Here is a 66,392-nt window from a genome sequence, read left to right on the forward strand (position 1 = left end):
ATCCTAGCCGTCCCTTGCTCTGGAGACTGGAAGCCCAGTGTCAGGAAGCAGACAGACTCAGTTTCTATCTGGTTCTCATGCCTCTGTCCTCCATCTCAGGCAAATGGTTTCCAGTCCTCAAATGGGAAACGCTCTCCTGTCCTCCACAACTCCTCTCACTGAATGCTTGTCCACTCAGTTTTCCTCAGGCTGGCCCTGCCCCTTCCCATGCACCTCAAAAAAGATGAGGGGGTCCTAGGGCGGTGGGGGGAGATAGGGAATGTTCCAGTCACCCTCTCATCTCAGACAGCCTCCAGCCAGGTCCCCTCCCACAGTCTGGGTCAAACTGGTGATTGATGGGCAAATGCAGCTCCCTGGGTGTCCCTGCCAGCCACACCTGCCCCTGCCCCTCCATGCAGGCTGCCCTGTAGAGAAAGAGTGCGAGGGGCTGTCCCCAGAGTTCCCAGTGCAGGATCCACATGCAGGCTGGGAAGCTGATCAGCAGCTCCAGGGGCTGGACCCTCATGTCAACTCTCACTCCCAGGCAGGAGGCTGCCTGGAGCAGCTCTCTGTACCACTGTGGGCTGCACAAGGCAGGCTCTGCTCTCTGGGCCCTGGGCTGCGTCTGTCTGCCTCATCCACTCAGCGAACCCCAGCCCACCCTGAGCCCAGGCCCGATGCATGACTAAAGGGGAGAAAGCAGGCCTTTGCTCACCTGGGGCAGGGCCTTCCCAAGGTACTTGGTCGTCAGTCGGAATTTAGAGTCCTTAGGAATCTGGAACAAGAGAAGAGGACCTTGGGGGATGGTATTAAAGATCAGCAGGCAGGGTCACTGGGGGACATGTGCTCTGTCTCCTCTTTCTCCCTCTGTTCTCTCCACTCCCACGCACACGCTGAGGAACGCCAGACAGAACAAACACAGAGGACAGGGACCCGATCACATCAGATAGTAGAGGTCAGTGGCCCCAAAGACGAACCCCAACCTCTGCAGCCTGGAACCGACGGCCCTCGTCCCTGACTATCTGCTTTGAGATTCTTCTCCCCGAGAAGCTCCAGTCTGTCCCCAAACCAATCCTATGGGACAGCCTGTTCACTTGCCAACTTCGAGCCATGGCCTCCTACCAACACACTTGAACTCTGTGAGTTTCCCCTCCCCTCACCCCCTCCCCTTTCTACCTTTGAATTTTACCAAGCACAAGTGATTGGGGGCTGGGTCACTTGCTCTGAATAAATAACCCTTGTCTGTTTCCCCAGTGGGCATGTGGGTGATCAGCATCTTGCTGGTTCCCATTGGTGGCACTTGGGATTGTGAAAATCAACTGTCTTTCTGAGGAGCCAGATAGGAGGAACCCCCAAGGCTGGTGAACAGGTCGGGACCGGGGCTGTTCCCAGATTCTGGAGAGGATCGTCATTTCTCCATTTCACAGATGGGCAAATTGAGGCCCAGAGTGGGCCCTTGAATAAATAGGGACAAAAAGGGTGGTGATGAAAAAGGTGATAGAATGGGGAGGAGGGTCTGGCACAGGGCAGATACTTGCCTACGTGAGCTCAGCGCCTCTCAATGGGAATTTGAATTCTCTCTGAATGTATAGCAATTATAGTGCTATATAATATAGTAACGTAACAGCAAGAATATTGCACTTAATCACGCCTTGGAGGAAGGTACTGCTACTACTGCTTCATGGATGGGGAAACAGGTTTCCAGAGTGGCTGATTTCAAGTCAAATTCAAATTTGCTCCCATCCCACCAGGGCATGGACAAAGCCTCTACTTGGCAGTCCAGGGCTCCTCCCACATCCGGTCCCAGCTCACCATGTCACCCGGTCTCACCATGTCATTCGTGAAGATCAGGCCCAGAGTTCCTGCCTGTTCGTACACCAGCGCCCCCGTGTTGAAGAAGTAGTCAGACACGCCTAGATACACCATGCGATCTTGGAGGCTGGGGAAGGCCATGGCAGGCGGGGCGAAGGGAGGCTGGCTGGGGTGGGCCACGCTGTAAAACTGCCCCTGGGGGCAGGCAGCAGTGAGACGGGCATCTTCAGGTAGCAATGCCTGCCCCCTCACACGTGCTAGGAAATGAGCAAGCTGAGGACACGAGTTATGCCTTTGCAAAGGAGAGGAATGGAATCTCCCTCAGGGACAGGCTCAGAGATGCTGCCCTGTATGCTTTCCAAACCAGCCCTGGGCGGCTTGCACGCTCGCTCTGCCACAGGAGAGGATGCTGAGGCTCAGAAAGGGCCGTGCTTTGCCCAAGGGCCCACAGTCAGCATGCAGCAGGGGCAGGAACTGAACCTGGGCAGGCAGAGTCTGGCACATGCGCTTCTGCCTATGCAGCTCCCCAGCCTTGCTAACAAGCATGGAAATGTTGCCCAGGGAACAGTAAGGTCCTGCTACGTCTTCCAAGTTAGCAGCGTCTGCAAAGCAGCAGAGTGGGATGGGTGTGCTGGCTGCTGACACTGCGGGTTATTGGTATGGGGCTGCTGTGTATTGCAGCACCGCATTGTAGGGCAGGTCATTTGGTTAGCTGCAAAAGCATTCAGCCGAGAAAGCAAATTACAGGCAGGTGTAGATGGTAGGATACCAGGTACAGAAAAAGGAAAGGTCCTTAAGCAGTGTAAGGTCAGGGAAAAGGAAGACACACATTGACATCAGCACAGCAAGATGGGAGAAGTGCAGGATCAGGCAGTTATTCACACGTACTTTCAGAAACAAAGGTGACAAGAAGCTCACATGTCTTAAATCCAAATGATGCTAGCCTAGTATCCTCTGTATCCTTGGCTCCCTGTTGTTCTTAGACCATGGTACCTTATGGCAGAAGACAGAGCAACCCTTGGAACGTAGTAAGAGGGATCCCAGCCCAGGCTGGGAGTTACAGTGCACATGGTCAGGGAAGAAGAGCCAGGGGACTGGTGGAGGGCACCAAGCCAGGCAATCAAACCCTCCAGTTCTAGCTAGGTTTTCACGTGGGTGTGTATGTGTGTATGTGAATGTGCAGATTGAAGACGCCATGGGGGCGTTACATCCCCCCGTAGCCATCAGCTACCATCCCTCGGCAGGAGGCAAACAGAACCTCCTCATGGGCTGTGGGTAAATAGGCCCTAACTTAACCTTTGATCTGTTGCATTGTGAAGATGCTAGTGATGCTGAGAGCAGTGAGGAAGGAGGCGGCAATAGAGTGAGGGGATAGCTCAGCAAAGACTTGAAGGGGCCAGACAAAGCTGCATGGACATTTGTGAGACGACATTGTAGCATAGGGGACAGCAGGTGCCTAGGCCCAGGGGCAAGGCAGCTATATGAGTTGGGAGAACAGAAGACGGGGAGGCCAGTGAGCCCAGAGTAGCAGTGGGAGGAAAAGAACAGGCGTAGGGAGAAGTAAAGCAGACATCGGGGACGGGGTTTGCCTCCCCTGATCTGGGGGAGCCCTTCCTGAGCAGGTCTGCGGCAGAGCCATTCAGGTTGGTGATTCTCCTGCAAAGCCCCACCTTCAGCTGCGTGTCCAGGTGGTCCACTGTGGCTGCTGGGGGTGCTACCAAACTGTAGTCAATCCCGGCCACTGAATCAATCTTCTTTCTCACTGGAGAAAAAGAAGACGGAACAGAAACTGGTTCCCATGGCAACCTCTCCAGGCCATCCCCTAAAGCTTGTTCAAGAATCTCTGTATTCATTTTATACTCACCTCCTCAGAGGAGCCCTTCTCAACTCCACCACTGGAGGGAAGGAATCCACACTCACATGCACCTGCTCCCCTCTAAGAACCCCGAGTCAGTGGCTAACACACGAAGCCAAGGGCTCAAATACTGCCCACTTGCATAGAACTCCGTGTGACCCAGGAGGAGCCCTTGCCCTTCTTGGAGCACCTGTCACTTGCAGAACTGTGGTGACAAGAGTCACCTCACAGATGCTGGGAGGGATCAGCTTCCAGAGCAGGAGTGGGGAAACTTCTTCCTGCCCAAGGCCACCTTAGGCTTGAGGACAACATTCACAGCCCATGTGAGATTATCCACTTAAAAACAAGCTTGCTGTAAATTCATTGAATCATGAACCCCGCCCATGGCTGCTGTGGCAGGGTCAGGTTAGATGAATTCTCAGGCCTTGCACAGCCCATGGTCAGGCATCCACAGCCCCTGACGTAGGCTCCAAAGCCAGGAGGGACTGTGCTTAGTAATGCTGTTGCCCCAGGTCATCTTGGGACCAGCTCAGCTCTGAATGGTCTCTGTTAGGAAAACTCCAACTCCAAGGTCGGGATCGTGTTTCTGCCCTTTTCCCAGCCTTGTGACTTTGGCCAAAACTCAGCAGCTTTTTGAGCCTCCCATATTCCTGTGTGTAAAATGGACGGTTGGAGGCTTAGGGGAGACAGTTTTCCATGTGCCTGAGACATGGTGAGCACGTGAGAGGGAGTCCTCCCCATCTGTGGATTGCCAAATGCTTGGAGGGGCAGGGGGACAGAAAGTTGCTCCCATGTTAGACATGCAGCAAGGGGTTCAGAGGGGAGGGTAGCAACTCTTTGGGCAACCTCATGTGTCTGGCTTCCAGGGGCAGAGACTATTTGGGTGTTTGGTGGCTACAGGGCTGGGGGAATAAGCAGAGATGGGCTGCTTCCCCATCTTACTCCTGCACCTGCCACAGCGGCCTGACCCAAAGCCAACTGCCATTTGAGAGCCACCTGCTCTGTCCATTCTGGCCCAGGCTAGGTCTGTCAGGGAAGCTTGCTGCCTCCTTCAGGCCTTCTCTGTTCAGTTTCCTTTTATTCTTGGTGCCCACCCGCTCTCACCTGGCAGAGTCTCGACATAAGGCTGCAGCTTGGAGGACACAGAGCTGGTCAACACTTCGCAAATCTGGGGCGAACCAAAGAAGTGGTCAGTGAGGCCTTCCCATGGTGGGAATAAGGATCCAGGTCGTTTCCTTGAAAACCATATGGCTCATCAATTTTCCCTTTTCTGTTTGGCCACCAGGAAGCTTAGGGCATGAGACAAACAGCTTGGAAATAATAATTACGCGTGCCTGCACAATGCGAACATCTTTATTCTATTTCCTTTCCCTGCTGCATTTGTGTTTTCTGCTCTGTAATGTGGGTTTGCTGTTGGTTGTGTTGCCTTTGCTTTTGCTATCTCAGCTCCTTAGGGAAACAAAGTGGCTGAAAAAAGTGACCAAGCGTGAGGTGGTCGGTGGCTAGATTTTCTGGGAGTGGGGACTCGCTCTCTCCCAAGGCAGGGTGGGACTTTGCTGTGAACAGCCAAAAAGACAGATCCTGCCCTGCCCCCTCCCCCACCATTTCTCCCAGGGGAATAAACAGTAACCCCAGCTCATCTAGGTTGCCTCATACCCAGGCTAACCTGGTCGCTGAGAGGGTCACTCCACCTCTCTAGGCCTCTGCTTTGTCCCCTGTACAATGGGAAGTGGCCAGTCACATCCCACAGGCTCCCCTGCCTTGCAGCTGTGCCCCAGCCCCAGCCAGAGGGCCCTGAGGGCTTGCTTGGAACCCATGGGTCACAGTGAAAGTGACTTTACATGTGGCTTCACCTTTGACTTTGGAGCCACACTCCATCTGGGGCTCCCTTTGTGAACCCAGTGCTTAACCACAAGCAGCCTGAGCCCAATCAAGGATGGACCTATCCCTTAAGTCAACAGTCCAATGGGCCAAGCCAGAAAGCAGATGTCGGGGGAGAGTGGGGCCATTCAGGTGACACTGACTCGGAGCTTCCCCTAGATGCCAGGACATAGGGTGGGACCGTGGCTGTGCCCACTGTGCTCATCTCACTTCCTGAGCCACAAAATCCTTGAGTGTGGGCAATGGTGCCTGGCCCCAGCTGCTTGTTTCAAAGCCCCAAGTAGCAGGCATGGGGGCGGGGGTGTGTTCACCCCATAGCCTTGCACCAGCCCCAAACTTGTTGCTTCCTTAAGGGCGTGTGTCCTAGGTGGGAGGACTGTGAGAGGTTTGGGGGAAAAGTGGGGCGGGCAGAGGGGCTCCCCAACTCTCCCAACCCTGCCCCAAGAAGCTCTCAGGGCCAAAGTGTGCCATAAGAGTGGGGCGACCCCTTCTCGGAGCCTTGGGGAATGCTTGTCACCACACTCACACTGACTTGTAGAGCTGGCTTTGGGGTTTCAGTGGGCATGGGGGGCACGCTGGAGGTACGAGGTGACAGCCTACCGCTGGGGATGCCCCTGGCCCCTCTTACCTTGCCATTCATGGATTTGCGGAGTGAAGATTCGATTTTCTTATGGAAGAGTTTGACCAGCCACCTGTAGAGCGGCAACAGGGACAGGTGTGAGGGTCCCAGGTGTCAGGAGGCTGTGTCAGCTGGGAGCCCTCCTCCCCTGCAGGTCCATCTGGGCACCTCCTTCCTGAGCTCCCAGTGTGCACCCTCTGATCAGCATCTTTCTGCGTCTGCAACGACTTGTTGATGCGGTTATTTCCCTACACCCTGCCGCAGGCTCCCCTCTGCCCCCTCCCTCACCTTTCTCTGTCTCTACCAGCCACCCTGGCCTGCTCTACCTTGTGTCCTGTGCTGCCTCCCACCACAGTGCCTTGACACATGCTGTTCCTGCTGCCCCGACATCTACATGAACTCCCACTTCTTAACTCTTTTCATTTCCATCCCAATGTCATTTCAGCCAGTCCCCAGGCTGGTTCAGATCCTCCTGTTCCATGCATTTATAGCTCTTTGTACCTTTTTCTTAGTTCTTATCCCCTTTCATAATTGTGTGTGAGCCATTCAATGTGCGTGGCGATTTCATTAGTGTGTGTTACTCGGCTGGTCTAGCTGACCACAGGCTGGGGTCAGAGAGTCCTGTGCTGAAGCACTTGTTGCCTATGGAAAGTTAGGCTTTTAGCCAACCTCAGCGCCTTGGTTTGCCCCTTAAGAGAATAGGGTAATAACAGCCTATTCTCACCAAGGCACTGTGCGAATTAGTGATGCAAGGCAGGTGCTCAGGACATTGCTGGGCACATGGGATGCCACTAGGTGGCGCTCACTCTTGCCCCTGTTGTGTCCTAGGGCTTTTTTTTTTTTTTTTTTTTGCCTTAGTTGTGTGCAAAGCTGACATCAGCGGGCATTTGTTGAATGAATGCCTGCAGGTTTCTGATGAGGATTATGTAGCATGGTACATGGGTCGGGTGCTGAGCCGCAGCCTGAAGCATAGTAAATGTTCAGTGCATCCCACATGTCTGCTCCATTCTGTGTATCCCTGGCTCCCCCTACCACCCCCGAGGACCCCTTAGCAAGGCTGGGCACAGGGTGGGCTTGGGTTCTGCTCAAGATCCCTTTCCCAGTCACCGTCCCAGGAGGTCATACCCCAGGATGCCTGAGACCCGCAAACGCGCTCTGTCGATGTTGCTGTTGCAACTGGAGCAGGTGACAGTGGCATGGCCCGAGGCAGGGACGCTACCCAGCTTGAGGTCCGCCGAGATGGAGATGCCCTCCACGCTGATATCGAACTTGCCGCTGACTTTGCTGAAGGAAGACACAGAGACGGCTTGGAGCAAGCCCTTCTTTCCTTATTACGTTCACACTCCAGTGCCGGGCGGCAGCTTAACAGGGTTCCTGCTGCAGGTGAGCCAAGAGCTCTGGAAAGCACAGGCAGTTTGCCCGAGGTCGCCCAGCAACTGAGTGGTGAAGTCAGGATTTGCACCTGATGTCCGACCCAGGTTGGCCTGGCAGAATCCAGCTTATCCTAACCATGGCCTCAGCTGCTATCCTTGCTGGGTGGTTTTGAATGTCACTGCTGGTCACAGGAGGAGGAGATACATATTCTTGTTCTCAACTTTGGACTTGGCCACCTGACTTCAACATGCTCAGCTCTGGAGGATCTGCCTTCCATTTGGGCACCTCTACCATCACCAGGAATGTGCCTTGGGCAGCTACCCAGGCTGAGGTGAGCCTCTGCTGGACTGAGCCCAGTCTAGCTCAGCCAAACCCTAGCGAATTCTTGCCTTTGTAGGTGATTAGAATTGTAATATGTGGTGGCTGCCAGCCAGGCTGGGCTGACTGCTGACACAGGACAGATGACCAACCTAGCCAGTGGGTGACAGGTTCTGTGCTCAGCTTCATGTCCTGACTCCACCTTACCGTGTCCAGTGCTGTGATGTGCACAGGTGCTCAGCCATTCACCAACAGAACTTCCTCTGCCATCAATTTCTCTGGGAGGCAGCAGGAGTAGCCCAAGTACTTGAGACCATGCTGCTCAGGTGGGAGACCCAGATGGAATCCTGAGTCTTTGACCTGAGCTAGCCCCAGCTGTTCTCAGTATTTGGGGAGTGAACCAATGGATGGAAGACCTCTCTCTCTCTGTCTCTCTCCTTCACTGTCTCATGCTTTACCTTTTCAATAAGTAGAAATAAATAAGTGAATCTTCAAAAACTCTTGTCCTAGAGACTCCTGGACAATGCATGGTGATGAACAAGGTGAATAAATCCGGAAAGCCTGGATCAGACGCCTCCTGAACACCATCCAGAGCCCACCCTCCATGCCACAAGCATGGCCACATACACGAAGCTCTTCCTGGCCTTCCACCTGCCGCTGACCCTGATGTTGGCGTTGTTGATGGAGAGCTGCAGACCCACGTTAGGCTTTATTCTTATCTGGGGGTTGGGAAGATGGAAGCTGCGGACCACCATGCTGCAAAGAAGAAACGCTGAGCTGTTAACTGGCCCCCATCCTGCCCCATCACTTCGGCACCCCTGCCCCAGGGGGTGGAGGTGGAAAAGACCTGGGCTGGGGCCTGCTTTCAGCTACACCATCTATCGTGTCACCAGGACCTCAGTCTCTACAGCTGTACAATGGACCCAGTTCTCTCTGTTGCGCAGGATGTGTGAGCCTCAGCCCAGAAGCTCAGCAAAAGGGTGGACGGTGTCTGTCTTTGTTCACCACCAGCATCCCAGCGTGCACACCATACCAGACATGTGGCAGGTACTGGAGCAGTCTGGTGAATGAGGGGGTGCATTCAGTTCTTCCCAGACATGTATATGGTTTCTGCCCAACCTCTCACCTGTCCAAGGAGACAAGAACAGCCTTGTCACCCCACACCTGTCCCATGCTGATTCACCTGGGGGTGGAGTTGGAAACTTCAACTTAGCCAATGAGGGCTCTCTATTCCTCCAGCTCCAGTGATTGGCTCAAGGGTGCGTATTTAGCATATGACGGACCAATGGGAATGTGTCTGAGGACCTCCCCTGCAACTCGGCGTTGAAATGGATGAGAGAGAGGTCGTCTTGCTTCCCGAGGGGACCTTTCCCCGAGGTTAGTGGGTGGTGTTTGCATGTGGCCAGGGAGAAGTGGGGTCCCACACGCCGGCACCTGCTCCAGGTGTACCTGAAGCCAGAACCTCGCCGGCATCGTGCAGTCCCCTGAGCCAGCTCATTCTGGGGGTCAGGTTTTCCGTCCTCCAGGCCCCCAGCCCTAATAGATCCAAGAATTGGGCCCAGAGTTTTGGGATTTGTGATTGTCCCTGGGCATCATGGTGAGGGCCCAAGGCAGGTTCTACGGCTTCCTACGCCCCCAGTGTGGGGGACTGGGTCCCTCCCCGCCAGGCATCACCTGTGAAAGTTGTAGTGTGCTTTCAGGAAACGCTTGATCTTAAAGCTTCCCGAGGTGTCGGGGATGCGGATCTTCTCGAGCTCGCCCTGCAGCACGGCCACTCCCTTCTGGCAGGCTGTGGGCAGAGAAGGCACAGGGAAGGGGCAGGGTCAGAGGCTACCCCTGCTAGCCGGGCTGGTGGCTGCGATAGTCCTCAGCTGAGATGGTAGACCTGGAGGGTCACAAGCAGGACCAGGGGAGGCCTTGTGTGGAGGGCCGCAAGGTAAATGGCCCCAGCCCCTGAGGGCCCTCCATCCTTGTCAAAGCTGCTCTGCTCTCCTGGCCCAGAGGTAGCCGCAGGTAGCTGTACTTGGGGAATGCCATCCTTAGAGCTGCTGGGATTTCAAGTTCCCATTATTTTCCCGGGTTATAAGATACAGCTTCCCATCAGGTTTCCAGCAACCATTTTAAAAATGTAAGCACTGTTCTTCAGAGTGGGTCTGTGGCTGCAGGTTGCTGACCTGCACTCTGAAATACCATGCCCCCCCCTCAGCACCTAGTACTGAGTCCTACAACCGTGTCCAGCTCCCAGTCGCTCTGCCTTTGAGATGCTATCCACAGGGCCTTTGCCCACTTAGAGGGGCAAGGAGAGCTGGGCTGGCCGGGGGCAAAGAAGATCAAGTGGGGAGTTAGAAGATGCCAGGGAGCCCCCAAAGGGTGTGAGTAAGAAGAGGATGCAAACATACTCCCTGTGGGTGGCACAAGGTGACACCAAGGCAGCTGTGACTGACCAGGGAAGCTGTGGGCTCAGCCTTCAGGGCCATCCCAGCTCTGAGCTCAGAAACAGCCACATTGCTTCCTCCTGGCTCACACAGGCCCTTCTGCATGTAGCCCTGGATTCAGAGATGACCTACCTTGGCTGGGAGGTGGTGCTCTGGAGTGGAGCCCCAACTCATTGAGAAGGGTGCTGCTCCCCATTGCATGCACCTGAGGAGTTCTACCTTCCACTCAGAGGGTTTTGCTGGGTTTGCCATTGCTCTACAGTTCATCTTTCTGCCACTGAGAGGCAGCATTGAGCAGCCTTATGCCACAGCATTCAAGCGACCAGAGCTCCACTTGAGTGATCCCCTCTGCATGTTGGCTCGCTACAAAGGAGAGCCCTTCCCATTTTCCCCCTCCCTCCCTGCCCAACCTCTAGACACAGCAGCAAGCCTGAAAACCAACTTCAGGAAGAAAAGACCTGGAAGCCAGAGACAGGCTGGCTGATGAGCAGGGACCACTTAGGAGTCTGAGCACTGGGGAGCACTCCAGTCTGGGTATTACTGCTTCCCAGCCCTGTGATCTTGGCAGTCTCAGTGGCTGCACAGGTAGACCAGGGACAAGGACACCTGCACAGTGAGCGTTCTGTGCACTGGATTTAGAGCGCTGCACACAGCAAGTGCTCATTCAACTAATGCCCCTTGGGGGTGGGAGAGGAGGAAAAGGAGGCATCCAATTACCATAATCCAGGCCCTTCTGGGAGATCCTGATCATGAAGCCGGGGTTGGTGGCCTCTGACACGGCCGTGGCCATGACGACCAGTGCCACCACCAGGGCTGCCCAGCTCCTGGGGCTCTCCAGAGTCCTGGCCATAGGTCTTCCCTCGTCCTGCAGTGCTGTGAAATTCTCAAGATCTCGGAGGGGAACCAGGCAGCTATAAAGGAACCGGCTGGGGAAGTGCAAGCCAGTGGGATGTGTAAAGGAGGAAGGAACCCGGATGGGGGCGGGCAGAGGGGAGAGCAGTGGCCAGATGATCTTGGTTGTGTAACCAGGTGTAAACAGCATAAGCAAATAGCATTGACCACTTCAATGTAAAGCCGGGAACTAATGCTTCCCAGGGCTGGGCAGCTGGCTTTCCGCTTGGCTGTATTCTAAGGTACACATTGCTTTGTTCCTTATCTAAACTGCTTTCCGTCAGGCTAGGTGTGATCTTATTGCAAGTGGACCTCAAGCACCACTGGGATGCAACAGCGAAGAAATGTACAGCTGGGGACCGAGGGTCAGCCTTGGCACCTGCCACCAGACACCTGCAGCTCTCCACGAGGCTTCACCATGCCTGTGCCTGCCTGCCCTGCTGCCCCAATAAGCCCTCCCATAGCTTTGCAGGGTCTTGGGACCTGGAAGTATACCACCCTCTTCTCTAGTTGATAGAGTAAATATTGTGTTTCCTTCACCCTCTGAACCTTGTTGTTTTAATTTGGCTCCAGACAGGGACTGAGTTTTTCTTAATAACTACAGCCCCCAAAGCTGCCGGATCCTGGGAGCCTGTGCGTGCATGTGTGTGTGCTCATGTGTGTGAATTTCTTCCCTAGACTTAAATATTTCATTGCCTCTGCCTCCCACAGTCTGCTTAACCATGCTTCGCCTTTTCTGTATTTTTCATGCCTCCCTTTGACGGTTACAGAATCCGTGGCTTCTCCCAGGTACAAACAGCAAGCAGCTCGCAGAGCTGAGACTCCGGTGCAGTTGACTAGATGCATCCCGCTCCAGCTCTTAGTCTTTCGGTGTCTGGGGTGGGGTGGAAGGGGAGATGGGGAGGGGCAGAGACACTGCTCATCCCTGTCCTGGCTTTCCAGGTTTCTGTCTGTGGGGGTGGTCTCTGCCCTTCTTTTTACTGCAGCCTCAGGCCCTGGGTGGGCAGAAACCCTGCAGGGCAGCCTGTTCGGTTGCCATGGAGATAAGAGGAGGGGGCTGGGCTGTGGAGGGGGCAGCTGGCTTCTCTCCTGCTGGGTCCCCATCAGCCCCCTGGTGACTTGTCTCCTGGACTCTGATTTTATGAAAGTCTAATGAAGCCTACTGGGCCAGAGAACATGAAATCTTCTAAGGAGAGTTTTTTTTCCCCAGCTTCTAAAGGGGTCTCCCTTGCTGTTCCTTCTCCTCTGCCTGCACAACTGGCCTCTGTCTGAATTACTGGAGGAGGCAGGCTGGAGCGGCTGCATCTAGAGCATCAGCCATGTGCCGGCTGCTGCACGTGGCAACTACACACCTGAGAACACCCCGTAGGGGAAGGCTGGTTCTGTCTCATGTTGGAAATGAGGAAACTTAATCATAGAGCCACTACATACCTGTTGTGATCACTTTGTCTTTCCTGGAGAGAACACTCCCCAACCCCCAACCTCTTCTGGGGCAGTTGCCAGGATGACCTGGCACCTTGTGCCTCCCTTACTTTGAGTACCCAGAGTGCCCGGGGTACCGGGGTGCTGGGGATGAGAGGGCTCTCCTCCTCCCCTTCCTTAAGCTTACTGGTCCTTCATTAGGTCTGGGTGCTCAGGTTTAACCAAAGCCATCCCTGTGGCCAGCGGAGGCCCCGCAACCTCTGCTTTTCCCTGGGTCCTCTCCCTTCTCCCCCTGCCAGGACCTCACTTCTGGGTACCCGGTGTCCAGTGGCTGTGGGTGGCCACTCTCGGACTTGGGAATGTGGATGCTGAGGGTAAGGGGGTGGCGAAGAGCAGCCCCTTGTGGAGGGCTGAACCCCTTTTGTGCTCTGGCTGGGCCTTGCCACTTAGTGGTTGCTCAGTGAAGCCTTCTTTTCTTCTGCCTCCTGGGAATGACAGTTCACCGCACTGGACTGAAGCCATGGGCCAGGTGGGAAGCCTGCCTCTCACGTGCCTGCCTCTTTCAGCCAGCGCGGGAGATTCCTATGAAAGGGGAAGGAAGTGGGGTTCAACGACATTCTCCCTGCTGGCTCAGGTTGTTGCCCCATCACCCAACCCCCACCATCCTTGACCCTAGGAGCCCCAGAAAGCTCTCTGGGAAAAGTCTGTCACCATCCAATGGCCAGCCGAGAGCCTGCAGGAGGGTCTGACTATGTCACACCCTGCTCCCTGGTTGCAGCAGAGCCCAGAGCTACTGGCGTGCACAGACATGCACAGCTGGAACATTCCATCTGAGAGCTGACTGCAGGACAGGGGAAGGAGGTGGCGGGGGAGACTTCCCCATTAAACAGTCAAGCAGGCCCCAGAGGCAGCGAGGAGGGTCAGGCTCAGCGGAGGCATCTCTGTCGGGGCTGAACCCCCAACTGAGGTTTCCTGCAGTATTTGTAGGCACAGTATTGATGGGTTCAGATCGCAGCCTATGTGACAGGAACTGTGCGGTTGGAAACCACACCTGGAGTCAGGGGGGTCAAGCTGATGTATGGAAGCAGAGACCAGGGTGCTTTTGTCTTATAGACAGAATGCCGGCATGTGGTTCTCCACCAAGTAACAGCGTTACAGCCACCTGCCAAGGGATCTCAGATCTCACTTTGTATTTTCCTTTCGGTGAGAACCAAAGTGGGGAACTGGAAGGAGGTTGAGGCCTTGGGATGGCTGGCAAGATCCGCTCCTCTCAGCTGGTACCTGCTTGGGCATGGGCCACGCATGGAGGAGAAGCAAAGCTAGCAGAGGGAACGGCTTGGGCCGAGGTGGGGAGGGCAGAAACTTCCAGGTGGCTGTGATGGGGGAAGGAAAGAGGGAGGAGAAAGGGCTGGGCTATGGGGTTACGTCTTGTTCTTGGGGAAGTGATTCCTCCGAGCATTCCAAGTATTGGTGTCCTTCTGGGACAGGCAGCTTTGCAAAGCACTGAAACAAGCCATGCTGTTCCACATTTGCATGTTCTGCTGATTTATTGTTTAACTTATTTATTTGAGAGTCAAAGAGAGAGAGAAATCTCCATTAGGTTGATTCATTCCCCACGTGCCTACCAAAGCTGGGCTTGGCCCAGTCAGAGCCGGGAGCCTGGAACCCAGTTCAGGTCTCCCACGGTGCTGTCAGGAACCCAACTGCTTACGCCTTGAGCGCTGACTGCCGGGGTGAGCACTCAGGAAGCTGTAGCTGCAACCAGTGCCTGGAGTTGAAACCAGGTGCCCTGGTGTAGGATGCGGGCATTTAACCCCTAGGCTGAGGGCCTGCTGGGAGCATGCCAATTTTAGGGTCTGCTTTCTGCTCTACGTTGAGGAGCCAGTGCCATGTCTAATGGATGCACCGCCTGGTGTTTGGCCTTGGGACCTCAGAGGAGAATGTTACAAATCTGCTCTGTCAGCTGTGTGGCCTTCCTCCCTGCCACACACACACACACACACACACACACACACACACACACACACACACACACACACACACACACACGGTGAGCAGCTGAATCTCAAAATAGAGCCTGGCTTCATGGCCTGGCCCGAGCTGGGCTGATTCCTGGCCCTGTGCAGGGAAGGAGGGGGAGGAAGGCGTGGTGAGCTCAGGCTTGGCTCACTGGTCAAGGGGCAGAACCCCAAGAAAGAGCACCTTTCAGCTGCAAGGACTCTTGCCCAAGAGAAAACAAGGCTCAGAATGCAACCCCTCCGCCAAGGCCAATTCCCGGCGGAGGGGAAGGAGCCAAGCCGAGGGCAGGCAGGGTGTGTAGGCTCTGACAATGCCTCCAGGGGCATGCGCTCCAGGCCCTTGCCGGAACTCGGCACTTCAACCCATCTCCATCACCAGCGTCCACAGCCCAAAGGCTTGGGCTTTCTGGTGGACGCTGAAGTGAAGTGTTACCAGAGGCGATCTCCTTTTATTATTATTATTATTACTATTATTATTATATGTCAGCTTTCAAAGCTTTTTTTTTTTTTTTTACCTGAGAGGTAGGGTAACACAGAGAGAAAGGATCTTCCATTTTCTGGTTCACTCTCCAATGGCAGTATTAACCTGAGCTGGACCAGATAGAAACCAGGAACCAGGAGCTTCTACTTGGCTAGAAGGGGCTCAAACATCAGAGTCATCCGATGCTGCTTTCCCAGATGCATTAGCAGGGAGCTGGATCAGAAGCAGGGCAACGAGGTGTTAAGTTGGCACTTACATATGGAATGTTGATGACACCAGAGGCTTAATCCACTATGCCACTGTGTCAGCCCTGTATTAGGTATCATTTTGAATGTGTATTCTTTGCAAAGCACAGTGCTAAGTGTACATCATAACTCCCTGGAATCAGCTTCCCTCAGCCTTCCCCTCAGAAGCCTGGAAGACTTCTTGTGGTGCCGTGAGCCAAATGCCAACCCTTCTGTAAAGTCCTCTCTGCTCCCATTAGCCACAGAAGACATGTGCAATGAAGAGCCTCAGGTGGCACAATGCTCCGGAATTTCTGGGTGGCTTGAGTAACTGAGGCAACCACAGAGCCCAAAGCCACAAACGGCAGGGTCCAGGAAGGTAGCTCCTGGCTGTGTGACGGTCCCAGGGTGTCTCCTTCCTGAGACGGAGGGAGAAATCATATTTACAAAATGCTCCCACATGCATCTCCGATGAGGAAGAGGTTGGCATTGGCATTCTGCCCAGGAAGATCCTGAAGTCTTACAGGGGCCGAGGAGTGAAGCTGCAGATAAGACGAGACCTGCTCACTGCACCTGCTGCCTGTCCTAGAGGCCTCACAGAGCCACCTTGAGAACCAATGGATAGGAGATGTGAGGGTAGTGCTCGTGCCAGCATGGAGCACTGTGACTTTCAGAGAAAACCCTGCCAGGTTGGAAAATGCCAACCCAGCCCCCTACCTAACCCCTGTGTCCCCAGTGCAGCATTGCAAAGTGCAAGGGCGATGGTTGCTGGAGGGCACCTGGCTTCCCCACTCAACTCCTCCTGTCCGCAGAGGTGGGGCTGCAGAAAGGAGGGAGCAGGAGGGAAGAGCAAGACCAGGGCCCGGGCTGGCTCTGGCACACAGCCCTACCGTGTTTTGGTTTTTTTTTTAAATCAATCAGTTAATTGGAAAGGCAAAGAGAAACACCCACACATCACACCCACAAAGAGAGAGAATCTTCCATTTGCTGATTCACTCCCTCAAGTGCCCACACCTGCTAGGGCTGGGCCAGGCAGAAGCCAGGAACATGGACTTCCATCCATATTTCTTCCATGTACGTGGCAAGGATCCAAGGATCTGAGCCTCTCAGGGCACGTGTTAGCAGGAAGGTGAAGCAGAAGCAGAATTGGGATTTGAACTAGGCACTCCAGTGTAGGATGCAGGTGCCCCAAGCAGCATGCTATCCATCGAGTCAAAGCTGGTCCCTGCAACAAGGGTTCTGAATCTGTCCTATTGCCTGACGGATTCTAAGAGCCCAGGACAGCCTCTGGCCCACAGCAGGTGCTCTGGAAGTGTGTACTGGCTGAATGAGGAGAGCATGTGGAGGAGCCCCTAGAGGGAGAGCAGAGATGGCAGCAGAGGGGAGACCTTGGTGGGGTGTCTGCACTTCCCTGCCATGTGCAGATCTTCACAGCCATCCTCCTTCACCCACCGACCATGCAAAGGGTATCGGGGGCTGCTCTAGGTGCTTGGTGCCCGTGTGTGTGCATGTGTGTGCTTACTGCAGCCCCACAGGGCAGATGCTTTCTGTATCTTCATATCACAAAGGAGGACCCCAAGGCGCAGAGAGGTGGAGAAGCTGGCCCAGAGTCACACAGCTTGGAAGTGGCTAGTTGGAAGAAAGTCTGTCTAGAGGGTGGTAAACAGAGGGTGCCCTCTTGGCCTCACCTGCTACACAGGTAGCCATGACGGCAGGGGAGGCTGGCTCAGGGAGGGCCTGGCTATCTCCTGGTGGGGCTCTGTGTCTACGGTCCTGCCCCCTTTCTCAATCTCCTATGTTGTCTGCCCATTGAGGACAGGAGGAGGCCCAGGGTTCATTCAGGGGTTGCAGTTTTCCCAGCCGCGGGGTGGACACATCCTCCCAGCATCCCCAAGCTGGTCCTGGACTCCAGCAGCTTCAAAGCGCCAAGTCCAAGTGTGGTCACTGTGGGAAAAGAGGAAGCGCAGGGAGCAAAGGGAAGTCCAGGCTGGCGGCAAGTGTGCTCCTCAGAGCTGCTGCTGCTGCGCACCCCGAGCAGGTAACTTTCTCCTGATGGCTGCGTGGACATGGGCATCCCTAGGGGTGTGCTGTGTCCTGCTGCTTACCTGACACCACTGTAACTGCTCTAGATTCTCACGCGGCATATTTTTCTTCAGTTTTCACGTTGCCAATTTATTCTAATTTATAAGGATATTTACAGTTTGCATGATTTTTTCTTTTTTAAAAAATTTTTTTTTATTTTTAAAAATGCCTTTGAGGGGCCAGCACCTTCAAGTGCTAGTAGCATCCTGTAAGGGCTCTGGTTCGTGCTCTGCTGCTATACTTCTATTCCAGCTCTGTGCTTATGACCTGGGAAACCAATGGAGGATGACCCGGGCCTTTGGGCTTCCGTATCCATGTGGAAGAATCAGAAGAAACTTGTGGCTTCAGATCTGCCCAGCCCTGACCGTTGTGGCTATTTGGGGAGTGAACCAGCCAATGGAAGATGCCTTGGTAACTCTGCCTTTCAAATCCATAAAATAAAACTTTTTAAAAAGATGAGTACAGATTTTTAGGTACAGTGAGATCTACCCCTTCCATTCTATATATCTGTGAGTCTTGGCAAAGCCACAGTCATATGATTATCAACATAATCAAAATATGAAACAATTCCTTCTCCCCAAAATAATCCCCACATCCCCCTGAAGAACCAACCGCTCCCACAGCCCCAGCAGGACCTGAAGCTGTGTCTTCCTAGGAACACACTACTTCCAGAATGTCATGTGACTTGGGGTTACAGTCTATAGATCTTGGCGTCTGGCCACTTGCATTGGGCAAAATGCATCAAAGTTTGTTTGCCAAGAGGCACCTACGGGTAGCATTTCTTTTTATTGCTGAGCGGCGGTCAACTAAGGGAGGCATGACTGTCCGTGCACCAGCTGGAGGAGTTGCGGGCTGTCCCTGGTTCAGGGTGACTGAGCATGGAGCTATTTTCAGTGCTCACTCTGCCTTCTGGGGAATCCAAGTTTTTTTTTTTAATTATCTTGAGAAAATACCTAGGAATGGGGATTACTGGACCCTATGGCATGGCCCTAAATACATCAAACTCTTTTTTCAACCATAGACATTGTGAATCATCTTTAGTCATGATTGAAATTGTCATAAAAACTCAAGCATACAAATAAACTGCTGGCAGTATAACATATCTATAGGTTATACAGATCTTTCTTTCCTTTTTTATAAGACACATGAACATACACAGGTTACTTCAAAAGGCTCATAATGAATGGAATGGAAAGAAGTTGATTTGGTCCCAGAAACTTTTGGCAATCCACTCTTAGATTTTCATAATATACATTCTCTATTTAGTGTGGAAAAATTTTTTGGCACCTCAAACTTTTTGGCATTCAAATAAACTTATCTTTTCACTCCATTTTCCACAACTTTTTGTAGTCCCCTGCTGTATCTGTGGCTTTAAGGATTTTTCAGCATTTCTTTGCATATCATCCAGTACATGCTGCCATTTCTTCTTAGATTACTGTCCAGTGTTCTGACTGTGGCTAGACAAAATAAATAATCATTTCTTTCTTTTTCTAAAAAAAAATTTATTTAAAAAGTCTGTTATAGAGAGAAAAGAGAGAGACAGAGATCTGTCTGCTAGTTCATTCCCCAAGATGCTGTAACAGCTTGGACTATGCCTGGCGGAAGCCAGGAGCCGGGAGCTTTGTCTGGGTCTCCCACGTGGGACATTGAACCCTGTGGGGCTTTGGGCACTGCTCTGAAGAGCTCCAGGGTTGCTGTCTAGGTAACAGAGTGTCACAGAGCGGGTTCAAGGATGCAGTGGGGTCACAGGCCGTGATGAGATGACGCACGGCTGCCAAGACTCGAATATTGCCATCCTCAGAGATGTGAAGGCAGAACTCCCTATGGGCAGATGAGGAGTGCCTTGGCCACGGGCCTGGGAGTCCCAGGGCTGAGGCCATGTGGCCTCTGCAAGGGGAACATGTGAAGGGGGAGAGCGAGAGAACACAGCATCCATTGATGAGCAGGGACAGCTGAAGGGAGGGAGAGACTTGCAGAGGCGTCATGAGAGAGGTCCTGGGGGAGACTGGAAGGAAACAGGAAGGACAGAAGCTGCGGTGGGAGTGGGATGGGGTGTGGGAACTGAACTGTGGTGGGGAGCCCCCTCCCCAAGCTTCTGGCATCCCTCACCTCATTCTAAGCCTGCCCCTTCCTCACACTTAGGCTCTTGGACCGCCTTCCTTCTCAGCAGGTTGCCTTCTCTCTTCCATTCTCATCCACGGACAGAGAACACAGCACACACATGCACACACAACATGCTTGCACACATGTATGTATGCCAACCTAATGCACCATGTGCACACACATGCATCCTACCTGCCTCTTCCTCCTCCACCCTCCTCCGCTCCCAGAAAAGCCAGGGTCTCTAACATGGAGTCATGCCCTCTTTCTCATCTCAGCTCCCAAGATCCTCCAGCAGGAGATCTGGGCCAGCTCTCACCACTCCCAGATGTTGTGCAGTCACCCCCGCCTGGGGCTGTCCCCATTTGCCCAGCTGCCTGACCTCCATTCCTCTGCTCCTCCCTCCCTGCGGTGGCCTCTCCTGCCTGGCTAACCGGCTCTCCCTGAGTCCTGAGAGTTAGATGGGAATCCCAGGACAGTGGGTTGAATTACAGCTTCCCCAAGCCTCCTATGTGGCCACCCTCATACCCTTATACTGCAGATTGTGGCATTGTTTGCAAAAGTGATCTTTGGTCTTTGCAAAGGTCCCCAAGTGAGAACAAGCCTATCATGCCGGCAGCACCCCAGCATGACCGCTGTTACAAGAAGGGCCCGTGCGGGGAGCAGGCTACCTGAGCCAGGAGTGTCCCTCTTCAGGCAGAGCAGGCAACAGGCAATCTCAACGATGGACTGAGAATGGTGACAAAATTTCACATTCCTGGCAGGTTTCCCATATCTTCTCTCGTGGGAACTTGACTTGGCTTCCCCAGAAAGGTTCCCTCCCTGCTCTTCCTGGGACCCCAAAAATTCTTTCTCTGGTTCCTTTGTGGCATTCAGTCCCACCTCCTTAGATCCTGGGATTTCTTGGGGACTGGGGTTGTGTCTCACTCAGGAGTCAGAGCCATCTGGTCATCATCCTCCCAAGACTACTGCTCCAGCTCAGAGCCCTCCAGAGTCCAGGATGGGACATTCAAGGGTGCCTCCAGCCCAGAAGCCCACTGCACCTGTACACCTCAACTCTGCTCACCCTCCATTTCCTCCCACTACAGGCCCTCATTCCTCCCGGAAACCTCCCGTGACAGCCAGTGGCCCAGCCCTGGGATTTCACCCCCCCTGAGACTCAGCTAAGCTTTCCTTCCCTAGCCAGGCCACCATCGCTTCCTGCTGGGACTCCTGGAGCAGCTCCTCACCCAGATCCCACTTATGCATAACAGTCAGAGAAACTTCCATAGTTAAACCTGACCAGGCTGTCCTCCTGCTTAACCTTTCCCCTGTCTCTTGAACCTTACGGAAGAGAAAAAAAAATTCTTTGCATGCCATACACAGCACACCACAGAGGCTGCTCTTGGCTGGTTACCTGCAGAGGGAGGCTTTGGGGGTGTCAGGTTGCCTATATTCCCAGTTCTCTGTTCTTTGGGAGGAGGTCAGTGTGCTCAGGGAGTGGGGAGCTGAATCTCTAGAGGCAGCATGTGCACCAACGCTGGGCGATCTTTTCACCTGGGAAGCGTGCCTGATCTGTCCCATGTATGTACTTCTCCATTCCTTTCTGAATATCAGGATAAGAGTGTCTTTCCCCGCTTTGGTGCTTGCAGGGTTGGCCATGAGCGGCACTGCCTGTGGTTGCCAGCGTCCCTGGGACTTGCTCCTGTGTTCTGACCCTCTCCACTATGGAACATTCTGGGCTCTCTTCAGCTGTTATGCCCATCTCAGAATCAGCCGTTTCTCCCAGGGATCCTGGAGGATGGGCTTAGGCACCAGGATCTGGACACAAGATATGCTTATTCCTGGGATGCTTGTGTTTTTACGTTCTCTCAGTTGATGTAGTAAGGAAATCAGAGACCGCGGGAGCACTCCAGGAGGTCTGTAGAAAATGGAATTGAATGATTGGCTTGTTTTGGTGCAAGCATTTTGTAAATACACACATCTGTAGAATCTTCAAAAAGTTCATGGGACATGTGAAAAACATGAAAGATGAAATAAGATTTTTTTTACACCAAAAGAAGCTTAGGTTTTAATCCCACTTTTCCAGAGGTTTCTGCAATACCCTCATGTGTGTCTTGACTGTGCTGTTTATGCCTACACACACCAGTAAATATCTCTACCTTCATCTGCTGGTCTACCTCTTTACGTCTGTACCTTTATGAGGCCACAGTCTTGGCTTGGACTTCATCATGTGGATCAGTCTAGCCCCTTATTTCTTGTTAATTTCTTGCCTTAACTGTGAGAAACCAACATCATTCTTTTGATGATCAAATCACCTGAACTTTGGCCGGTGGGAGCCCCTTAGGTTGGTGTCTTTGGACTTGGCCTCCTCTCTCCCTGAATGCCTCGTCGCTTTGGAACATCTCTGATGCTCCAGGTCTACCTGAAGACCCAGCTCCATTTACAGGAAAATAACACTCAGGAACCAAGATCTTGGCACTAAGCTAGCTGCTGGTGGGGGTGTGGCTGCTCCCGGATCCCCTCATAGCCTTGTCTCCCACTACAATCTGCAGCCACAGGAGAGTGCATTTAGCTCAGCAAGTAACACTCATCTCACAGGGGACTGCCTGGCCTTGATGCCTGAGCTGGGCTCCAGACTCCAGCTCCTCTCCAGTGCAGATCTGGGAAAGCAGCAGTGACAGATCAAGAAATTGAGTTCCTGCTGCCCACATGGGAGCCCTGGATTGCATCCCCAGCTCCGGCTTTGACCCCAGGATTCTTATTTTTAAAGATTTATTTATTGGACCCGCGATGGCTCAATTGGCTAATCTTTCACCTCCAAGCACTGGGAACCCACAGGGGAGCTGTTTCATGTCCCAGCTGCTCCACTTCCCAACCAATTCCCTGCTTATGGACTAGGAAAGTACTCTATTTTTATTTTATTTTATTGTTGTACTTAACAATATATGCTGGAGGTCAAGTCCCAGGATCTGCGTCCCTTGCAGCTCTGAGCAGCCCCTTGGGTGGCACCCTAGCTTGTTCAGTTTCCTATCGCTGGGCATTGCAGTGTTATCAGCACTTGGCTGCGGCAGATACTGCCTCAAGCCCTTATGTCCGAGTTCTTTTGTATCTGTGGACTTGTATCTTTAGGGTACTTCTAGAAGTAGAATTCCTGGGTTGGGGAGAGGGCCAGAGCAGGTGCCACTTGGTAAGAAATGATCCAGCTGCCTGCTATATTGCTGGTTACCACCTGGCCTGCCCACCTACCGCGTATGACAGTGGCGCCTCGCCCAGTGCCTTGTCAACATGTGTTGCCAACTTGTGAGCTTCCGCCGCAGGGGCAGATGAGAAAGGGCCTTTTTATGCAGCTTTTATTTGCAGTAAAATCTCTCCTGGCCCGTTGTTGTCTTTGTTTTCTCAGGGCACACACTGGAGGCCTCTCCAACCATCCTACTAGGCTGGGTCTCGGAGTTGACTTGATCCTGTGATTGGCTGGTGGCTCTAACTCCTCAACATGCTTTTGGGGATGGTAGATCTTCATGGAGCATCACAACTTCTCATTACCCGTGAAGGCTATTGACCCCGCCCTGAGACCCCACCTGCTGAAGGAAAAACTTTGACCTACACTCAGAGACTACAATGAGTGGGGAAGAAGTTTGGCTTCTGAGAACTGCTCGAGCCCCCAGCTCTTTCCACAGTCAGAGGGTGATGGCCTGAAGACTAAGGAGTGATGTGCCTGGAGCAAGGAAAAAGCTTGGACAAGCTGGATTTGGAGGCTCAGAGCACCTTGTCACTACCTCACGACCAACACATGTTGACCGTTGGCCTTAAGGTTTAGCCTCTCTGCCTGGCTCCCTGAATGACCTACCTAAAATGCAGAGGTGGCAATGACAGCCCCAAGTCCCCAAATTCTACATTTTCAAAATGGGAAACTCATTTGGATCCTTACCACTTGCCGTGGAAACTCCCTCTTCCTTAATAGCCCTTGTATCTATTCACCCGCCCACTCATCCATATACTATACACTCACACACCCATCAGTCCTTCCCACCCTCCAGCCACCCACCCACTCATTCCACCCATCCATCCATCTATCCATCCACCCATCCATCCATCTATCCATCCATCCTAGTTACCTGCTGATCCATAATAGTGAACCTCAACTCCTGTGACACCAATAGCTTTCCCCATCTCATCCAGCTGCACATCAGGTGTTGGGAAACAGCTTTGCTGAGTGGTATTAACTCGGGGTCTTCTGTGATTATAGCCAAGTTGCCCATGGCAGCAATTTGAAGGCGTGGCTGAACTAGAGGATTGCTCTCATGACTGGCTGCTGGCAGGAGATCTTCATTTCTCTCCACTGGAGCATTTCCAAGGGCTGCTTGAGTATCCTCCTGGCAAGTGGCTGGCTGGCTGCCCCCAGAGCCCACGATCTATACATCACACAGCATCACATCTTCCATGTGGAACTCTGTTGGTGGCAAGTGTCTAAATCCAGGCTACATGGGATGGACCTCCACTCCGGAAAGGAGGGATGGGTTAAAAAGAACTCTGAATGGTTTAGCAAGTCACCATGCCAACATGCCAACAAGTATTCGTAGAGCACCTGCTGTATGCCTGACTCTGCGAACAGCCCGTGGTCCCGCCCTTGTGGAGCATGTCGGCTGATTCAGGGCTGCCAACCCATGTCCATGAGCATAAGTGAGTGACCTGGAGCACTTGGGGACTATGGTGAGATGGACTCTGGGGGAGAAGGAGGAGATGGAGATGGAGGAGGGAAGCTGCTGGGATCCATTCCTTGGCACACACTGTTTCCTTGGCTTGAATGCACTTCTCATCTTTCTCCCCACTGTGAACTTTTATTCCTGCTTCAAAACCCCAGTGGACATGTTCTTTTGTCTAGGAATCTCTTCTGGCTCAACCTCCAGAAGATGTGGTCAGCTCCTTCCCCTAGGCTTTGGCCATACTTGTTTCCACAGTTTCTGCCATGCATCCCTGCCTCCTTCAGCAGATCTTGGGAGGTCTAAAGGCTGAGTGACTAGGCAGGCATCTCTGGGCACAGAGGGCTACGAGGAGGGCTTCCAGGAGGAGGGATCCTGGAAGCAGGAGTAGGAGTTGCAGAGAAGAGATCTGGTTGAATTAGGAGCATGAATAAAAACAAAAGCAGGAGAGTGGGGGTGGGCCTGAGTTTGGCAGGGCCCGGCTCCTTGGTCTTGTGATCTGTCCCATCAGGCGTGGCCTGGGCCATCTTCTCACACAGTGAGGGACAAGACCCACCAGCCCCAAGAGGCCAGAGTTAGGGAGCGGAGATGGCTGGAGCGAGAAACACAAGTGCTGCATGAGTCACCCGTGGAGTGTGTCCCACAAAAACAAGGAGAGGCCAGACTGGGAGGAGGAGACTCCCAGCGTACAGGCGGAAGAGTGGGGGCTTGGAGTTGAGGGGTCCCTGCCGGGAGTTCACTAGCCCTTAGATCTCTCTGCCATGGGGGAATATGTCTCCCTGGGGTTCTGGCTCTTGGATTCTACCAACCTGGGAGCCTGGCTCCTCTCCAGTCCCAGGGCAGCCCCTGCCCAGTGGGTCTCCCCTAGGGCTCACCCCCTTCTTACTGTCTCCCGCACCCAGCAGCTGGAGGAATCTTTGGGGAAAAAAATAAATAAACTCATCAGATCCTATGACTCCCTTGTGACTCTCCTCCCACAGCTTTCCACAGCTCTGAAAGAAAATTCAAGCTTTCGGCTCAGCAGGGCCTGGTCCGCCCTGCCTGCCTCTAGGCACACTGAGAAAAGCTACCATACGTGCTTCCCTGCCCAGAGAGGAGTGGGCATTCAATCTGTTCCAGTCAGTCACAATATCCTCTTTACCCTGGCCGTAGGGATTGTTCGAGGAACAGTCATGTGACCCAAGCAAAACCAATCAGAATCTTTCCTAGAATTCCTACTTTGAAGAAAACAGGGAACAGATGTTGGCTTCCTGGGAGAAGCCAAGAGGAGAAGGACAGCAGCTTTGGCACCGCTGCCCATGGGGGCAAGGCCTTTACCATCTCCTTGCACTGCAGTGAGGTTGAGTTTCTGCTGCCATTTGCAATCCAGAGTACTTGATGGGGAAGGCCAGTTTCATCCAAGGGAAGCCATGGTCATGGACGGTGGCCCCTCAGCCTCGTCCTGGGCCTCTCTTTGCCCCTGGCACTCACAGCGATCTTGGTGCCATCTCTCTTCTGGCCTGGCTTCCAGAGCAGAGGAGCAGCACTCCTTTCAACCCAGTGGAAGCTATAGCTCAGAGGAGCTTCACGGCAGACACACTGCCTCAGTGGCTGCTCGTTGTCATGGAAATCAACAGGGGTGTTGAAGGCAAGATTCAAACCCATGCCTCCTGTCTCCAGAGTCCATGTCCTCAGGGCCAGCCTGCCTCCTATGGTACAACCCACGGATGGTAACTCCTATTGCCTGCTGGCCTGTGCTCTGGGTTGAGGAGAATGCTGAGCCTGCTGCTAGGCTCAGCAGGAAGATCTGTGACTGATTGGTGATGTCTGTAATGGATACAGAAAGGGCGCATATGGGCGTCCTTGCAGTGGAGGGAAATAGACGTGTCTCATGTGCATGAACTTAACCCCATGACATTCTGCTTCAACTAGGCAGCCGGCAGCTCCCTTCCCTGAGTGAGTCTGCCACCTGGTGAGGAGTCTGGTCACCAGCCTCTGAGTATTTCAGAATCCTAGGGAGAGCTGCCACTTGTTGAGGACCCCCAATGCATGCCAGGCATTGTGCTGTGCCCCCTCAGTGCAGCGTCTCATGGAGCTGTCACACTTGCCCAAGACGCATAGATGGTGATTCCTATCTGTAGATGGTGGCCCAGGTGGGGGAGGCACCTCACCAGGCTGCACAGCCAGTCTGCGACAGAGTCCTTTCCATCTTATCCTCTCACGCCCGATTCTCCCTGCCGCTCCACGCCTCTGCATGGAAAAAGCAGGGCCAGATTCTGTTATGTCTTAAAATTCAGGGCAGTAATTGGAGCAGTAGTCACTTTTGTGTGCCAAAGAGACAGGAAGTGAACACTTGATCATTCCTCAGAAAAATCTTCCGGAAAGTCCCCAAGAGATCAACAAGCTGAGTGAGCCCGGAGGCCGATTTTACGGCCACTGGTCCCCGGGCACGCACAGCCCTGCCCTGGGCACTGCTGCGCATCCAACCTGGCCTTACACCAGCCACAGGGCAAAGCACTCCGCACCCACTCACTTGTCTATTCTATGCCACAGTTCTGGCGGGGATGGGTACTTCTGTTTCACAAAGGATGATTCTGGGGTTCACAGAGATGGGCATGAGGGGGTATGTGTGTACTGATGGCAGCCTGCAGAACCGTGGCAATGCATGCAGCCAGAGGGAGAATTTTGCAAAGACCATGCCTGGGACGAAGGGTGAACAGGTTGCCGAGACCTCCATGGGAGGACTGTAACAGCCATCCCTGTTTGTAGATCATCTCGGGACCACCTCCTCTCCGTGTCATACCACCTACTGCCTTTTCGGGTGACTCACTAGTCCTTGTGCAGGGCCCTGGACACATGACTCAATCAGAGTCTCTGCTTTAGGGCTTCGAGTCTAGCAGGCCGTGACACCGAACAGAAAGAATGCTTGGGATTCATTGAAATGGCAAAGCAAGGTGATCACTAACATAATTTCCCGACTCGGGTAGCCTTATCCGTGTCTGGGATGCGCAGTTTACTGATTCTCTGATACGGGACAAGCTGCACCTTGGCTCATCCTCCACGAAACAGGACAGTAATAAAACACTCCCTGCAGTTCTTATCCCTGGGGGGGGGGGGTGCAGTTGTTCAGTGTGTTTGTCTTGAGGCAATCCCATCGGTCTTTAACGGGGTCTATGGGTTAAGAGCCTAGGAGTACCTGCTTGGTCCAGGGTTTTCCAGCGTGAGACATCAGCCTTCTTGTTGATTCTGCAAACGCTGAAACCCTATCAATTCATTCTAGCCCCGATTACCTGACTCAGAAACCCTGTGTGTTGCCCATAACCCCAAAACGTTACTTTTCACCTCAGAATGAACTGGAATCCTGAACCTCCAAGTCATGATCCCTCAGCTCCCAGCAGAAGTCTGCAGCCAATAGCACCACCAGGACCACTCTTTCCCGAAGCCACTCAAACCAGCCAGCCGCCTCCTGCAGGCGGCAGAAGGGTCATTTGACTGCATCATCTGTATCACCTGTGGCTCCCTGGGGTTGTGGAGCTCCTCCAGCCTGTGTGGCTCCCCGAGCAAGGGGGTGATCAATTATTCATCCCAAATTGATGAGGGTCTCGGGAGAGGAAGGAATTGTCAAAGGTGGATAGCAACATGGGACGGCTCCCAGCTCAGGCTCCCCCAGACCCAGCCACGCGGGGCAGGAGGTGAGCCGTGGGTGGAACAGCCTTGGTGCTTGTCCCATTTCCATTCTTCACACACTCATAACTTCTGTAGCCTGAATGCCACCTCAGACCCTTCGCACATGCTGAGCCATTTCAGTGGGACTCTGAACTCTCCTACACACATGGGTGTGTGTACACATGTACACACATATACCTGTGCACACAGGCACATACACACTCATACACAACATATGCACCCCTACGTGCACCCCTCAGCTCATCACCCTATCTCAGATCTAGGCTTCTCATCCCCTCCCTGAACCGTCAGCCCTAAGCTGACCCCAGTCTCCAGTGTCCCATTGGTCTGTTTCCTTTTTGGCAGTGACCTCACGCAGCCCTAATTTCTGTCTTTGAGCCACTAGGCTGTATCTGACCAGAGGGTTTGGCTCAGAGCTTAGCATCATGTTTGACAAGCAAATGGAAGAATCCCTGAGCCATTCAACCAGAGTAGCCTGAGCCATTGTCATGGTCTGTTGGGGTGGCTAGAATGAAATCTCCACGAGGGACAGAAAGTCACTGTCCATCGTTGTAGAGCAGGGAAGTCCAAGTTCAGAGCAGGTTAGGTGTCAAGTTCCTGTATCACATATGGCCGTCCATCTGGGGCCTCCCATGGTGAGTGGAGCAATACAGCTCCCTGGGACAGGTTTCTGAGGGCTGGGGTCCTGCTCACAGGAGCTCACCACCTTCCAGGAAAGCTGAGTGAGCACATACACATTTCTGGGGACACAGCCTTCCTCATCTTTCTCAGCTTCACTCCAAAGCTGAGGCCCAGGAGGGCCCGATAACTTGGATACGGTTCAAGCAAAAAGCAGGGTCATCTCACAGCCTTGAACTACGCCATGTGCAAGAAGGGAGATGTGGCTGAGAGAGGTTTGCTGTTTGCTCTCACGTCTAAGAAGCAAAGTCAAGATCAGCAGCCCATTGCGCAGATGAGGACACTGAGGCCCAGAGTTGGCACTAGGCTATGGAGCAGACAGGGAGAGGGGAGCCAGCTGACCCGAAGGTCGGGCTGCCTGGCGGGGCTGCGGGGCGGGGACGCAGACGCCGCGGGAAGCAAACGCAGCAGGACCGGCTCGAGTTCCTTTGGCAGCCGCGGGCCGGGGCAGGGCGGGGGCGCCTGGTTTTCATCACCCGCGGCGGCGGCGGCTGCGGGCGGGCGGGGCCCGGGCGAGGGCGCCGCACAAAGGGGCCGCTGTCGCGCCGCGCCCGGCCCGCCCCTGCGGCCGCCCCTCGGCTGGTGGCCGCCCCGGGTCCCCGCTGCTCCTCCCTCTCGCGCTCTCTCCCCGGCTCCCGACTGCCCCCTCGGAGACGACTCCGGGGTCGGCGCCCGGGACCCGCCGGCTCGGCGGGCTTAAACCGGGTCAGGGTGAGGGCTGCGCCGGACAGACTGGACCCGAGGAACCAAACTCCGGGCGCCCAGCGGAGGAGCCGCCGCCACCGCCCCCTTCACTATGGTAACGCTCACAGGGCAACATCACCTTGCTCTGCCCCCTTTCAGCGGGGTACTTGCACCCCGACCTCCTGCGCGAACCCTCTTCCAAGGAGTCAGGCAGGACCCTGGCCCTTCGCGCTGAGCCGGCCCAGGGGTCTCCATGCCAGCAGGTCAGGCACAAGCTGCTGCCTAGCCGGCCACTCTCTGGGCCTCTGGTGCGTGCGCTGGATGTGAGATTCAGGCCAGTGTTTTTGGCCTGAATCCTTTATCTGCGGCCTCGAGCCAAACTCTTGGAGGCTTTGCGTTTTACACGGCAGACAGACACAGGGTATTGCGTGGGATGCGGATGGCCGTGCGAGTTCAAGGCTCCTTGTAGTCTCACCAGACAGGGAGGGGGCGGGGAGCTCTGCGGTGAGCAGTGGGGAGGGGGACCTGAACTTTGGGATGGTTTTGTTAGTTTATCATCAGCCCGGAACTCAGATGTGCGCCTTGTCTGGAAGCACCTGCTGTGGGGGTACCTGGATGGGGACCCGGTCACCTGGGCAGGGCCAGGAGGGGCGGCACTGCCAGCCCTCACCTTGCGGATTTGCCCCCCTTAGATTTGGCACGTTGTGGGAGCACGCGATGTGGATGCGTGCCTGCGTCAGTGTGTGTGTGTGTGTGTGTGTCTGGGCGCTGCCTGGCTGGCTCAGTATGTGGGTACAGGGTAAGAAAGAAAAGTCTGTTTCGAAGGAATCCCAGCCCAGCTCCAGACAGGCCCAGGAACTCAGGCAGATTCCCAGGAGCCATTTTCCAAATCCCAGGGGAATTTGGACAAGGACTGTGAAGACAGGCGAGGAGTTTAACCCCTTGAGTGTGATGCAGTGCGTTGACTTGGAGTGGTGTGCACACATGTGCGATTCACCTGCTGAGGAATGTCGCGCAGAGGGTTGTGCTGGCGCACACAGAGCAGGTGAAACACACTCCCAGGGCTTCACAGGGTTCAGCACAGTGCCCTGCCCTATACATAGCCTTGCCCACAGGCTCTCCTATATTGCTAACGCAGGGCACCCACCTGCCCACACAGAGCAACCGAGCTCAGACCCAGCAGGTATGTACACACACACACACACACACACACACACACACACACACACACACACTCTGCTCTTGGAGCCTACTACAGGCAGTCCCATGGACCTTTGCCTGCAGTGAAGGCCCCAAGGGAGGCAGGTTACATTACATAAGTTCATCGAACTCTCTGCAGCTCTGAGATCGGATCCACCGATCTCTCCACCCAGCACAGGCTGCCCAAGTTTACTCCATCAGAAAGATCACATCAGGGCAGCCAGAATGCCGAGCCTTCACTCAGCTATCACACAGAGCCACAACCTGCACGAACAGGTGCATGCTAAACCACTCCTGCTTTGGCACCTAACCTAGCGACTAGTTCTAGAATCCAGAAGCCTGTCCCTGGACCGTGGTGTCTGAGAGCAAGAGTCAGACTGTGGAATACTGCTGTCAAAGCCTGAGCAACTCCACCGAGTGGGAATGCTGGGGGCTGTAGCTCAGCTCTGTAACTGCTCACCCCCCTGCTTTACCTCTGCTCCGGTCACCTGATCTTGGCTCATCCTCCTCCACACCCCACAGGGCCTTCGCTCGTGCTGTCCCTCATGGCTGGCTCACCTTCTTGGATTGAATTTCTGTTCAGTCTATAAGTCTCCGCTCCAACATCACCTCTTGAGGAAAGTCTTTCCCAGCTCCCCCACTCTCACTCCAGTATGCCGTTGCACTTGTCACAGTTGTAGGTTGTGTGGTGTGACTTGATCGATGGCTCTCTGGTGTTTGGGAGCAGTTCATGATGGAGAGGTTTGTTCTAGTCCCACATTTCCCAAATGTCGGTGTCGTCGGAACCACTTCTAGATGTCTGCTCGCTGGGTCAAATGCACTATAAAGAAATAACAAAATCTACTACTTACTGCTGTTCTACATGTTTCCTTTCAATTAATGTACTTGATACATTTAAAATATATTTAAATAGGAGTTTGACAGCACAGCTATAAAAATCCGTATGTGTTGTCACAAAGAGAAGGTCATTGCAAACATTCTCCAGGCGAAGGCCGCCTAGCATTCTCTGGTCTCTTTCATTTTGGTGAGAGGAATCAGCCCAGAGGAGAAATGGGGTGGCCAGGGGAGAGCTGGGGTAACATTTCTGCTACGATTTCACAAGATGACCTCAGGAGTCACCTGCCATTTCATGCCAAGCTTGGAGGAAAATGAGTTGAGTCTAGTTCAAGTCACTCAACATTGTTAAAAAACAAAACAACACAAACAAACAAAAAAACCAAACTGCTACTGCACAGCAGGGTCTGGATAAGCCCTTACTGTGTGAGGGGCCACAATGGCTAGAGCTGAAATGATCCAAAGCCAAGAGCCTTGAGCCTCTTCCAGGTCTCCCACGTGGGTGCAGGGTCCCAAGGCTTTGGACCATCCTCCACTGTTTTCCCAGGCCACAAGCAGGGAGCTGGATGGGAAGCAGGACTGCCTGGATTAGAACCAGCACCCCTATGAGTTCCCAACACGTTCAAGGTGAGGACTTTAACCCGCTAGGCTACTGCTGGGCCCTAGAGTTCAAGGCATACGACACTTAACAAAGAAACTAAAGGTGATGACGAGTTGTCAGAAGCCATGTTAAATGAATGACACTAATGACAAGGGAATCTCAAATCAGGATCTGTGCACAGGGCTAGAAAGCCCCCATGTGGGCACAAGCGTGGCTGGGGAACCCTGGACTAGAGCTAAAATGTGTATATTCCCACGCTGGAAGCTGGCTGTCAGGGCACAGGCACAGAGACAGCTAAGGCAGTGGGGAGCCACCTGCAATGGGGGTGCCATGGAGGGTCACAGCTTGATCTGTGTGTTGGAAAGAAGAGCCTGGCTCTGGGAGAAGCAGGTTCATCCCCAGCTGTGCCACTGATCAGTAGGAGTGCTTTGGCTCAGTTGCCTAATCTCTAAAATGGGAATGCAAATACTCAGCCCTTCGAGTTATCGGATGCTGGAGTGAACCAGTGCCTGTGAAAGGCGAAGCCTTTCCACAGATGACTTGCCCGGTAAGAAGTGGCTCTGGACGTCACTGTTGCTGTATGGATGGGAGGTGGTAAGCCCGGGGGAAGGCAAAAAAGAGGGTGACACACAGGGGCAAACGTGAAATCAGAGCTCTGAGAGGGGAAGCAATGTGCCCCAGGTCATGCAGGTGAGACAGGCCAGAGAGCTGGCCTTGAACATGAGTCCCCAGACACCCACTGGGGCTTCTCGGCTCACTGCCTTGGAGCTGTTTTTCTGGTTTCTGAAGGGCTTGTTTAATCAGAAGCTGGCTCTCCATGCTACCACCACCCACACAAAAGCTGAAAGGACTCGAAGCAGGAGAGGTTTTTGTTGGACGTGAACTAGGACTCCTGGGCCACCAGGGGGCTGCCTTTAGAAATGCAGGCTGTTGCATGTGTTCAAGTGGGACGTCCCAGCTTCCACTTGGGGCCATAAGCTGACGATCCCTGGGCTGTGTTTGGCTTCCAGATGTGATTGCTTTGGAAAGAACCCTTAAAGACAACAACAATAACAACAACAACTGGGCGGTCTTACAAAAATTCAGCAACGTTAAGCAAGGAAAGCCTTGACCGGCACTAATGCGTTGTGACGTGTGCCCTGTTACTGAAGCTAGCTGCCAGGGGTCCAACACAAAGAGGCTGCTTTCTCACATTCAGTCTGGCCCAAGGCAGGGAAACGGCCAAGGACAAGCCCATCCTCGTCTGGTAGCTCTGTCCTGGCTCCAGAGCTTCCTGCACCTGATTTTACCTTAAATTCCAGCAAACTCTTGTTGGGAGGACCCTTGAAGATAGATGGGCCTAGGGCCTCCCTCCAACAGATGGGAAAACTGAGGCCAAGGCGCTCCCGTGAACCGGAGGCAAAATCTTGCCTTCCTTGGGCAGCAGGATTAAAGGCAGCCCCGGGTGGGACCTGGTCCACCTGCAGGTTTATAGATCTCGTCTGTTCCCAAGGAAGGAGGTGACCGTTGCCGAATGGATCCTAACATCTTGGCCTGTTGAAGCCAACGGCAGTCTAGGCCTTTCAGAAAAGTCCAACTCACTTGCAAGAAGCCCAGCTAACAACATCTGGCAAGACTATTTACAAATGGAGCCAGCCTTAGCAACACACACACACACACTAGCACACTTTTATTTTTCTTCCTTCAGAGTAGAAAAGCCCGCAAGCCAGTTACCGACTGAACGTTTAAAAAATCCAGCCAACCCTGGAGAAAATTAACTCTCTGCTGTGAGCAGCCCCTGCCTGCCTCTCCCAACCCCCAGGAGCGAGTGCAGTTAATGCTTTCTTTAAAGGCACCTGGGCCTGGTCTAGGCATGCGTGTGCATTTATGCCAACCATAGATCATGCTGTATGAGAACTTTTAAAACAATTACAGGAAAGTCCCAGGGGGTTGCCTATAAGTAAAAATGAACCCGCCTGGGCATTTTGTATTTGTTCATTCTACCGGATAAAGATCACACTTAAGATTACACTGGGAGCAGAGGCTCAAGAAGACATTAGCATAGAAGTGGGTAAGCTTGCCCAGGCAGCATTGCTAGGAGTACTTTTCTGTATTCCCTGGTGCCACTTTGGATCCTCCAGGTCAGCTGGGAAGGTCTTGGAAGGTTCCTGCTGCCCTTGATAGGCTCCCACGCTGGGTTGTACTCTCTCCTCTTCTTCCTTTTCAGAGCCACACTCTTGTCTGGGCTTTCAAGAGGAGCTCTGAGAAGGGCCAGTCTGGGCTGCACTCCCTGGGAAGGAATGGAAACAAGTGATTAGGTTTCACGGAAATCACATTGAGGGGCCCACATCTGGCCCACGGAGCTGGGGCTCTCGCAGTCCCAGGGCTGGGCTGAGCTGTGGGTTTGGAAGGTGGCATGGCCAGCATTCCTCACTGTTGGCCAGGTTCAGAGGCTGTGCCTGCCCCAGTCCTTGGACAACTGGGGTACAATGCTGGAGCAGGTCCTGCACTGCTCTGGGAATCTGGAACATTCTCCCTTTGAACTGGCTGCCCCTTAAATGACTGTGGTGTATGGTGAATGGAGCCAATGCGTGAAAGCCAAGGGCTCTTAGCTTGCGAGCCTTGTGTGAGAAGTAAACAGTTTCTTCAGGCACTGCTGGAAACAGTACCAGACGGGCAGCTGGGCAGGCCACCCCCGCGCTGTTGGCTGCAGGCAGAGCAGACAGCAGGGGACGGGGGCGGATTGGGCCGACCCACATCTGGATCGGATCCTAGCTCTTGCTCCTTGTTCCTGTGATCTTGGGCAGGATCAACATCCATTTTTCTCTCTCTCCATCCAATAACAAGTCCCTGTTTAGCCACTGACATCGTTGTGTGGGCCAAGTGAAAAAGTCTGAGCAGGGTCTGGTGCATAGTGGCCACTGGAAGCTGCTGCTAGAGGCTGCTGTTAGTCCTGGGCTGTGAGCAGTAGATCAGAAAAAAGTAGGATGGGAGGAGAGCTGCAGGCAGAGGCTGGAAGGGGCCAATCTGGAACAGTGACAGTCAGCCCAACAGTGCTTTGTGCTCCTTTCAAGACCTCCTATGGCTGGTAGCCCAGAACAACATATGAGTGAGATAGGCTGGGGACAGGGATCCCCACTGACGGTTGGGGAGATGCAGGGAGAGAGCTGAGCTGCAGTCCACAGGCAGTAGGCTGACCTGATGGCAACTGGAACTCAGACAGAGATCTGCTCATCCATTGTCCACAAATGCATCCAACAGCTAGGGCTGGCTCAGGTCAAAGCCAGGAGCCTGGGATTCCATCTAGGTCTCCCATGTGACTCTCAGGGACCCAAACACTTGGACCATAACCTGCTGCCTCACAGAGAGTACATAGCAAGAATCTGGATTGGGATAGAGCTGGGCTGGAACTCCAGCACTGTGATGCAGGATGCAGGCCTGCCAAGCACTGTCCTAAATTGCTCCGTCCTCAAGATGCCATGGCATCCTTTGTGAGTGTTTCCCCATGTCCTAGTCTTGTGCAGAGAATGTGTGCCTGTGATCCATCTCTGCCAGTTCTTTAAAGCAGGTGCAATTACAATCTCCACTTTATAAAGAAAACAAAGCATGAGACAGTAAATAATTCTGTAAGTGACAGAACGAGGATTTTGTTTTCAAAAGATGTATTTATTTTATTTGAAAGGCAGAGTGACAGATAAAGGGGGAGAGACAAGAAAGAGACCTTCTGCCTGCTGGTTCACTACAACAGCCATGGCCGGTCCAAGCCAAAGTCAGGAGCCTAGAATTCCATTTACATCTCTCCTGTGGGTAGCAAGGACCCCAATCCTTGGGCCATCTTCTGCTGCTTTCCCAGGCACATTAGCAGGGAGCTGGATCAGAAGCAGAGCATCCAGGACTCAATCAGCACTGATATGGTATGTGGGAAAGTCTGGCTTAACAACTGCACTGCCACGGCAGTGGTCCCAGAACCAGACAGCCTGGGCTTCAGTAGAGTCTCCATTTCAATCCCGGTTACTTAAGTTTTCCCACAGTGAATGCTAATCTAATTTTTAAAAAAGTAGAATATACTAAACACCAGGAAAGGAACAACAAATAAAATTTCTGAAAACACAAACTTAGCCCAGCTCAATCAGCACACAAGGAAAGAGGCCCAGAGAGGAAAGAATCCTACAGTTGTGACCCTGTAATGAAGTGGAAACAGTTGCATCAGTGTCCCGGGACAGATGAGGAGGAGTGCGGAGGGCTGGTGGCAGGAGAGGGTGCTGTCCTAATGGAGTTGGTAGATTTGCATGTCTGGGCATGGCAGATGCCTCTTCCCTTTGTCATTGCCAGGACTGTGTGGGGTGGGAAAGGTCAGAGTTTGGTCTTTCCTAGCAGAGGGTGGTGATGCCAGGTGAGCCTTGTTCTATCCTGCGGGTACACTTACAGCACCTGTGGGTACCTCACCCTCTGTGAGCTCACAGCCTCTTCTGGGCCAGGACCTGCTTTCTTCCGGATGGTGCTATAGATGTTTAGCCCATCATTCTGCAACTGGCGAGGGAGGCCTCACCTGTGCCCGGCACCTTGTGGGCTGCAGGTGGGCCTGACCTTGGCCTCTGCATCACAGCCTCCTGGGAGCTGGGGTGGAGAACTGTCCTCACTCTCCTTTTCAAAGACCCCTCTTTGTTTCTCCATCTCCTGGGACCTTGTTTATAAAAATTATTTCCCTCCTGACTCAGCTGTGTTTACATTGGCTCCTCACCGTCTTCTCTGCCTGCACCTTTGAGCCGCAGATGGAGGGACCCAGTGCTGGCCTCGCTTGGGGCTGCCCAAATGGCCTTTTGAGTTGAAAGCCTACACCTGCCTGGAAACATCTCTCTCTCTCTCTCTCTCTCTCTCTCTCTCTCGCTCTCTCCATATATATATATATATATATATATATTTATGGTGTGGCTCAAGTCGGGGCATTTTGTTCACCCTTCCACTAAATGCACTGAGCACCTCTTCTGGGTCCTGCCCAGGGCCAGGGAAGAGTTGAGTTAGCACCTGTTTCCTGGTGTGTCTTGTTGCTGTAACAAAGGAGCACAGACTTAGCAGCCGGAAACAATGCACATTTATGATCTTGTGGTTCTTATAGAGAAGTACGACGCTATCTTGCTGGACTGAAAGTCAAAGTGTGGCCAGTCCTGTGTGGCTTTCAGGGCAACGCCAGGTGGGAGGGTCTGTCCACTTGTTGTGAATGGTCGGAGTTGGGGTCCGGGTTGCAGTGGGGGCTGGGGGTTGCGGCAACAAGCAGGAGGCAGGTGCGGAGCGTGGGAGAGTTAGCTACTTGACTGAGCTATGGGGGGCGCCAGGAGGCAGCTCCAGCAGGGGTCGTCCTTGAGGTTGGGGAGGAGGATGCTTGGGAAGTGGCTGTGTTGGGTTTGCCGTCTTGATGGGCTGTGCCTGGGACGCAGCTGTGAGGCTCCCAGGGGGCATGGATTTTGTTTTGGAACAAACCTCAAATGAAGAGCCAACAACAGCCTCTGCATGTGCCTTGGGAGGAGTGTGAGCTAGGCTGGGCTTCTCTGGTGGCTCAGCTTTGAGGTGCAGTTCTGCAGGGCAGCCAGGTGGTGGCATGCGACCCTTGACCTCCGTGGGTCCCCCTGACCTTGCGCCAAGGGATGACGTGTAAGTGGTGGTGGTGGTAGGGGGTGGGTGTGAAGGGAACCACTAGTGCGAAGGTTTTGGAGTGAATGAGGAGGAGGAAGAAGTGGTCCCTGTGGTTTCAGGGGCAAAGAGAGGGACAGAAGAGGTCCCCAGGGGTCTGGGTAACCACAGGAAGTAGCCAGGGCCCTTGTTACCGCTGCTGCGACTCAATCACCGCTCCTCCTGCTGCCTCCCAATCCCAACCCAGGACCCTCCATCCCTGGACACAGCCATCCAGCACACCCTCGCCGGCCTCTACCCTCCCTTTGAAGCCACAGCGCCCACTGTGCTGGCCCAGGTGTTCCGGCTGCTGGATTCAGACTTCCGGGGCGACGGCCTGAGCTTCCTGCTGGACTTCCTGGTCCCAGCCAAGCGCTTGTGTGAGCAAGTGCGCGAGGCAGCCTGTGTAAGTCGGGGCACAGGGCCAGGGGACAAGCTCTTCTCCCAGAAGGCCATGGAGTTGGAGCGGACAAGAGGGTGGGTGGTGGGTGTTGCGTGGGAAGAGCTGGGGCTGGGTACCGTTTTCCTGGGAAGCATTGCTTGTCCACAGGGAGATGTCTGCTCGTCCTATCGCCCCAGTTAGAGTAGGAGAGCCACACGACTGCTGCCCTGGCACATCGGGAAGTCATCGGCCTCTGCACTTTTGTCAGCAGGGAGGAAGGTCTGGACAGACAGAGGCATCCTTGGGTGCCCTGGCTGGCACTGTGGGCATCGCCAGGTTGCTGAAGCTGCAGTAGGGACAGGGAATGATCTAATGGAGCCCCTAAGGCCTCAGCACTACTGCTGCTTTCCCTGATCTCCAGGAGGCCTTTCTGGCCATGAAGCAGAGAGGAGAGCCCGTCAGGATGGGCTCCTCAGCTACAGGGGACCGAGCCCTTACTCAGAGTCCTCAGGGAGTCAGACCTCATATCCCCGGCTGACCCACTGATCACAGCTCCTGACATTTTCGTGCTGCCCCCCTGCTTCCCAGCATCCCACTTTCAGCCTAGGGATTCCTACCCAGCTGGACTCAGGCAAGGATAGGACTTTGCTCCACCCCAGAGAGGAAAATGAATTCCTTCAGCAATGGCAGGTAGCAGAATCTCAAGGAAGGAGCTTGCTTGGCCAAGCTCCTGCCATCTATTTCTAGACCAACTACTGTGCCAGAGGAACCAGGCCCCTCGGCATGGCATACTTGAGTCATACAATTGCCTTCTGAGGTTGAGAATTTTTTTTAAAAAAGATTTATTTATTTTTCCTTGAAAGAGTTTAAAAAAGAGAGAGAGAGAAGGAAATTGGAAAGAAACAGAGGGGAGAGATCTTCCATCTGCTGATTCTCTCTCCAGATGGCCACATGGCCAGAGGTAAGCTGGTCAGGAGCTGTGGGTCAGGAACCTCTTCTGAGTCTCCCACGTGGGTACAGGGGCCCACGGTCTTGGGCCATCCTCCACTACTTTATCATCGATCTGGATTGGAAATGGAGCACCCGGGACGTGAACTGGAGCCCTTATGGGATGCGAGCATTGCAGGCACAGGATTAGTATGATACACCACCGCCCCAGTCCCAGGATATATAAAGATTTATTTACCGGGGCTAGCACTGTGTGTGTAGCAGCTAAAGCTGCTTTCTGCAAGGCCAGCATCCCATACAGGTTCCAGTTCATGCCCTGGCTACTTCACTTTCAATCCAGCCCCTTGCTAGTGGCCTGGAAAAACCAACAAAATATGTCCCAAGTGCTTGGGCTCCTGGCACCCATTGGAAGATCCAGATGAGGTTCCTGGCTTTGGCTTGACTCAGCCCTGGCCTTTGTGAGTGAATCTAAGGACAGAAGATCTTTCTGTCTCGCCCCCACTCTCTCACTTAGCCTTTCAAATAGATAAATATTTCTTAAATTATTTATTGATGTGGAAGAGAGTGAGAAATCTTCTAGCTGACTCTTTAAATGATTGCAACGACCAAGAAGACTGTGCTAATCTGATACTAGAAGCTGGAATTCCATGTGGCTCTCCTGCATGGGTGGCAGGGCCCTCATGCTTGGACCATCTTCTGCTGTTTTCCTAGACCATCTGCAGGGAGTTAGATTGGAAGTAGAGCAGCTGGGACTGAAATCCAAACTCATGTGGGATGACGGCCTCACAATCAGGAGCTTAACCCACTGTACCAATACAGGCATTGTGAGTGGAGATTTCTAAAGAAAAAGATGGAGAATGGTTCTAAGAGATCAAGCCTTCTGGGGGGGGGGGTTTTACCTGCTGTCCCCTGCTCTGTGACTGCTCAGTACCCACCCCCTAACACCCAAACCTTGAGAACCCGCAGAGCTCCCTGGCCCCACCAGCCTGATAGCACACACCTGGAGCAGCACCGCGGCAAGGCCTGCATGTTGGAGAAGGCTTTCAGTTGCAGAAGGAAATCATGTGTGGCAATTCCAGGGCAAGGAGCAGAAGGAAAGAGAGGCCACCTGTTGGAATCCCTTAGCCTAGAGCCTGGCAAGTAGAGCCCACCCACCATCCAGGGGCTGGAGCTATGGCAGCTTGTGGTAGCTACACCCGCAACTGACTCCCCACATCCGTGCCGACATTCCGAAGGGGGCCTGCCCCATCCTTGCTTCTCCCCTGAGGAGCCGCTCAACCACCCACTTCCTCTGGTTGGCCATCAAAGCCGCACTACACTGAGCACTTCCTCATTTTTCTCAGGAACAGGATCTTGGCTTTCCCACGTTTTTAATCTTTCACTGTCAGTGAGTTCAGCTTGGCTGGCATTCTAGCAAACCCATGCCATCTCAGAACAGAAGGGAGTAACATGGGATGGGCAGTGTGGCCATTGCAGTCAGGTGCCCCAGGTTCAAATCCAGGCTTCTCCTGCCTGGATGGAGGGGTGTGCATTTCAGCTCTCTGTCCGTGTTCCCTAGGGGTAACAGCATGGCAGGTACTACAGAGCTGGTTTTCACCACTCAGCCCAGGGTCTGACCCATAGCGGATGCCCAGGGGGTGCTGGTTATGTTGGCACACTTCCTCACGTCTCCCTGTAAAATTGCAAGGGGCCAGCCTCCCCAGCTGACTGTCTCAACTGTCACCACACACAGGAGGCCACTTGCCCATGGGGAGTCGTTTGGGACTTGGCGACATACAGCAGGTTCCGTTTGCCACATTTGCTGTGTGACCAAGCCAATGGATTTCCCTCCCTGACCCACAGTTCTTTTGTTCATCTGCGAAGTGAGAATTACAAAGCAGGCCTTGTCTGTGCCAGGAAATCACCACAGATGGGCATGGCTGACCTCCCTGCTGCTTTACTGCCAGGAACATGGCGAGCCTGTCCCTGACCCTGGCAAGATTCCCTTTGGGAGAACAAAAAAAAAAAAAGTCCCAGGGTGGAGGCTTCTAGGGCTGACGTGCATGATGCCACCCCATGTCTCCGCAGGCCCCCTACTCACACCGCCTCTTCCTGCACCAGGGCTGGCCGCTCTGCCTGCAGGAGGAGGTTGTGCTCCACTTGGCACCACTCAGTGCCCTCCTGCTGCGTCCGGGGGACTTCTATCTCCAAGTCGAGCCCCGAGAGGAGCAATCTGCCTGCATCACGGTCAAGTACCTCTCCTCGGACCTCCGCAGTGTGGACCGGAAGCCCGTCCCCGCATCATCCTACCCTGTGCTTTTCACCCGCGAGTGGCTAGAAGCTATCAACAGTGACCTGGAGGGAAGAGCCCTCCGGAACTGCCTGGTTGCTTCAGAAAATGGAATTGCACCTGTGTCTTGGACCAAACTCACTAGTCCAGAGTTTGTGGATGCTGGACCACGTGCCTTAAGTGTTGTCTCTCCAGCTGGGAGGCCTCCTCCACCAGAAGCACTCAGTTTGAGTGACCCCCAAGAGCTGCATGAGGCCGGCTGCCCAAGCAGCCGGATGTTTCTCAGCCAGGGTCTGGCTGCGGGCAAGGGCAGGACTCACGGGAACAAATATCCGGGGCTCATCAAGGTGCAGCAGGCCAGGCCTGGCGAGGAGACCTTGCAGCTGGACCATGGGGTCAGCCAGGACTGCGGAGGAGACTATGTGGCACTCCTGGACTTATCCAAAGCCAGCAACGGAGGGTTTCCTGGGAGGGAGGTGGTGTCCCCCAGGGCTGGTGCTTTGGGGACACCAGCCAGGCTCTCTGGAACTCAGCACATTTCTGACCCTCAGAGAATGCTGCCACTCCCGGGTGACAGTGGGGAACTGGCCTTGGGATTGGCTTCTGTGCAGCCAGCAAGCTCCCAAGAGGAACCTGGCATTGGACGCCAGAAACCAAAGATGGTCCTTGATGCACCTGCCTGTGATTCGGGACAGCAACCCCCAGAGCCCAACCTGGATGCGCTTGAGGAGCGGCTGGACTGCACAACTGACCTTAGGGCTGGTGTCTGCAAAGAACCAGCCACCTGTGAGACACAGAGACTGCTGGGAAAGCCAGAGAACAGGACCCAACCCAGGTCCGGACCCAGACAGGTTTCCTCTCCTCGCCTGCCCCCAGCCTCTCCTGCAGGCCTAGCTGTTGCAGCCAAGGTGGAGAAGACCCAAGACGGAAACGGGAGACTCCCCAAGTTCATGGTCTCTCCTGATGGAGACCCTTCCTTCTTTGGGTCCCCAATTCCTAGGCTGCACTTCTCATTCCTAGAAGGTCCGAGGCCGTCCTCTGTGCCTCCAGCAGAGGCCTCACCCCAACTGGACTCCCCCAGATCCCAGGAAGCCAAAGCCTTAGGGAAAGGTATGGGCCAAGGGACAAGCAGGTGCGGGGGCGGGAGGGCGGTTCTGGCTGTGAGGCACAGAGAGCTGGCTCAGCTTAGGGGTTCAGTTGCAGTGTGAAGGAGCTGGAAGCCTGGTGAGGCTGAACTTGAGCAAGGTGCTGTCATTGTGCTGTGAGAGTCCCAGCTTGTGTCGCCAGCTTTGCCATGCCCTGGCCTGTGTGGTCCTGGCTAAGGACTTGATCTCTCTGAGTCCAGGTGTCCCTGTCTGCTCAGTGGGGATCTTACCTGCCTCACAGAGTTGTTCTCACGGCACAATAAGATTCCAGAAGAGTTTGGCACCATGCCTGGCACACAGTAGGAAGCTGTGAGTGGGAAGAGTTGTAAGCAGTTGATATTAGTCAGAGGGTGAAAAAGAGAGCATGTTCCCTTCGGAAACCCAACTTCTGTTTAACATCCTCTCCTTTGTTGTTGCTTTTCCCAGATGGGACAGCTCAGACCAAAACATCTGGCTCAGCCGCTGACTCAGGCCTCGGGCCCAGGGCGCAGACGGCCTTCCCACCAGCCTCAGCCAGCCACCCCCAGAGAGGCCCCGCTGTCGGGTTTGAGGAGTCCCCGGGGCCTGCACCAGGGGCTGGGGTTCCGGGTGACAAGATTCTTCACTCCAGGATAGCATGCCTGCCAGGTTCCAGGGACTGGAGTGGGTGGGGGGCGGGGAACTGGTGGGGAGGTCCCAGGCATCCTCAGGTGCTGGTGGGTGGGGCAGAGATATGCAAAGCCTTGGAGGCCTGGGTTCTGAGTCTCAGTTTCCTCATCTTTCCTATGAAGGAACTGGATTAGATGAAAACAGTTTCCAGGTATCCAACCAGCCACCCATCTGTCAGCTCATCTATCTATTGGCTCATCCAGCCTCCCATCCACCCACCTGTCCATTCTTCCACCCATCCATCCACTCATCCATCCATCCATCCACACATGAATTGCTCTGTTCTTCCATCCATTCATCTGTGCATCCATCTAGCTTTCCATCTTTCAGCTCAACTGCCCGTCCATCCATCCATCCATCCATCCATCCATCCATTCATCATTCATCTATCTATCCATCCATTCATCTGTCCATCCTCTAAATTCTAGAGAGGCAAGGTGGTCATAGGGTTCCCTAGAAAGGAGCCTGAGACATGGATTGTGGGAAGTGGTTTACTAGAGGAGAGCTCTCAGGAGACGGGAAGGGGAGAAAGCAGGACAGGGCAGGTGCAGGAACTGAGCGAGACTGTGGCTCGACCCCTGGAGCATCGACCACACCACAGAGCTGGCTCCATTTTCAGGCATGCGGGGCTGATATTCTGTGAGCCTGGATCTGTTAGCCATTAACTGTGATCTAACCCAGGACGTGTGAGTCACCGCCTGCAGCTGACCGTAGAAGCAGATGCTGAGCGAGTCGGTGGTCCAGGCCAGTGGAGGGCAACTCTTCGGAAATGGGGCGTCTAAAAGCCACTTGCAGTGAGGCCTTTCAGCTGCCAGGGCGTGGGTGCTCTGCCAGCTGGGGACCTGGGAGGGACAGCAGGTGTTATCCCTCCCGTCTTCTGTTGACTCAATGAATAGTGAATGAGCCCTCAGCCCTGGTCTTCATCAGGGAATATGTCTAATGTACTCCCTGCTCTCAGCGTGCCTACACTCAACAGCCTTTCCCAGCAGGTTGGTGCAATCCAGGGTAAAACCAACAAGGAAGTACAGCAGCTGTGGGAGCACAGATGAGGGGCCCAACCCAGGGGAGGGCTTCCTACTGGAAGCAGCGTAAAGCACAGACTTGCAAGATGAGTCATTCAGGTAAAGAGTTGGAAACAGCATTCCAGATAGAGGGAACAGCATCTGCCAAAGCCTGGGGAGCAAGAGAGACCACAGTGCTTTGGGACCGTCCTGCAATTCCATCCGACTTCCTAGAGCCGGATGCTTCTATAAGGCTCTCGGCTCCACCTGTCCATGCATCTCACAGAAGCATCACCTCACAGCCCCTGGGTCATCTCTCTGGGAGCCTTGTTGCTTGCTCCCCTAGCCGTGGTGCCCACAGTGTCCCGGGCCTCTGAGGGCTGCCATGTTCTGAACTCTCAGGTCCTAGCCATCTTAGGACTCGGCCTGGGGAGGAAGGCCACCTGTGGAATCCAGCTTCTTCACGGCTGCTGTGTGCCGTGGCAGAGGTCACTTGCTTCTCTGTGTCACGGAGTGCAGGTACACTGGTTCGCTTGCTACCTTGCTTTTGTCATCCGTGGGCATTGCTGCATACACAGATGGTCCCCAGGTGCATGGACAGGACCCTCGTGACTTCTCCCGTCCCCATCTTTTACCCTTAGCAATCTTGGCCTTGCTCCTTGAGCCCCTTCCCCGCATGGCCCTTCCCTCCCAGCTGGCTGTTCTGGCCCTGATCTTGACTCCCTGTTACTGCAGCCTCTCTCTGGCTCGCCCACCACCTGCCTTCCTGGGCCACAGGTGGCCAGGGGAAGCTGTGCATCCATTTGTGGTTTTACAGCAGAAATCTACTTTCTCACAGCTTGGAGCTCATGTTCAAGGTCAAGGTGTTGGCAGGTCTGAAACTTTTAGAGGCCTCCCTCTTTAGCTGGTGGAGTCTGCTGCTCTTGTAGTCCTTTCTCGGCATGCAACAGTCCTCTTCCTGTAGAGCCAGCAGTCGTTTCTGCTTGTGCCCACATACCCTAGGCACCACGTGGCATCCTCACAGCCTCCTTAAAGGCCCCAACTCCAACAGGGCCACAGGCTCAGGCCCTGGGGTTTGGGACTTCCAGGATCTTGATGGGGAGGGAGTGACAGTTTATCCCATAATGCTCAGGGGCTGAAGTGAGGCTGGAAGGACCAGGTTGAAGTCCCCAGGGAATCACGGCAGGTTTTAGAGCAGGGGACGAGTGTCACTGACCTGAGCTCCAGTTCTTGGTGTGACCCAAGGTTCTAGGGAGAATGAGGTGCAAGTCTCGCCCTGGCAGACAGGCCTGAGCGTGGGAGATCTGGAAACTGCTCACCCCTGCCAGGTCTCAATTTCTGTACCAGGAAAATGGGTTCAGGGACATGATGCATCGCAGTGAGCTGGGGCCCCAGGGCTGCACACACTGAGCCAGGCGGAGACCACACTGCCCTCAAGCCCTTCCATGTCAGGTGATTCTTGGGATCTGCATTATTTATTTTCTTAGGCTTTTCCTGATATTTTCTTCATTTCCATTTTATTTGAAAGGCAGAGACACAGACAGAGTAGAGAGAGAAAGACGAGAGAGAGAGAGAGAGAGAGATCCTCGATCTGCTAGTTCAATCCTCAGATTCCCACTACAGCCAGGGCTGGCTGGGTCAAGTCAGAACCAGAAGCCCACAGCTCCATCTGGGCCTTCCCCACTTGTGCAGCAGGGCCCGAGTCCTTGAGCCAGCCACCTGCTGCCTTCCAGGGTTTGTGTTAGTAGGGAGCTGTCCCAGGGCACCCTAGAATCTACCTGGCCAGCTCAGCACTTCAGTTCCACATAATGGATGAGAATTCTGAGTCATGTGGGCCTGGGCCTGCCGAAGGACACACAGAGAAGGCAGAGCTGGGGCCTGAACCCCTGACTGTGTATGAGCCTGGAGCACATTTTGAGTTTTGCCTCTGAGGGCGCCCTCTAGAGGGAGTCCCGGGGAGGGTGACCATCTCGGCAGGGGAAGGGAGTGAGGGAGGCAGGCTCTAGGAAGGGGCTTTTCAGCAAGGTGTTGAGGGTTGAATACGAGTTCAGAGTTCATGGAAGGAGGAGAGAAAGGGGCTTCCAGGTGGAGCGACCAGAGCTGGCAGAGGCCTGGAGGCTTCCGAGGAAGTTCTGGTGGCTACCCACATTCTCACTGGTCCTGTGTCCTCTCCTGTAGGCAGCCGGGACAGGGCTGGGCGGCCGCTGCTCCTGGTGTCCACCAGCCAAGGGGCCTGGGAGGAGTCCTGGTGCACAGCCTCAGAGGTGACTCAGCTGCTGTCCTACCTGTGTGCCATCCCCAGGTGAGGGCCTGACCCTTCCCCTGACCCCTCCCCATCCCTGCCTCAACACTGGACTGGGCCCCTTGTCCTTCTACTCAGGCATCTGTTCACAGAGCCAGCCTCGGCCATGGCCCAGCACCTGCAGGGGCATATGTGGGGTGCAGCAAGGAGAGGCATGTGAGAGATGCATGATTCTAAATCCACTAAGTTTACTGGTGGTGCTACTAGAGTGAGGACCACACTTGGAATCCCACTGGAACATGGAAAGGGTGGGAAAGCAGGGAAGGCTCCCCGGAGGAGGTGGCTGTTGAGCCGGCACCTGAATGAGAGATTTATGGAGTAAATGTAGGAAAAAGTGAATGACTGAGGGATGAGTGAGCCAAGCTGGTTTCTAACCAGCTCAGCCCTCAGCTCGCATGTGGACTGAAAGTGGGACCGTCTGGGGAAAAAGCACCATTCTCCCCTCTGAGGCTGGGCCCCTAGCCAGAGCAGATATTGTTCAGGCTACAGCCTCGCTCCCCCAATCACCCCCGCCCACTGCAGGTGTTTGTGGCCAGTAGGGAGCCGGGGAAAGAGGACACAATGTTTTGCAACTTTCTTCCCGTGGGAACCAACACTGCCACCTGCTGGCCACTGAGGGTGCTTTCCCTCCTGTTGAAGATGCAGCGGCTCTCCTGGCCTTAGCGCAAGAAGGGACCCCTAGTTTGGCCTGAGAAACAGCTTGCTGTGGAGGACCCAGCCCTGGAACCCCACCAACTTGCCACACAGCCTCCCCTGTCTGTAGGGCAGCCACACACGGGCGCCCAGCACCGAGGAGAGCTGTATGAGGCAGGGAGGCAGGTATGCATGGTGAATGGGGTGCACACCAGGTTCTTGGGTGCCTGCTGGGTTTCCCATGTGCACTCTGAATGGACACTGCATTGGTGCCTGCTCCAAGGGGCCCAGAGCCTCCTCCCCTGTCCTTAAAGGGCCTCCAGGCTTGAGACAGAGCCACCAGCACGGCCCCAGCGAGGGCAGGCAGAGGACTTGAAGCCAGAAATCACCTGGCGGTATCACGCCACAGGCTGCTCACACTGTCTGCCATTTTGCCTGTCTGTGCCTCTGTTTCCCCTTCTGGGGTGGTGAGACTGGCAGACATGGACAGCATGGTCTCTGAGCCAGAGAGCCGTGACCTCTCCTTGCCCGGTCCACCATCTCTAGCTACACAAGGACCTCTGATTGTGTCAAAAACTGGTGGTGGTTGGTGAGGCTTGGAGGGAGGACAGGTGCTATTGTCCAAGCCTTCCTGACCATCAAATGGCCAAGCATGCCAGGAGGCACGCGGCCAGCCTGGCCCTATCCTGTACCTGCTGGCCAGACATGGGTGGGTAAGCTCAGCAGTTCTATTAGTCCAGACAATTGGGCCAGTTTGGAAAACTCTGACAAATGGCCCATTGCCAGCTTGATACACTGTGGTTGCCGCAGGTGGGTATTTGGCTATGAGGACTAGAAATCCCAATTTGAAATGGCCAGCTAGAGGCGTTGGGACTAAGGTTGGCTTCAACCAACCAAAAGCCAGCCCGCAAGACATGGGTTCTTGGACAACACGGGGGATGTGTGTGAAACCGGGACAGTGGCAACGAGCGTTTCTGACTCGCTATGGAGCGAGCCGTGACCTACGCCTGGGACTTGTGGAGGGCTTCTCGTTCGGGGAGGACATCAGAGCCTGGTCTCAGAGGGGAGAAAGGTCACCTGTCACTCCAGTCTTTTCAGTGGCCAGTGGCCTGGGGCTTCCCTGAGGCCCATCTGCCTGGCAGGACCTGAGGCCACCCACAAGACTGCCATTCTGCTCCATCCACAGGTCCGAAGAGAAAGCCACTGGGGTGGTGGTGGTGATGGATGCCAGGAAGCAACCCCCACAGGCCGGTCTGGTGGGTGCCCTGCAGGCTGCCCAGGTGAGTGGGAGGTGCTGCCAGGGTCTCTTGACAGGCATCAGGCCTGGGGGCTCAGGGCTGGTACTGGGGCACCCAGGGCAGAAATCTCAGCCTCAGGATGCTTAGAGACACAGAATGTTCTTTAGTCACAAAGCTGGACCACACAAGAGTTAATGAGCTGCAGATGCAGCGCCATCCAAGCACTTAGAGGATGCCCTGGCTCTCCCTTACTCCATTTGCCAGGAGGTGCCGCCCTTCCCCTCGGTGGCAGCTCGGACATCCCAGGGTGTCTCACCAGCAAGGGGTCAGAGAGCTCTTCCCCTGAGGTCGCAGAGCTGGTGTCTGAGCTGTGGTGGGTTCAGCCGGCCATCCATCAGACCCAGGAAATGCAGCACACTAATTGGCTGAGATGATGCAAACCTCACTGGTAGGGAGATTAAGGCCCAGAGAGGGGACCATTCTGGGAGACCTGCTGCTCTCTGCACTTGCAGCCAGTCCCTGCCCAAATATGTCACTCCAAGGTCTCAGCCCTTGGCGGGGGCTGCCTGGTCCCTGTGGTCTGTTTGCCTGAGCCAGAGGGGAGGAGGAGAGAGTGAAGGGGAGTGGGGGGGGGGTTGATGGCCACTTGTGCCGAGTGTCTCTGAGTTGTCCTTGACAGGCGCTGGCTCCTGCCTGCATCCAAAATGTCCTCTTCCTGGGGGAGGAGCAGGGTGCCCTCCAGCTGAAGACGAACCCCGATGTCCAGGTGAGAGGAGGCGGTGGCTGTGCCGGGTCAGGAGTGCTGGGGATGACACAGCTGGGCTAGGGCACTAAATACAAGCTGTCCAGAACCACTTCCCTATGGCCACCTCGGCAGCTCCTGGCAAGCACAGGGAGGAGGGGCAGAGGATGTCACGCCAGTGGGACAAGCGTCACCTAGTCCATCTCTCATCCCTTCCTGTGTTTCTGTCCCTAATGAACACAGAGGTGGAGCTGATTTGAGACTCTACAGGAAAGCGCCTGGATGCTCCTGTGGGTTAGTGCCTGGCCCCATGGTGATGAATGTGGATACCCTACCCCTGCCGCCATGGGGCAGCCATAGAAGAGGTCAACCCACTTGTGTCACACCCCCTCACCCTCTGGCTAGGAGAGAGGCCCATGATGACCTGCACGCATTTCAAACTCACATGTCTCTGGATTCAGTGGTTCTGGATGGAGCCTGGAATTTTGTGTTTTTCACACGCTGCCAGGGGCTCCCAGGGGCTGCCAGGGGCTGCCAGGGACTGCCAGGGGCTGCTAGGTCCAGGGACCACACCGTGAGTGGCAAGAATCACAGGAGGATTTCAAACCCCAGAGAATTATCCCAAACCTGCGTAACTGCAGCTGTTGCATGCTTGGGGCAGCCATGGTCTAAGGTGACCTCTGCACCTTAGGGGACTCTGTTAGGAGCCAGTGACCTTTCCCATGAAAGGGGACAGCATCTTGGGGTGGCCAGAGAATGGCGCAAAAATGACAAAGGCGTCACTTGAGGAGGGAGACCAGCTTCCAGCCCGGACTTGATTGCCTGGGGAGCTAGGAAGGAGCCAGCTGAGCAGGGCCAGGTGGTGAGATTGATTAATGATGTCTGCCATGAGCACAGGCTGGGAGAGCATCGCTGTGAGTGCTGTTTGCCATTCCTTCTCCAGAAACTGGTTCTGAATTTTGATTTCTTGGAGCTTCTGGAAATGATTGGTTGTCCAGGATGCTGTTGGTCAGGCCTGGATCCTTCCTGGTTCTGGGGCAGGGATCCGGGCAGGACCGTCTCAGAGGTCTGTCCCCACCCTGAGTGCCGTGGTCCTCCTGACTCACTGCTTTGCCTGCAGGTGGAAGTGCTGCCCTCCCTGGAGGCCCTCAGCCAGCACGTGGAGCCCGGCCAGCTGCCCGCAGCCCTGGGAGGCCCCTTCCCCTACTGCCACAGCGAGTGGGTGCAATTCTTCCAGGTGTCTGCCATCACAGCTTCCTCACTCCCTCTCACGCCTCCCTCCCTATCCTGTCCCTTGAATCCATCACCATTGGTCTGGTTCAGAAATAGACACAGACCATGCGGGGCTGCACAGCCTGGGCTCCAATCCCAGCACTGCTGTGTGACCTCGGCTGAGTCACTCACCTTCTCTGGGCCTTGGTTTCCTCATTCAACGGAAGGGGATCCCCTCACAGAGGGTTTCTTGTGAGGTTGAATTAAACAGTTTAGAGGCCTGTCCAGCACCTGCTAAGAGGCCTATCTGTGTTAACTGAGAATCAGCATTTGGAGATCTGCTCAGGCACTCAGCGTGCGGTGGGGGCAGCAGAATAGCTTCCTATTGCACAAAGGAGGAAATAAACAAACTCTTCTGGGCCCCTCCCTGCAGGACTGCACCCCGACCCCCACCCTCCCTCAAGGAGTGTTTCCATGTTCTATTATCACCCGAGGACCCGTGGCCTGGGGTGACTACACCATGGCATGTGCACTGTGAGCTTAGACCACGCAGAAACCCACGCCCCTGAACAGCCCTGGGCTGCCCAGCCCCAGCCTGGCACTGCTGGTGGCCAGGGACTTGGTTTCTGTTGTATGCTGTCCCAGTATTGCATTGTGGCTCAACTCCTCCTGGCCCCTGCCTGCTCCGTGGTAGCGGTACCTCCAGAGATTAGCTGTGTGCTGGGTTCTTTTCTGAGTGCCTTGAGCGCATGAACCCTCCTGATCCTCACACAACCCTCTGGCCTAGGGGTCCTCCCGAGCCTGTTTTACACAGAGGCACAGAGAGGGTGAGTAACCTGCCCCAGGTGTCACAGCAGAACTGGCAGAACTGGGCCAAAAGGGGACCCAGTCGAGGAGGTGCCCCAAAGTCCATCCTCTGCTGTCCCTCCCCTCCCATGAGATGTCCCCCACTGCCCTGAGAGATCTTCAGGCCCGTCGTCTTCCTCTCTCCATCTCTCATTTTCAACACCAGTGCTTCCCATAGTCTGCCCACCCCACCTCCACCTGACCTGCAGCCTCAGCCTCCCCTGGGAACTTGTGTGAAATGCATGTTCTCAGGCCCTGCCCAGATGATTGGAAGCAGGACCTCTGGGGCCGGGCACTGCCTGCGTATGCCTGCCAGGCCCTGGGTGACTCCCTTTCTGCCTGCAGAGGCTGGACCCTTTCCTGGCTGCCCTGCGCCAGGCCTCATCCCTGCTACGGGCATCCATCGAGGAGTTCGAGAAGGGGGACCTCCCTGAGGGGGTGCAGGTGAGCCTGGGGCACAGACAAGGAAGCCACATGAAACCACCCGCCTCAAGGGGCCGAGGGGTCAGGGTCAGGGCCAGTAGAGCCGGTGTCACCGTCCCCGTTGTTGGTTGATTGTATCAGCTGGCAGGTATTAGGCCCCCCACTACAGAGCAGAGACCTCGCTGGAGACCCAGCCCAGGGCAAGCTGACTTGTCCCTGCCTTCCTGGCACTCATGGTGAACATGGACCACAGGGCATGGAGACAGGGCCACAATGTGTGCCCGCTGCTGTGGAAGTGAGATGGAGAATGATGGGGAAGGAAGGCCTGGCATGCAAGGCGTGGACAGGGCTTTGAGACAGGCAGAGAGTATGTGCAAAGGCCCTGACGTAGGATTCTGCGTGAGATACTCGGGCATGGCAAGGAGACCAGTGGAAGGAAGCACTGGGCGGTGGTGGGGGAGGGTGGATGCAGGGCAAGGACAAGGAGGATCTGGGCTGGGATTCCTCATAAGCCTGCTGAGTTTAAAGCAGGGGGAGGATCCTTTCAGCTGCCACGTGTAGAACAGACTGTGGGGGGAGCCAGAGGGCAGCAAGGAGAGCAAGGCATAGGCTAAGACAGGCGTTACACCAAGAGATGCTGAGGCTTGGGCCAGTGTGGTTGCCATGGTGATGAGTGAAGTATATGAAAACGTGTACACTTTCTAGAGGATGGAGAAGTCAGGCTTGATCTGGGTGTGGGGAGCCCTTGGCAGGTTGCCCAGGGACAGTGGGGTAGGATCTGAGGGTAGCTCCCTGTGCCTACAGGAGGCCACCAGGTACATGAGCAAGTTCAAGGAACTGATGGAGGTTGTGTTGAGAGATCCGTGCCTCCTGGGCCTCCAGCGGGAAGGTGGAGCCACCTTGGCCAGGCTGCGGCGTAAGGCTGGCCAGCTGGATGCCAACCCAGACGTCAGGTATGGATGCTAAACCTCTCCTCCCCATCCCTATCCTGCCGCCCTGGGGGCCTGGGAGCCACCTGCTGAGTGTTAGAGTCCGGGCTAAAGCCCCGGAGGTCAGGGTGCAAGCTAGTCAACCCCCAGAGAACAAAGAGTCTCGCTGGCAATGCAAACAGAGTTTATCGCGCCAGCATGCTGGGGTCAGACCGGACTTGGGGCACTCAGGCCAGCCAAGTGGCGGTAGGACCTCAAATGAGCCCAAGACAGAAGATTATATAGTCCCTTTGGGGCTGAGAAATACATCAAAAGTAACAACCTTAGACATGTTAATTTTTTATGGCCTCCAGGCACAGGCAGTCTGTTCCGTTCCCACACACCCATTATCTTTATGGCTCATCCCATTTTCACACCCTTCCTCCTGTTCCTGGGACCAGAGGAGAGGTGCGCCCCTGCCCTCCTGCACCTGGGTTAGTTGATAGATCACAAGGTTGCAGGGCAGCAAAGAACAGATTTATCGCTAAAGCGGCATCCTCCCAGAGTCCAGGCACCTCCTGGCCTAGCAAAGTAGCAGTTTTCTCAGCACACTGCCCAACAAAAACATGCCATTCTAGCATTCCAATATTTACCCACACTCTAACACTGAGGAGACACACAGGCAGGCCCCAAGGAGCCTGGATCAGGCGCTTCCAGGTGCCCCACTCCACACCTTGCTAAATTCCTTTTAAAAAAAAAGATTTATTTTATTTGAAAGGCAGCATGACAGAGAGGGGAAGAGAAAGACAAATCTTCCCTCTTCTGGTTCATTCCCCAAATGGCCACAACCTGGGCGGTGCCAGACTGAAGCCAGGAGCTGGGAGCTCCATCCAGGGGTCTCCCACGCGGGTGCAGGATCCCAAGGCTTTGAGCCATCCTCTGCTGCTTTCCCAAGCTATTAGCATGGAGCTGGATCAGAAGCAGAGCAGCTGGGAGTCAGGCTTTTGGCAAATACCTTGTCCTTCAGCCCCAGTAGTCATACCCAGGCTGAGGTGGGCACCAGAGGACAGACCTCTCTGCTCCTGGTCACCCTTGCTTACTATGCATTTTTTTGAGACCTGTAGGCTGAGTCAAGCCCCTTCAAAGGCTGAATCGGTTGCTCTTGGTGGGAACCCTGTGGGGCCCAACCACGTCCTCAGTTGGCTGATGGGCTCAGTAATGTGGACAACTGCTAATGGCTGATAGGGATTTGAAGTCAGGCCACCTGGGCATTGTACCCTGATACAGCTCTCCCTCCCTGCAGGCTCCTGGGCCTGCCCTGGAGAACCACATGGCTTGTCAGGGATCTCAGATCTCCTGGCTGTTAACAGGCATTCCGGGCTGCACCCCACTTTCTTGCATTTAGGGAGTGGGAGGGAGTCAGTAATGAAATTGATCATATGGTCTGGCACTGTGGCACAGCCGGTTGAGCAATACTGACATCCCATGTGAACACTGGTTCGAATCCCAGCTGCTCCACTTCCAACCCAGATCCCTGCTAATGCCCTTGGGAAAACAGCTGAAATGCTTGGGCCCCTGTACTCACATGGAAGACCTGCCCTGGCCGTTGCAGTTCTTTGGGGAATGAGCCGTTGGGTGGAAGTCTGTCCCTTTCTCTTTCTCTCTCCCCCCTTTATGTAACTCTGCCTTTCAAAACATACATCTTAAAAAAAACCAGAAATAGGTCAGAAGCTGGAAGTGTTTTCTTTCCATTATAAAACAGCTACTTGTATCCAGGAGTCAAGTGTGAAGCTTGCCTAAGCTTTTAAGATCCATTTGTTTATTGATCCAACACTTAAACAGCGCTTAGCCATGTGTGCACCATTGTTCTAAGGACTTACAAATACTGACCCATGTAATTCCCATGCCTGAGACAGGCCCTGGTGTTAACCTTAATTTATAGTAGGGGAGTCTGTGGCTCAGAGAAGTTATGGGTCAAGTTCAGGATCACAGAATAGGGATGTAGTGGGGCCGGGATGTGAGCCCTGGGCTGCCTGGCCCCAGAAGTTTGAACACACCACCCCAATTTGCACCCTTAGACTCTGGAGCAGTCAGCACAGAGGGACTGGGTGAGCAGTCTGGGAGGAGGAGCAACATGAGGTGGGGTGCCCCTCACTCAGCTTGGGTGGCAGGCTCTGCTCCTATGGAGGATGCCTGGTTGCTGGAAGCTCCACCAGGGGGCGCTGTGGTCCCACAGGAGCTGCCAGGAGGATTTGCTCCACTGATGAGCCTCTGTGGGCCCAGCCTGCCTAACCCTCTCCCTCCCTGGCTAGGCTGCCCTTGCACCGTTCCCTGGAAGGCCAGCGATCCCTGGGGGAGCTGCAAACAGGCAAACATACGGACAGACCAGGGAGACCATAAGGGGCAGGGGAGAGGGCTGAGGGTTGACGTTCCTCATTTCCCATGGATGGCCATGCTGGCCTGACATTCCCATCTGCACCCTTCCTTGGCTTGACTTGTTTCTTGAGCTCGTATGTGGAAATAGCCCTGCACTGGTCACCCAAACAGACCACCACGGTAAACGTCATTTCCCTCTGGGGCTGGGGGAGACCTCAGTTTTTCCCTCTGTGAAATGGAGACCTGGTGATGAGAATGTGTGGTTATCCCACTTCATAGCCAAGCACTGAGAGGATTGTACGGGTCCTGTCCTGAACCACTGGAGTTCGAAGCCAGTTGTGTCCAGTGGGCCTTGTGTCCCTTGGAGGGAGGAGGCTGGCTCTTTGTCCTCACTGCTGCAGCCTGGGTCCTCCCAGGCCCCTAAAGGCCCAGACACGTGTAGGGAACTGCCCATGATCACACAGCAAGTCAGCAGTTGGAAATTCAGGCTGGGGTCCCAGAGTTGGGGTAGGAGTGGAGCCAATGGGCAGGGGGGGCACTGAGTACCTGTTCCACCTGCCCCTGTCTCCAGGGCCCATCTGGCTGAAGCCACCACTCTGTATGGCCTCGTGGATGAGCAGCTTCATGTCCTGGTCACCACATCCAACCACCTCCTAGGGAAGCTGGACCTCCGAGTTCGCCTGGGTCACCTGGAAGGTGCCATCCACCAGGTGAAAGGGGAGGCTGGTAGGGATTGGCAGTGGCCAGGGGAGGCCCTGCATAGCCTGCAGCCCTAGGAGCCAGGTTTCCCTGAGGAGCAGGCGGGGATTGAGCCTGCGTCCTCCGGGCTGGCAGACAGTGGTCCCTCCCGTGTCAGGCACCCATCCTTGGGGCAGAGCAGGTGGCAGGCTTCACCAGGGTAAAGAACTTGTGTGTACTTTTGTGGGTACACAGAAGGAGGAGTAGCCATGTACCCCTGAGCCCCACCCCGAGCCTTCACCTGTGAGCTCCGGAGAAGGAAGCAATCTGCCCAGTGTGGTCGGAGCCTTGCTCCCCACCTCTGGAGCTTGCATTCCTCCAGAGTCGGGGCGCTCACCACTGTATCCCCAGGCTGCCCCATTATGACCCACCCAGGGAGTTGCATTTGCTACCCTGTGACTTTAAGTGGCCCCTCCCTTTGAGGATTTGAACAGTGCCCTCCTCACCCCAACCCCTCACCCAAGTGTTGTTCCACACTCCTGATCCTGGACAGTTCTCCGGTAAATGGGGACAAGCTGGCCTGGGTCCCCCTGAGTTCCAGAGACAGGGAGCTCACCAGCCTCCCCACCCTAGGTCAGCGAGTGGATGGAGCAGCAGGGCAGTCAGTGCCTGCAGGCGCTGACCCCCGAGGACGGCAGCCTGGAGACTGTGGAGAAGGCGCATGCTGAGTTTGAAGACTTCTTCCTGCAGGCTGCGGTGCGTCCTGAGCCACGGGACGGGGTGCAGCACCTGGGGTGGGGGCGACAGCATCCAAGGGGGTGATCCTACAAGTGGAGGTAGGAAACTGCACAACAGTCCAGGGACAGCAAGGAGACCAGGGTGGGTCAGCAGTGATGTCATCTCCTCCAGGAAGCCTTCCCAGACTGCCGATCCAAAGTCCACTGGCAAGTTCTGAGGGTGTTTCTTAAAATGCGGTGTCCAGGGCCTTACTTTGGACTTGTTCAGACATCCTCAGACATCAAGGGCTTTGCCAGGGCAAGAAATGGGACCCTTGGTGTTGGGGCACAGAGTGAGCCTGCCTGACCCCCAGGAACTCCCAGGCTGGTGGAGATTAGGGGGCAGCATACAAACAAGAAACACAAGGACTGTGGTGGGGACACAGTGGAGAGCCCCCAGCCTAGGCTTTGGGTTCAGAGAATCTTCCAGAAGTCCAGCAAGGCAGAGACCTGGAGAGCTAATACAGACGCATCTCATGGAGGAGGAGACAAAGTGGCAGTGGGAGTTTCTTGACTCCTGGGGATCCCCCAGTTCAGGACCTGAGTGGAGGCTCCCCCGTTCTCCACCCTCAGGCCCAGTACCGCCGAGGCCTGGAGCTGTCCAAGCAGGCGGCACAGCTGGGAGCTGCAGCCGGAGGCGGCTCGGGCGAGGTGGGGCAAACAGGATTCCCGGAGCTGGCGGCCTTTGCCCGTACACAGCGGGCCTTCCAAGCCAAGCTGACCCACTTCTACATGGCAGCCGAGCGCCAGCGCACAGACCTGGAGACACTGCTCCACCTGCACCGCTTCTGCAAGAAGGTGAGGCTGGGCTCCATCCCCACAAATAGAGCAGGTATGGCAGGTGCAGTCGGAGAGAGGAGTGCTCTGCCTGACACCAGCCTTCTGGCATGGTTTACTTCCTCAGTCCTGCTGGGGAGGCAGCGGTGGCTTTGGGCACAGCTGTGACCCTGCCCTTAAACATTCCAGTGTCTTCTCTGGAGAGCTCATACAGACCCATTTCATGGAGGGGGAGGAGATAGAACCGCACAGGAGCCATTCCACCCTGTAGGAAGAACACGCCCATTTCATACAGGAGAACCCTGCCCCAGGACACAGCTGCCTAATGGCACACAGCTGGGCTGCCAAGCCAGAAATCTGGCTTGGGGACCAAACAAAACTCTGATTTCCCCCAACCCAGGGTCTGGTCCACAGTGTGAGTGTAATGGCCAAGTCCTCATTCCTATGGTGAACAGGAACAACACCTCGAAGGTTGGTGGGGGCCTTCTAGAAGCTTTTTTTTCCCTGGTTCCTGGGTTTCAGCCCCCTTGGCCTTCCCTGGCTCAGCTGAATTTGTTCTAGGTCTGAGGTCGCCTTGCACATACTGGACCCTCAGTCTGGGAGGCCCCTCGTGGCCGTGAGCTGGTTCCTATGTTGAACTCTGATCTCCTCCTCCAGGACGCCCTCTCTGTCACACCACCACCAGCCCCTACTCCTTCTCCCTGCCCCTTTCTTTACTGCCTGGTGCTTGCCATGGTTCTACTATGCTAGCCCGGACATCCCCGGCTGGAGTCTCCACCACAACCCTCTCTGGCTAGCTGGCATTCGCTGGCCCTCAGGCACTGTGGGCACTATGCTTCCTGAGTTGCCAGCCCCATGTGTCCAGCTGGGCCTGGATAGCTAAGCCCGGGGTCAGACAGATGACGCAGCAGCCCCGTGCTGGGCTAGGCCCCAGGCGGGGAGCGTGCGTGCCACTGCTGTGGCCCTAAATAAGAATAACCCGATGGTGCAGCTCAGGGAGATTTATGGAGCCCTTTGCCAGCCATGAGCTCTGTGTGCTGCCGCGAATATGAAGCCATTCATCTAAAGACAAGTTCCCTTAATCCACGGAAAGATGGCCTCCTCGGAGAAAATGGCCCTCCAATCCTCATTGCCTAACAGCTCGCTGTCGGCCTCGGAATTAATGGAGAGAAGGATTATGTTTTTCACGAGCTGCGGGGAGTGTGCGGCCTCCTTGGCAATCTGCAGGCCCTCGGATGGGGGACATGGGTATAAACAGAATCACAGCCAGCGGCACAGGATCGCAGGGCTGGGGGGCTGGGCGTGGCCCGCCACCTGATGCAGATGCCTGTCCTACTGGGTGACTGTCAGGGCACGCCCCTGCCTGGACCACTTTCTGCTCTGCCCACAGAGACAGAACAGACCTGAGTGACAAGCCCCAGTCCCTCCACCCTGACTCGCTGTATGACTGGGGGCAAGTGAAGTTTCTGCCCTGAGTCTCAGTTTGCTCCTGTGTGAAATGGGCTGCTGGTTGAGTGCTTTATGTTCAGACAGGACATGCTGGGTGCCAGGCAAACACTCAGCACTCAAGGCACAGCACCGAGCTCCTCCCTCAGCACCCTGAACCAAGGAGCCAGGTTCTCACGCATCATCGTTCTAATGCAGCTCCCACTTTATAGGAGGGAAAGTCCTTGTGGGCCCCTTGTAAGAGGCTGGGGTCCATTTCCAAGTGGCAGGTGCATGGGAGAACCATTATCTTCAGCGTGAGCAAGATCATGACCACCCCGGGTTTCATTCTAGCGATTCTTTGTCCCAAGCCCCTCCCAAGGTTCCCCTGCCAGCCTGAACCCCTGCCTTCTCTTCTCCCCAGCTAGCATGGTTCCACATGGATTGTCAGGACCTGGTGAGCCAGCTCAGGCTGGGCAAAGGCCAACGGGCCAGCCCTGGGGATCAGCGCCGCCTTCACCGCTACATACAGCGCCTGGTGTCCGAGTTCTCCACTGAGAAATTCACAGCTATGGAGCTGCAGGTGGCCTCCCTGAGCCAGGCTGGTCTGGGCCAGGACCTGTGGGAGGAGGCCCGGGCAAGACACGAGGAGACTCAGGCCCTCCTGCACAAGGCCCTGGCCCACTGTTCAAGCCCGGGGGTGCCCGCTGCCCACAGGACACCCCCCGAGCTGAGGGGGGTGGCTGCCAAGGGCCAGGGGCCCAGTGGAGAGGTCACTTCCAAGAGCAAGAGGGACGTGCCTTTGCAGAACTCGCTAGGTATGGATCGGCTAGCCAAACCCCGCTGGCCGCCTCGGAGTGCCCGGGGGAGGCCAGATGGAAATTGCGAGTCTGGCCAGGCTGGGCACCCAGAGCTCGCCCCCGAGCGGTTCCTTGCAGCCCTCTTCCGGCCACGACTCTCTAAGTCCAGCCGGGCCCCCCGGACCCCTGGAGGCAGCTTCTCCTCAGAGGGCACCGATTCACAGACATCCCTGGAGGATTCACCCCAGACCAGTCCCCCTGCGTCCCTCTAGCTGTGGACCCCATGGGCTGCACCAGACTCAAGGCTGTCAAACCCTCATTCACCTGTACCTGGAGGGCAAGCAACTGTCCCCACCATTGCAGAATATTCTGAGCAGGCCCTGCTGGCACCTGCTATGAAGCGTGCAAATGTTTGGTAGGGGACACCACCATCACTGTGGACCCTCCCAGGGGGCTCTGGGTTAGGCAGGCCCAGCTGCCACCCTGAGTTGAGGAAGGAACATAGTCGCCCCGTTGGGCTCCAGGTTAAAGGAGCTCGCTGTTGGGGAGATGTGGGAATGGTTTCCTGCCTTAGGGTCCCATGGCAACACCCCCTGAAGCAAGGATTGGATTTGACTTTGGCTGTGACCCCAGGACCCACAGGGCAGGGCAGCTGAGTCTGGAGAGGAAATGGAAGGTGTACAATCCCACAGCCTCCCACATGGGCCTCCTCTGGGAGGCAGCTGAGAACGTGAGCACCTGCTCCCGATGATCCTACAGAGGCCTGTGAGAGCCAGGCTATTCACTCATCGGTTCCTGGAGGTTAGTTTTGTGAGCTGCCGGCAAAGCTCCATTGGCCTCAGCCAAGAGCACCTCCTGCTGGGGCCGGGAGTCACCCCTGTGCGTGCCAGGGAAAGGGCAAGGCAGGGGTGGGAGAGGCTGCTGTGCCCCCTCCTCCTTGGTTCCTGGGCCACCCTTCTGATTCACACAGCCCACATCACTATAGAAATAAGCTGTCCATCCAGGCTTCCATCCCCAACCCGGCCTAGCCGCTGGTGCCCCCAGAATTTGGGGCTCTATAACATAGGAGTAGAGTGGGGAGGAGGGACCAGCATCACCATGTACTAGGTCAGGATCCATAGGTAGAGCCTGATTCCCGTCAGCTGTGGGACGCATCCCCATGATGCTCTCTGGCAACTGAGCTGAAATTTTCCTGACCTCAGCACAAAGTGAATACGGATATCCTTCATTGTGGGGTCCGGCCAGGGAGACTAGGCAGGCCTGGAGCAGGCCCAGGAGGACTCTCAGTGGAGAATCACACATACTCTGGGCCCCAGTGCCTTCAAGAATCTTCTGTGAGACTCAAGATCTCTCCAGGTGTAGCCTGGGGCTTGCCTGCCTCAGAGGTGTGAGCAGAGAGGAGCAAAAAGCAGCTCTGTCGGGGGCCCAGCGACTGAATGTTCCAAGCCAGCTTCCTGGGGCTAGGAGGCCTGGAATCTGCATTCCAAACCACCTGTTGTGTGGTTCCCCATGCAACTCAGCAAGAGATGGCTTGCATTAGTGCCTGTATGCTGTGTGAAACCCAGCACCACTGCCTGGAGGTGTCACGGGGAGTGAGGGCAGGAGCTGAGTTCACCGCTTCTGGGGACCTGCACCCACCTTGACCCCTCCTGAAGACCAAGCCCCCATGGCCCCGTCACCTCCTGAGGGCCCCACGTTGTGGCATGGAGATGAAGGCAGGGGCTGGGAGAACAGGGAAGGCAGGCAGGCTGCACACATCAGAACCAACGCAGGGATGCCTGAGTCAGCCCCGCACCATGAGCCTGCTCTGAATTCTGTGTTCTGCTCCCTGCCTGCCACCCAGAAGCCCAGTCATGTGTGAAGAGAGCCGGTAGACCAGCTCAGCTCCATCCATGCCTGTCGCCTCAGAGACAGGGGGAGTGGGGGCACAGGCTCTTGCAGCGCTGTTGCCATAGCAACAGCATCCAACCCGTGGGGACTACAGCCAAGGGGCCAGGGAGGCCCGGGGTACAAGGATAGAAACTGACTTGGGGAGGCCACAGCTAGTGCTAGGGAAGAGGGGGACAAGAGCGGGGGTAAGTGATTAGAGAACTGCTTTGGAGAGGGGTCCCCAAGGTCTCGCATCCTTCTCTCTCCCTAAAGAGCTATCCCCCAAGTACCTATGTGCTCACACAGACCCTGGCAGAGAAGGGGATGCAGAATTGCAGCATAACCATGAGTAACAATATACAAATATAACCATGAGAGCTAGCATCTCTTTTGCATTCTCTTCATACTTTGCTTTATGCTAAGTGATATAAAGCGTGTGAGTTTCCCACCACAACCCCGTGAGGCTGGTACTCATTCTGCCTACATTTGCAGGGACCCTGGGTGTGTGTCCCTCACACAGCCCTTCTGGGCCTGGCCACTGCTGTGCTGGGGACCTTGGCTAGGCTGAGCTTGGTCCTCTGGGAAGCCTTCACAGCAGCCCTATTCTAGCACATGAAGTAAAGTAGCCCAGTGGTTAGTGATATGGACTGCAGAATTGGGCTGACCACACTCCCACTCAGGCTCCACTACACTGTGCATGCTATGGCTGGGAGTTCTCTCCCACCCAGGCTCTCAGAGGCTGGTTGTGTTAAGTGGGATGCAGTCAGGGCACCTCCAGTGGTACCCAGAGCCCATACCTAGGCACGGGTCCTGGCAGCCCCAGCCTCAGCCTCCATGGCCTGGCAGTTGAGGAAGACATTTCCCTAGAGGCCCCTGCTGCATCCCAGGAGCTTTGCACTCTAAATGCTGTGGACTCTGTACTTTCTTATTCTGAATCCCTTTTCTTTCCCAATGGCCGAAGAGGCTTAGCTTTTTGGCTGGGCTCAGGGCAGGGAGTTTCCTCATGCAGGTGCAGCTTCCCACACGTGACCACAGGAACTGTGAACCTGCTACAGCTCCGCCCCCAGGGCTGGTTCCCAAGAGGGGGAGGAAAGAGGGGAGGAGGAGGCTGCAGGGTGCCTCCATGGGAGTTCAACAGCAAGGTGGCAGTCTGCCCTGGTGGGATGAAGATGGAGCTGAACCCCAAGTTTGCCTGTGGGCCTCATGGAAGAGGATGGGACCCCCTTTTGAAAGAGCAAGGGCAGTTGGGCAAGGAGTGTGAGAAGAGCACAGCCTGGGACTCAGCGGCTGCTTATGCCCTTTGGCCCTGCCGCTGGTGGCCTAGGTGAGCCTGTGCAAGCTGCTTTCTCTCTCTCCTCTCTGGTGTTTGGTTTACCCCCATCTGCAGGATAAAGAGCTTTCTCATCCTGGGAATCAGATAGCCCTGTCTTTGAGTGAAGCCCAGCCTCGGAGTAGATGGCTGCCCTCAGTATTCCCCATCTGCTGGGTGGGTTTGCCAAGCCTTCTGCATGAGGGTAACAAGACCTTTCTTATGGGCTTTCTCCTTCTGGAGCAGCCATCGTCTTGGAGCAAAGCTTTGCCAGTTTGCCAGATGGCAGCATGGGGGCAGAGTGGGGGTGCTTGGCAGCCTACAGAGCACTTGCTTGTGCATCCATTTGTTATGACCTTGAGGGCCACAGAAGTCATTCCTGGTGGTGTACTGGAAAGGGAGACGCATCCAAGCTCACAGAGCCCAGAGGCTAGCTGAGGAAGGGAGACCACTGGGTCTAGACGGAGCTCTCATCTGTGTCAGGTTCCAGAGTGTAAGGGAGCTTCCATTCTGATATCCACATGCTCATGCCCTCTGGATCCACACCCCACACCCTACACCCAGACTGCACAGTCGGCCAGGGTCAGGGCATGGTCTGACCAGGATCAGGGAACAATCTGGCTGGGGTTAGGGCATGGTCTGGCCAGGGTCAGAACACAGATTGTCTCCACAACACAGGCTGTTCTGTCCTCCAGGGCCTGACTTGGCCTGCAGCCCAGGGTTTGCCTCTCCAAGCTGAGAAATAGCTCTCTGAGGCTGGACCCTCTGGATAACAGCTAAGAGCAGACTCCATGGTCCCCTTCCTTTGAGTCTGTGGCATGGTTGCAGACCCTGTGGGGATACTGTGCAACTCCTCAGGCCCCCATTTCTGCATCAGTGAAATGGGAGTGTGATCTAACACAAAAAGCCAGTGCACCTGCTATTTCTCTCCTGGGTGTCTAGCACAGCCCCTAGCATCCCTGAATCTCCAGCTGCCGAGCCTATCTGTTGTATGCTGTTGAATGAGTGCTGGGCTGCCCCATGGCCCCTGGACTGTCCCTGAATGATCAAGGCTGATTAGAGGGCTGAGCCTTTTCACACCACACCCCCCCCCATAGCCTCTGCCGTGGGAATATATGATGGTTGAATTGATCACCAAGGGCCAGTGATTGGGTCAGCAGCAGACCTGCGTACTGGCACCTCCATAAAATCCCAGAAGGACGGGGCAGTTCCTAACCCCCAGCTTGGATCCTTCTGCTGTTACAGTTTCTGATTTTGTATTGATCAGTGTCCCCCTCCCCCACCCCACGCCACTGTCTCACTAGTCCTCTGCCTCCTCCTCTTCCTTCATCATCATCTCCTTCCTCCTCCCAGCCTCTGCTCATCCTCCCTTGACAATAGGATTCTTGGGGTCTTCCTCCAGCCATCTGCTCCCCTTCAACTGTCCTTCCCCCAGGGGGTCTTTGTAAATGCAGAATAACGCCAACCTCTGCTTTACCTGACCCCGGAGCACCCCTAAGTGCTCCAGATAGATTCTCAACCCTTGGCCATGAACCCCACAGTAGCTGTGTGTGGTCTGTTGACCTCTGCCCTCCATGATCCCATCCCCTTGTTACGTGTGTTCTGCCGACGCCACCTGCCAGTTCGTTGCACACCTTTCCTGTGATCAAGTTTCCCAGAAGCAGAGCTGAGGATGATAGCTTGATGAGGTGTCCATGAGAGAAACACAGAGGGAAAGGAAACCAGGGTTCAGGTTCAGACCACTTCCTAGCCCTAACCCCAGGCAGAAGGAACTCTAGTGGATCATTCAGTTTCCCTACAAAATCGTGTGGCAACAGCAAAGCAGTGCTTGGGCAGGTACAAGACCACTGGAGATAATATTCTGCATCAGAAGTATACTAAAAGCTCCCACTATTAACAATTTTTGAAAATTCCACCTAAAGACGCCCAGAGTGGGGTAGCTACTTGTGGTTCAATTTGGAACACTCTTACGTGGAGGACAGGACTTACTACAAACTATAGTAATCAAAACAGTATGGTGTTGCCAACAGAATAAACTTAGAGACTAGCATAAAAAAATGTAAAATCAAGTCCATACATCTGTGGTCAGTTGATTTTTGATATGGGTCCCGAGTCTGTTCAAGTGGGGCAGAAAAATCTCTTTACCAAATGGCATTGAGACTATAGGGTTGCCACAAAGAAGGAAGTTGGAGGCAGCTGTCACAGTCCAGTGGACTTTACTGCCATGTGGGAAGTCTGTATTCTATATAAGGGTGCCTGGAGGCAAGATCTGCCTCTGTTTTTGGTCCAGTTTCCTGCTAATGTACCTGGGAGGCAGCTACTGATGGCCCAAGGACTTGGATCCCTGTCACTCACCTAGAGATTCAGATGGAGTTCCAGGCTCCTGGTTTGGCCTGGTCCAGCCCCAGCTGTTGCAGCCATTTGGGAAGTAAAATGGAGGATGGATAATCTCTCTCTCTCTCTCTCTCGTGTCTTTCTTCCTGTCACTGTCCCTTTCAAATAAATAAGCAAATCTTTAAAAAAGACCCCTGCTTTACATCATATATAGGAACTAACTAAACATAGATTAACAACATAAATATAACTTAAATCTATACAATAGAGACAGGTAGGAGTAAATCTTTGAGCATTTGGATTTGGTGATGGATTCCTGGCAATGACATTGAGCGCACAGACAACCAGAGCAAACATTTATAAATAGATTTCATCAAAATCAAAAATGTGCACCTGGGGATATTATCAAGCAAGTGAAAAAAATGTATAGAGCTAGAGCTGTATTCGCAAATCATACATGTGACAAAGCCTTACTAGCTAGACACCATAAAGAACTCCTATAACTCAACAGCAAAAAGACAAACAACACAATTAAAAAATGGGGAAAGAAGTGGAATTTCTCCAAAGGAGACAGACAAATGGCCAGCCCACATGCACATGCAAAGATTTGTCATTTGTCATCAGGGAGATGCACGTGGAAAAGCGCCAGAGAACCCTTCTTCCATTGACTAGGATGGCTGCAGTAACAACGGCAGAAAAGGCCCGTGTTGGTGCGGATGCAGAGAAATTAGAGCCTGGTGTGATGGTGGATATAGTCAGGTGGATGGTGGGGGCGGAGTAGAAAACGGAGCAGCTGCCACGGAAAATAGCCTGGCAATTTCTCAGAAGGTGAAACACGAATGACCTGGTCATTCCACTCCTGGCTATGTCCCCAGAGCTTTGATGACAAGGACCCCAATAGCTGGCTACCCAGGTTCATGGCAGCATCAAACCACTCAAAAATCCTTAAGCAGAGGGACAGATAAGCACCAACACAACATATGCCCAAACAGGCCACATTCTCTCTCTCTCACACATACACACACACACTGGAATATCATCTGACTGTGCTTAAAGGCATGGAGTCCTGATACATGCACCAACATACATGAGCCCCGAAAGCTTTCTAGTCAGTGAAATAAGCCAGACACTGAAGGACCAATATTGTGATTCCATTATGTGAAATGTCTAGAATTGGCAGATTCATACAGACATAAAGTAGATTATAGGTTACCAGTGCCTGGGGAGTTATTGCTTAATGGACACAGAGCTTCCCTCGGGAGTAATGATGACTGCACGTGGCTGAGGTCATTCATGTCACCGAACTGTGTGCTTAGAAATAGTAAAGTTGGGGGGCTGGCATGGTGGCTCAACAGGCTAGGCCTCCACCTGTCAGTGCTGGCATTCCATATTGGCCCCAGTTCATGTTCTGGCTGTTTCACTTTTAATTCAACTCCCTGCTGATAGCCTAGGGAAACAGCAGATGATAACCCAAGAGCTTGGGTCCCTGCCACCCACATAGGAGATGCAGATGGTGTTCCTAGCTCTTGGCTTTATTCTGGTTTGGTCCCAGCTGTTGCAGCCATTTGGGGAGTAAACCAGTGGATAGACGATCTCACTTTCAAGTAAAGGAGTACATTCTCTTAAAACACAGTTATAGAAACCACATACTTATTCATGGTGTGGATCCCGACCGTTCAGCAATTAATGCTCACATCCTCTACTAATTGGAGGAGTTTCATGAGAGCCGGAACTGAGCCTGCCAGTCCAATGTATTTTTGGCACAGGATAGCAGCATAATACAATTTGTCAGATGAATGAATGAACGAATGAACAAATGCCAAGTCCTTTTGGTTAGTAGGGGCTTCCTAGCTCACCTGCTTGGCTCAG

At 54.5% G+C, this 66,392-nt stretch overlaps 2 protein-coding genes across 2 annotated transcripts in view; one reads left to right on the plus strand and one right to left on the minus strand.

Moving 5' to 3' along the window:
• Positions 1-11,216, minus strand: part of BPI (bactericidal permeability increasing protein) — a 19,846-nt gene extending 8,630 nt beyond the window's left edge. Inside the window, exons 1-9 of the mRNA XM_040981108.1 lie at positions 10,991-11,216; positions 9,513-9,627; positions 8,466-8,594; positions 7,272-7,430; positions 6,156-6,219; positions 4,751-4,814; positions 3,462-3,553; positions 1,810-1,986; positions 695-754 (exon numbers count right to left, since the gene is read on the minus strand). Of these exons, the coding sequence (XP_040837042.1) occupies positions 695-754; positions 1,810-1,986; positions 3,462-3,553; positions 4,751-4,814; positions 6,156-6,219; positions 7,272-7,430; positions 8,466-8,594; positions 9,513-9,627; positions 10,991-11,123 (993 nt within the window). The 5' untranslated portion in view covers positions 11,124-11,216. The remainder of the gene's footprint in view (positions 1-694; positions 755-1,809; positions 1,987-3,461; positions 3,554-4,750; positions 4,815-6,155; positions 6,220-7,271; positions 7,431-8,465; positions 8,595-9,512; positions 9,628-10,990) is intronic.
• A 17,610-nt stretch (positions 11,217-28,826) lies between these two features.
• Positions 28,827-59,283, plus strand: KIAA1755 (KIAA1755 ortholog). The gene is made up of 15 exons (XM_040981244.1): positions 28,827-29,316; positions 29,361-29,509; positions 37,691-37,888; positions 40,880-42,191; positions 42,653-42,853; positions 46,054-46,177; positions 47,997-48,090; positions 48,728-48,814; positions 49,911-50,027; positions 51,194-51,292; positions 52,076-52,224; positions 55,127-55,265; positions 55,867-55,989; positions 56,583-56,807; positions 58,636-59,283. Exons 1-15 carry the CDS (start codon positions 28,827-28,829, stop codon positions 59,281-59,283), a joined length of 4,155 nt encoding a protein of 1,384 aa, XP_040837178.1.
• The last annotated feature ends 7,109 nt before the right edge of the window (positions 59,284-66,392 follow it).

The sequence above is a fragment of the Ochotona curzoniae genome, unplaced genomic scaffold, assembly GCF_017591425.1.
Source record: "Ochotona curzoniae isolate NIBS_2020 unplaced genomic scaffold, NIBS_Ocur_1.0 contig_3520, whole genome shotgun sequence".
NCBI lineage: Eukaryota > Metazoa > Chordata > Mammalia > Lagomorpha > Ochotonidae > Ochotona > Ochotona curzoniae.

Bases quoted from the DNA above. Each gene is read 5' to 3' on its own strand.
- KIAA1755 (XM_040981244.1), top strand. From the start codon at position 28,827: ATGGAGCAGACAGGGAGAGGGGAGCCAGCTGACCCGAAGGTCGGGCTG. The intron at 29,317-29,360 runs GTAACGCTCACA...GCCCCCTTTCAG, and splicing joins CCACCGCCCCCTTCACTATG to CGGGGTACTTGCACCCCGAC. The intron at 48,091-48,727 runs GTGAGTGGGAGG...TGTCCTTGACAG, and splicing joins GTGCCCTGCAGGCTGCCCAG to GCGCTGGCTCCTGCCTGCAT.